The following is a 72089-nucleotide window of genomic DNA, read 5'->3' on the forward strand; positions in this document are numbered from 1 at the left end:
TATCCTTCTACCTTCTCTAAGAGAGTCTCTTATTTGATTGGCACTGTTTTTGGAGCATTGGGGTTCGATATAGACACACTATTGTGTCCAGATTTATATGAGCTCCGGGGATCTGAACTCAGGTCCTCACCCTTGTATGGCAAAGGAGCCATCTTCTTAGTCCACATACCCATGTTGATGTTTGTTTGTACATTTCAATGTTTAAGTGGACTTAGTAGAGAAAGACTGGAGAGAAAATTATGGATGAGAGCTATGGACAGAGTTGGGTTAACGTGCTTGCTGGTCTTGGCAGAACCCTTGCTTTGAACCCAAGCACTACAGAAAAATCAAAAGAAAAGATAACTATCATAAGGTAGTGACTCCCGAGCTGTAGACAAACCGATGCACTGCGACTTCCTGCTCAGTGTTGTTAAGTTGGTGACCCAGACACTCTTGGAAGTGCCTGATAACCTAGGACACAGCTCCCCACTGCCTGTGCAGAGAAGGCATGTGGGTATTTTGTCTCGTACTCTGGAACTGATCAGATAGGAACTTTATCAAATCTCGAGACTGCATCCTGCGAAACTAAAATGGCGTGTCATCGTTTAACAGCCTTTTACAGTTTACAAATGTAAAATCCCTGTGAAATTGCTGTAAGCATTATTGTTATGAGAGGTACCTGCAGGAGAGGAAAGGAATTTAGATTATCTGAAAAATAAAACTTAATTGTCAGAAGGTTTGAATGTAAAAACAGTTGATGACTGTTTTCCTAAATAAAAGGATCCATATAAAAGCCACCAAATGAAGATTTTTTTCTTCACAGACAGTTATACTCGACAAAATACTCAATGAGCTATGGAAGAGACATATCAGCTACAGAAAATCATAATTTAAATGTTAGGTTTGTTCATTTTCAGCTTCATGAATCAATAGAATAAATCCTTTACATTACTCTGTAAGTAAAATCCAGTCATGTTTAAAATCAGATTTGGAAGCTTCTCATCAGAAATATTTGTGTGTGTGTGGATCCATTAAATTAATTCTTATTTTATCTAATATCCAAAACCCCACAGAAATCATAAATGTGTTGAAAGAGGGCAATGGAGCATGTCCAGCACAGCCCTTACGCTACCCCTAAACACCTAACTACATCTGGAAGAAGCAGTTCAATGTGGACACAGGGATATGTGCCACAAATCCCAGCACTTAGAATTGTCAGACGGGAGTGTGAAGTCTAGGTTAGTCTGGGCAACTTAGACCCTGTCAGATGAATAAATGAATGAATAAAAAACAACTTTAAGAATTAATGTCATACGACACATGACGGAGAACTAATATTGCCTTCAAAATCACAAAGAATGCTTCTCTTGTAGTTGGAAGTCACATGCAATTGGACTACAGAAGACATGATTCTCAAAGCTATTGGTAGAATGATCTCCTGGACTATTTCCAAAAGAAGCAGCAGAAAGGACACCTCTGGGGGTGACACTTTGGAAACCGTTTGTGGAAGGTTCTATCAGTCAAGTCTTCCTTCCATGGCTCTCCTTCACTAAACATAATGGGCATACAATGATGCCAGCTTGGAATGGGTGTTCCCACACTCAAGAGATAAAACGGTGTTTTCCTATCAGCAGGTAATAAACATATTCTGCATGTTTCCACCCATCTCTGGGTGGGGAATCTTTATTTGTTTAATATTCAAAGCTCCATAGAAATGTTAAAAAATATATTGTGAATGGGTCTATGGTACACGGAAGCCCAGTTCTCACTCTCCTTGCCCACAAATACCTATCAGATGACGAATGTGGTGCACATAACCCAAAGCACACACAGGTGTTCAAAGACAAGAGTGATGTCTATCTGCCGAAAATTCATTCTGGAAACCAGAATTCATAGAGAATATAGACCAACATAAAAAAAATGAGCAAAGTTAAAACCCTAGGAAGGATCAAAGGAACCATGTAAAACCACTACAATGCAATTAACAGATTTGAAATAAACTTAAAAATTTGTTCATAAAACATTATTGATACTCCTGAGAAGAGATAATAATGCACTTTTTACTTCAATGGGAAAAAGCATAGTAAGCATAACTGCAGATCCATGACCTAAATTAAAGAACTAACATTTATGCCAGTGGCTGACTGGCATATTCAACAAGAAATATTCAACAAGTAATTAATCTTCTTTTGACTATTGCCAAATGATGACTTGAGAGCTGAGACATTACAGCATAGTGGTTGATGACACAGACTCGCCATCACTCTCCTGCTCTGGATGCCCAGGTTCTTGTCCCATATTAGCTACCAGGACAACAACATCTTCACGTTCTCAAATAAGGCCTTTTGCCAGTTGAGATTTGACAGCACACTCCCAGCTTTTGTAGAAGGATACTCAAAGAAATGTCCTCTGTCCCTCAGGTGAAGTTTTATACAGTCTTTTCACTGGAGATACTTAGCACCAGAAACATAAATAGCTTTTGCCCTTACAAAAATCCATCTATCCAGTTATATGAAATCAGAAGGGATGTTGTGTATTCTATACAGCCCAGTTTTTTAAAGCGTATGGGGACATAACAGTAAGTAAAATCATGAAAAAAGATTCAAGTCCTTTGGGAAATTTTATTTAGAAGAATGACTTCCCAGTAACATAGTTGGGGCTGTAAGCATGCTGTATTAAAATTTGCCTTATTGAAGACAGAACAATCATTCCGAAACTCCAGCTACCCTCAGTTCTAGTCTCAGTTGTTTTCACGCAGCCACATTTGGTGACCTTTCCCCCATCATCCATCTGCAATAAACAAACTTGTTTCTTAGCTTTAGTAGATGACTCCACACTCCCCTCAGCAGGAAAATCAGCCTAACCAGGAAAGGCCTTCTTTGCCCACTGTGACTGATGCGAATCTTTGAACATTCTCCATGTCGACCCACCCAAGAAGGCGAGTGAAAGGAAGAGGTTTTGGGGGAATGTAGAATTTGTGCTGTATGTCTAATTCTTTGTATTTTCCAATAGCTATCTATAAGGAGAAGTGAAATTGAAGAGTATTATATTTAATAGAGAAGCATAAACCATTCTACCAATGTGAACAAGATACATTAATTTTCAAGTGCACCTGGAACTGCTCCAATATAATTCATTTGTAAGAATTTAAGGGATGCAATAGATTTAACATAATCATAATACATATTAGTGATGAAGAAAAGTAGAAAATGCATAAATGTGGAATAAAAGGAAACAGGAAGATAAGGGAAGTGGGGTGTAAAGGGATTTTCTTGATTGGCCACAAGGAAACAGGGATGTTCATTGAAAGTTAGGTGTAGAAGTTTCCAACTATTAACTATAGAACCTCTTCTCCATCCAGTTTTTACAGCGCTTGCTTGTTGAACTGGGCCTTTGCTATTTGGGGAGTACATGTTGGTAATTGGTGTACCTTCATAATGACTTAATCCTCTTCTCAGTACGTAGTTTCTTTTACTTCTTAGCTTTTTTATTAAACTATATTCTTTCTGATAGCATTACCACATCAATTTCTTTTTGCTATAATTTTCAAGGACTAGCCATTTGTATTATTTCAGCGTCAACATTTCTTTAGGTTAAATTGCATCTTTTGTAGGCACTATGAAGTTAGGTTAGGTTTGTTTTATTTTGCTTCTTGGTTATTCTGAGCTCTGTTTTCCTTTTCATTGTAGAGTTTAATCTGTTTACATTGAAAGCAATTACTGTTAAGGGAAGATTAACTTGTGTTTCATTGTTACTGTTCCTTTGAATGTATGAGAATCTCCAACTTTCTCCATTTGTGTGTTTTTTTATCCTTTTTATACTGATGCATTTTGTCTTCTCATCTATTCTTGTATATAAATATTTTTATTCAAGATTATAGAGTATTTGGAAGAGATTCCTTTGAGTAGCAACGAGCTCTCTTGGTCTCTGCAGATTGATTCAGTTCTGGGACAATCAATATTTCTACTTCTAGTTTTTCCAAGATGAGAGGTCAGGCCAACTGAAGACTTAAATGCTTTTGTGGGGTTTTCCTAGCATGCACTCCACCTGGTCTCTTAGCCTTCTAAGTTTTCCTCCAACTACTGCATTTGCATGTCTTAACATTTCAATGATCTTTCAGGCTGTATTCATCTCTGGACCTTAGCTGGTATAACGTATTAAATCCTTTTGCCCAAGTGGTTGTTGCCTTCACAGGTAGATCCAGAGTTCTGAATTAGAAAAGCAGAGGTGGACATCCCTTATGAATATTTCAAGTATCTCTCAGACAAGTTACTATTGATATGCATTATATTGTTTTTGAAAGGTCTACTTTTCCCCCCTTGGATTCAAAGAAGGAAGAGGAAACCAGGCTACTTCTATTTCAACCGCACAGTCAATGACACTCCTGGGAGAGGCAAGAGTAACTGAGAGTAACATAAAATTTCTCTGTAACTCTATAAGTTGCTTTTTATTTTAAATTTAAAATTTACATTTTTTCATCTGGGGTGTGTGTGTGTGTGTGTGTGTGTGTGCGCGCGCGCGTGTGGTGCATACTTGACATGATATGTTTTTGGCAATCACAGGGCAACTTGTCGCAGTCAATTCTCTCCTTCTACCGTTTGGGCTTTGGGGGATTGAACTGAGGAGGTAAGGATTGGAGGCAATTGCCTTCCTGTGCTGAGCCATCTTACAAGATCCCAAAGGACTTTTTTTTTTTTTAGTTGCATATTCACTTGCTTGCTTTAAACCTTTGGACATTATCAGATCTCTGAAAAATTTAGTAGATGTAGATTTTTCTTTTTCCTTTTTTTTTTTGGTAATTTTGCGCATGTTTTGCAGTTTCTAATCCACCATTTTGTACTCTCTAAGCACTCGTAAGCTTCCTGGCTGCTAAAAGCCTTAGACAATTCAGTGGAAAAGCTGAAACATGATATTAATGAGAAAAAAATTACCACCACTTAAGAGAGTTATCAGACTAAAAAAAAAAAATGTTACGAAATCAAGGGATTTATCTCGTGCTCAAATGAAACACTAAGGACCCTGAGAGTCTTTCTTGTTGACATGTGTGGGCATTTTTCCCAAAACGAGCTGCATACAACTCCAATAAAAGCCATTAGGAATAAAAAGAGACCTAGACAACCCAGGTGAACCAAGCAGACAAGCAGACTCATTTGTGCTTTCAAACATGATTTCCGAGAGTGGCCACAGTTATCCTGCTTAGGGACGGCTTCCTGCTGAGGCTAGAGACAGATTTTTATAAAAACTGTCCCTTTCAAGAAATCAGACTTGTCTTTGGGAAAGGGAAGGAAGACTTCTTAAATAGTCGTTGGTTCAGCAAAATCCAAAGGTGATGCCGCTTTCTGTGTGCTGGTTAATGGCATGGCATGCCATCAGGGAAGCTGCCTAGTGCTCTAAGAACCACTACAAACAACTTTCAAAACCACTTGGCACATGCTCCCACCAGTCTATCAAGCACACAGTACATCATGGACCCTTCCCACGCAGCTGAGGATGGTGGGGAGACTTACGGGCCAAACTTGCTGGGATTAGTCGTCATACCTGGAGTACTTCTACCGCTGTGACTGGGGGCCAATACAATAGCCCAGTTATTATGGCCTCTCTGACTCAAATCCTTTCTGTCCCTTAAAGAAGAGCTTGAGCCTGGGCCTTTAAATCACTTCCTCCAGGTTCTGAAACTACTACGAACCTCATAGATGCTAAAGCCAGCCCACTTAGTTTTCAAGTCTGTACATATTGATGGAATATGTACAATATGTTCAATATGTCCTCCCTCCCTTTCATTCTCCTTCCTACCTGTCCCTCCATCTCTGTCTCTTGCCTCCTTTTCTTCTGTGACAGGTCACTTAATGTTTAATAAAAATGCCAATGCAGTTTCATTGCCTTATCTGCTGATCTTCACTAATATTCACGTGTGTGGGAGCTCTCATGAGCCTTCCCCTGGAAGCTTCTTAACTCCAGGCCAGATGACCCCTGGTTTCACCGCTCTCTTCCCTAAGTGAGTCTGCAGTGTCTACGATAGTCAATAGCAGAACAGAAAACCTCCTAGTGGCTGGCAGCAATGGGGTTATCCATCCCTGGTTCAAACCAAGCCTCAGCAATCGCTAACTGAAGGGTTATAAGAAGGGCATTTACCTCCCCATGCCTGAGGGTGAGCTACTTCCCGTGGCTGGCATGAGGCACAGGTGAAATGATTTGTACAAAGGCTTAGCACTGATCTGCTACACAGTTAGTGGGAGCAGCAGCTTCTGTAATGTCTTCTCTGTCTTTTTCTACAGATACTTGGTACCCAGAATTGCCCTACAAAAATCCTTCCAGGTATGTCTGATTAGGTGGGAATGCAGTGGGAACCATCCAGACAAATGTGTTATATGTTATGGAGCCATAAAAAAAAAAGTGCCCGTTTTTATAATCGCATCTCTTTAGTGACTTAAATTATGTTTTGTTTTAATTTAGGCCACTAGGCAGTTCTCTCTTTAGCTGTGTCTTTAGCAGACAGACTGATTGTCATCCCAACTGTTAAGCCACATTTTCCTCCACCTCCCTTTTTCAGAAGTTGGATGTCAGTGACTTAAATATAAAATCTTACCTTTTGGTAATTTCTCTTCATCAATTTAGTCCACTTGGGTGTCATATCTGGGGATCTGTCATTTTGTTGATACACCAGAAAACTGAGATAGTGTCTTCCTTATAGTCCTACAAATGACCAATGAAAGAGGCTGTTTCCTAAGAAGTATTCAATGCCCATCATTTTGGAATTCACCTTCAGAGGCAAGTCAACACGTGGAGGGAGGAGCGCTGTGGAGCGGAGCTGCTGAGAAAAAGCTGCATTTGAGGTATTGCATCACTACCCCCCTCCACACATGAACTCCACAAAGCAGCCCCCAGCCCCCAGGAATGAAGTGTGACCACCCCGCCCCCTTCACACAGGAGAAAGCCAAGTCACAGAGCTTCGCACCCTTCCCTGGGGCTCTTCAGGGAGCCCTGTCACCTCCAGTGTGGGTGGTGTGTTGTCCACAGTAAACGCCATATGGAAACAAAACCAAAGCAGGTGCAACTGGCAAAGAACAAGCTTCCTTTTCTTAGATTACAGACTTTGAGTCTCTCATATTTGGGAAATTATAAAATAAGAATAGACTAGTGACCTAAAACGGAAAGTAAGCAGAATGTGACCATCTATTTAGAACTGTCTTGATGTAGTCGGTATCCTAAGCATCTCTCAGAAGGCTGGTCCTCAGGAGGTGCTACTGAACGGTGGTGGAAGCTTTAAGGTAGTGCCTGGAAGGAGGTCATTGGGTCATTGTGAGCATGCTCCTGCAGGGAACAAGAGTATCCCATCCCCCCCTTTGCACTTATTTGCTTCCTGGCTATCAGGTAAGCGGTTTTGTTTATCAATGGTGGATTAAACTCTAAGGAGGCAAAGGAAAGCCTTGTTCTCTTGGGTATTTGTTATGGTGACAAAAACTGGCTCACATGTACCTGTTGCCATGGGGTTAATTTCTATTGCTCAGGTGAAGGAATTTTCTGTAGTTATATCATGTGTACTAGGGATCTTGAAAACCCTGGGAAGGCATAGAATCTCTTCTGTGATAGGTATATCGGGGCTTACAACATTCCATTGAATTAAAAGAAGATTCTGGAGATTATTTAATTCATAATAGTTTGAGCATAAAATGCATATTCATTCCCATATTGAACAGTTGGCCCTCAACTTGATGGCACTGGGGGGGGGGCGCAGTGGCAACTTTGAAAGGTGGGGTTTACCTGGAGGAAGAAGGTCACCAAGGACATAACTTTGAATGTTATACTTGCAACAAATCAGGTTCTCTCTCCCTCCCTCTCTCTCTCTCTCTCTCTCTCTCTCTCTCTCTCTCTCTCTCTTGTACTTTGTTCACCACTGAGCAAAAGTAAGAGAGTTGCACCATGAATCTTACTAACAGTATTTTAAAAATAATTCCAAATATCACACAAGAAAGCATGAGAAAGGAGAGATGATGTAGCTAATGTATTTCAACTAGTATCTTACTTCAGACATTGATTGTGCCTCTTAGGAGATGAGTTAGTTGTTGATCTACACCTGCTTTTCTTCTCTTTTCATTAATTTAATTTAATTCCATTTATATGTAACCCGAGAGTAGCATTCCCCTGCAGTATGCCCACTCCATTTGTAAACTGAATTGAAGTCATCATCCCGCTTTAATGGCTGTGAAGGACTGAGAAATTAATAGCTCTCTCTTGAATTAGTAAATTATATTTTTCCAAAGAGAGAAAAGTGCCTCATAAAAATAAGTGAGTAGAGTCACTTTTATTTTATAACAAGTCTTTTTAGGCTATAGCTTTAAGCCCCCCTTTTACAATAACATCGCACATTGATATGGCGCTTTATACTTTTCGAAGCACTCGCGTGCACATTAGGCTGTGTTATCGCCACAACAACCTTCACGTGAAAGTAGGTTAGGCGCAAGAGGAAGCCTGTGCTGCCGAGGGAAGAATCATGATGCAAGGCGACCGTGTAAGTGTGCTGTGCATCAGGCACAGCCTACTGTTTGCTGATCCCTGGATGTTTTACGATCTTCTTCTGTGCCAGGAATGGGAAGCTATAGGGAGCACTGAAGGAGACTTGTGTCTTCTTTATTTATTTTTTTTTCAGATAATTCATTCTTTGTACCTTCCGGAAGCATGACCCAGGAAAGCTCAAGTTCCCCCGTGTATATCAGTGTTCAGTCTACCTGGGAAACGCTTCTATTTTATTTTCTTTCTCCAAAACATAATATTTCATCATAACGTATAGTCGATGCTCTGAAGGGTCTCAGGAGCTTGCACACTGGTCCAGCATCCTGCATCCTGCATCCGCACTCCTCTTAATTCTTCAAGCCTGAGTCAGCCGCGTGTCTGCTCACCAAACTGAATAGCACCAAGTTCAAGCTAAGAAGACATCCAGGCAAAGACCTGAGATGTACTTACCTGCCACTGCCAAGGTGACAGTCTTAACAGGTGAGAGCAAGCAGCTGTTCTCCCTTCTATCAGATTAAAATTCAATTCCCCTTGAGTAGCATCTCCCATTAAAAAGAGTTTTCTATGAAGATGTGCATTTGGCCATTGAACAACATATTGCCAAATGCAGGCTATTCCTAATAATAAAATAACAAGTGAAATCAAATCCTCTACAGTTTACCTACTTGGCTTGAGGAAAATAATGTGTACTCCTCATTTTAAGATCCTGTATTGCATACATACATGAACACACAATACGTATACATACGCTTATGGTTTATAGCATTTGATTCCATGGCCTAGGCAGTCTGGAACTTGTTTACTTTCTGCACTCGTCTCATGCCTGTTGGGGTCACACTTATGTGCGACCACACCCAGATAAAACTCATATTTCTTAAGAGTTCAAGACTGAGTCCATCTTCACTTTGATTAAGTAAATCTATTTCAAAACTAATCTCTTAAGCTATACATTTTAAGTGACCTTGCAATTTTATGAGGAAAAAGGCAAATGGATCTACCTTGACCACTGAAAATGTTCAACAACCTGTATCCTTCCATTTTTGCTTCCTGATGCTCCTTTGTGTCCTCTATGGAATGCTATACTTTCATATTACTGTGCTTCTGGTGATGGGTCTTGCCCGCAGGCTCTTATATGCACACAAAACTTTGCACATGGTATGTACAACCTTCAGTCATGGAAACACATTGTAGGTTTTCAGAGAACCTGTTATGCCCCAGTGCTATGCAGCTACTTCTACTGTATTAAAACATTCACTCCCAGAGAAAAGAGGAATGCTTATATGACTTAGAAAATTAAAACTTTCAAGAAGCTTTAGAAGGTTAATAGATTTTCTCAAGTACCACCCCTGGGCTTATACAAGCTGTAAACCATCTCTGGGGAGAGGAGTCTTTTCAATGGGGCTGTTGGCAAGTTGGGCAATGAACTTCAGGGGCACAGCATTCCTGGATTATTTTTCATGCTAAAGTGGGCTTTTTGGCGATACAGCTTGCTTTTGGTCACGCATGTTCCTGTCAGTAACCCCTTACCCTTGCTCCTATAAAGAACACAAATAAACTTACTGGTTCACCAAGCTAACTAGGGTAGAAGACTGTTACGGCCATTGTTGGTGCCCTATCTGGGGTGCATAGACTTCAAAAGTTGTATACCACCTTCAGTTCAGAAGGTAACTTCTGAACTGGTTGGGTTAAAAAAATAAACATTCCACAGCCTGTTTACCCTCTGATCTCGGGAGATGGTTACTAAAGCACTTGATAATATGATAAAAAAAGAAAAAAAAATACGGTTTTATAGAGTTCAGGGTGGCTACAAACAAGAAAATGGTTATCTCTTCTTGAATTATTTGGGAGACACTACAGAGGAAAGAGTTTTTGTTGAGTTTTGAATTCAGTAGAACATCGACTAGGAGCTCTGGGTGCAGGCAGCATCATGAGACAAACTAGAGAGAAGGGAGTCAATTCAGAGAGTCTGGATCCAGGACAGAAAAGAGGGAGGAGGTTACACAGGGAAGAGGAAAGAGTAACTGCTCTGGAGATAACTTTCTGTGTATTCCAAAGGAGAGCCTAGGGGCTTACTTACTACACGCACTAAGAAGCCTCACATGCAGTAAATAAAAGAAACGCTAACGTTCAAGTGAAAACAGTGAGGCTTTATCAAGGTGATCAAACCTCTTACCAGCACAAGGATTAGAAAGTCAAACTCTCTTAAGTGTGATGGCACCCACGTGGAGAATCCTGTATGGTTCGCTTGGGGGAACATTCTGGATCTGCCCTCACCTCATCTTTCTTCCTCCTTCCCTCTCTCTCCTTTCTTTCTCCTTACCCATTTGCTCCCTGCTCTGCGCTCCTCTACAGAGGTTCCCAGGCAGCTGCCGCTGTTTCGAACCCCACATCCCCACTCTGTGCTTCTCCTCCCTCTGGGTTCTGTGCAGTTGACTGTTTGTGACGGCATATAAAATCTGGTCCAGGTGGAAAGAGCTGACTGCCATAGGTCTGGATGGGGGTCAGCGAGTAAGATGGCTTCTGACCCTCTACACTGTCACTGGAAGGTATGGTCAAGCTGCTGGGCTTCTTGAGGAAGAACACTTGTCGAATCTAAACTGTCTTTACCCAGATTCCCCTTTCAGCTGATTTACTCTGGTCTTGGACACCTACTTACCACCAGGTATCACAGAGCATATGGCCCCCATTTCATCGTCTTAATAACACCAAAGAAACAAAGAGATTGAATGACCAGCACCATGTGGGAGTATGTTGGGGTAGACATGGGCAGTCTAACTTGAGCACAGGTTTTTGTCCACTGAGATATTCTACTTATACTTTCTAATTTATATGAGCAAGACATTTGAAAATATTTTCTATAAAACACGCACTTCTACTCAGGGAAGGACATTTTCTCCCATTGAGACAGGCTTAATTGAAGGCAAAAGTGGCCTCAAACTCAAAATGTAACTGAGGATGACCTTGAATTTTTGATTCTCCTGACTACCTCTCCTGGGTGCTGAGATTACAGGCATGTACCAGCAAACTCACACTGTGCAGGGCTCTGCAAACCTGAGGCTTCATGCATGTGCAGCAAGCAGTCGAGCGACTAAGCCCAGAACAAGACTTCCTCATGATAAAACAATGGGACTGTTTGTGGAAAAGAAGGTACTTAGCGATTAATTACAGGACTTTCCCTTTGCATGTAAAGGACATGATACAGTTTTGCTGCATCTCTTCTTATTTACTTCAAGAGCTTTTTCTGACACATGGATCCACACTTCCAGATGAAACTTTCTGTGAAAAAAAAAAAATAGCCTTTAGTAGATTTCTGAAAACAACTTAGCAAATCCTCTTTCATTTATTTACCCTCTTTGTCTCCAGAAGACGGGCTCTCCGTCAGATTCTAGACTGTTCTGAAAATATCTAGGCAGGCTTAATAATATTATTTATCTTTATGGCTGGAAACCCAGCAGGTGAAGAAAAATGAAGACAATTGGGTGAATAATGGATGTGGAGATGACCTATTGTTTCCCTCAATAAGAAATAAGCATAGTTTATTATGTGACCTTTTTCCTCAAGTGCCTGTCAAGAACTCAGAGTAATAAACCCGCACTTTCAAACAGTGACTGATTATAAAAAGACATTAAAATGTTATATCTCTTTATCAAGAGCTAATATTCTATTTGTGTGGGAGAAGATAACAACTATGACCCCCTCCTACCCAAAACATTCCTGGCTCCCACCTTCATGGGGACCTAGGCTCACTTCTCTTTGCTGGTTGTATTTTGAGATAACTTTAGTTTAAATTCATTAGAACAAATGTATGGTTTTTCTTGTTATAAAAGGTCACCTTGGTTTTCAATCATATTTAATCTATGAGACCTGAAGAGAGAAAAATTCTTTTGATTTTTAAGGGTCTATGGTGTCTGACACTAGTCTCTTTATTTCCTATCTAATTCCTTTAGGTGAGGCCTTATCTTTTTTCATATCTATCCTAAACTTTCAGCGAATGAAAACCCATTTGTACTCCTTTCTTGTATATCTTACTTAAAATGCCCGTGGATGTCATACAATATCACTTCAATCCAGCCTCATACTTGGCCCCTTCTTGTCTTGACTATTTTAAGAGATCAGTTTTGTTTTAGAGGCATGCCATTCAACAGGATCCCTTTGTCAGGCTAAGGGTCATATAGGAACTTGAATGGAAGTCCTTCCTACACAGAAAATTAATATTCAAAAGTAGAAACACTTGGGTTTTGTCTCCAGGACCTACATCAATGGAAAGTGAGCATCAACTTCATTAACCACTATCAATTGCCCTCTGACTTCGACCTGCGTGCCACGGCACCCGTGTCCACCCATCTTCTAACACACACAAATGAATAAATATAATATTTTAAACAAGTGTCGCCTAGCAAATAAAACATACACACATACTGGATATATATTCAGTAAAATCTTTCCATTTCTAAAATCTGTCAGAAAAGAAGTTATTACCTACTTTTCAGACAATAGCACCAAAAACCTTGCCTTCTTCTGGTGAAACTCGTTGTATCCACAGAAGAAGACTGGACTCGTTTGATGAAATAGTCTTCACTCTCGTTGCAGTTCACTTCGACTTTCCAGTGGTAACACAGTCACTTGGCTTTCCTCTTTGCAAAATCTTCTTAGAAACTGCATTTATAAAGTCTCCACTCCATAGCTCTTCTTGTTGTAGTAAAAAAAAAAAAAATAACTAACCATGAAAAATTTCCCAACAATTAAATATTCCAGAAATAAACTACAAAACTTCAGTGTTCTATTTACATGTATGTTCCTTAGCCCTGTCCACATCTCTTTAAAATGAACGTGGTTTAGACCAAATTCAGTTAGGTTAATGACAACTGAATTCCTCTTCATTCACTCAGAGGAAAGCTTCTGTTTTATTTTCAAACTCAGTTGAAACATTGGAAATAAATAATTCTTCCAGGATATGCCAACAGCAATTAAAAACAAAAAACAAATTGTACATACTCATCGCCATTACCCAACTGATGAGCACTGCTTAGGTGTACTTTTAGAAGCAATAACCCCGATGAACCGAGTGTTTGTACGTCTTTGCAAGCATGATTCTCTGTATGTATGTGTGATACAGGCAGAAAGAAAGGGAGACAGATAGACAAGAATGAATGAATGAATGAACGAGAGGAAGACATGTCCATGTTCTCTTCTGTCAACATACTGACAACTTACTTGGCCTGACATGGTGAAAGAGTCATATCAAACACAACTAAAGAACAAAAGAGCTCAGGAAATCAGCAGAGAATGGGGCACACAAAAGTCTTCCCTCTTTACAGCATATTACCATGGAGTGGATGTTTTAGTGGTACATTTTAAGACTTAGTATTTAGAGTGGTGTTTTAGTTGTGGTCTTATTGCTGTGAAGAGACAGCATAACCATGGCAACTCTTATTTTTTTAAAAAAGAAAGCATTTTTTTCAAGCTGACTTAGAGTTCAGTTCAGAGGCTTAGCTCATTATCAACATGGCGGCAGACAGGCCTGGTGCTGGAGTAGGAGCTAGGGTTCTACATCCGGCTTGGCAGGCTACAGAATAAGAGGGACACTGGGCATGGCTTGAGTATATGAAACCTGAGAGCCCAACCCCAGTGACACACTTCCTCCAACAAGGCCACACCTATTCCAGGAAAGCCAGCCTCCTAATAGTGCCTCCCCCTATGAGCCTATAGGGGCCATTTTCATTCAAACCATTACAGAGGGTAAAGGTTCAAAGACTGAAAAGGAGTTGATGAGTTTGATTTTGAAGTTTACTGAAGCCTCCCAGACTGAGTACTTTGCACAGTAATAAGAGACTGAAAGAAAAATATGAATTAAAGGGGAAAATCTAACAATGCTTAGTGAGCTATACTATTTCTCTAATTTTTCTTCCTCAGTCTTTTATACAATATTTCCTAAAATACACAAGCACAAACATACCACACCACAAACCATCACTGGACACTCAAAGTTTTCTTGATCTTCCTTTAATTCATTCTTTAAAACCAAAATATTGAGGAAAAACCGACGTATCATTGTATGGGAATGACCATTCAGGGCATCCTAAGAACTATGTTTGAAATAGGGAAGTGAGAAGTAGAAGCACTGATTTGGTATCACAGCAAAAGCGGTGTCCTGTGCCTTTAATATGTAAATCTATTGAAATCCAACCCTTGGCATGCTGAGGGGTTCCCTGTTTATTACTTTATGACATTTCCACTCTGAAGGTGCAGGAGGGGCTCGCAGTAATTTGCTCGCTGTTTGACTAGAGAGGCTTCCCGTCACGATTTCAGCCCACTTTGGGCCCATTTCATTTTCAAGTTGTTGTCAGTCATTCGAGAGTGATGTGCCCCGCGCCTGGGAAGAATAAACACATCACATATTAGGTAAAGCTTTGATGGATGGGGGGTTGCCAAGCGCCAACACCTCTTTCGGAGACGAGCGGAAATCAGAATGTGAGAATGAGAGGACAGGGGAATGGGATGGAACGGAAGTGTCCAACTCAACTTTCCTGGTGGTCTCCAGCTCAGAGTCAACTGCGGGGTGGGTGGGTGTAGGGAGAGAGGACAGCGAAACTTGTATTTGTTTTAGTTTTGCTTTTGTGTGTTTTGTTTGTACTGGCTGTTCCAAAGAGGGAATGAGGCCGGAGCACGCATGATTTGTTTCTCTTCCCGTTATTAAACCCAGAAATCCAGTATCAAGGTTAAGAACCGATATCATGAGTTGGTCGTGAACCTTTTAATTCGACTATTTCAACCTCTGGTCAGAAAGTCAGCATTCACATTGACTATTTTGTATGTTTGTACTCTCAAGTGCTCCATATTACACGAGTTTGGATGTCGTCTTTAACAGTAAATCTGCATTCGATTTGGGGAACAGGGAAATAATGCTTTCCTTCGAGTCACACAAATTCTTTTCTCTCCCCACCCGCAGAGGCTGCAGAAGGAACTGGACACAGGCAACCAGACTCTCGAGGTGGGAAGTCGGTGCATCCAGCATTGCTTAGTGAAAGGTTTGAACCTTTCCAAGAACGGAGGAAGTTGCTGCCAGGGGAATGGGTTTTCCTTCCCCACGTGCTCCCCATCAGCTCGCTTCAACTTGTCTCTGCTGGATTGGGGAGGGCTTGTGTGAGCACGATTTGAACACAGGCCTTTCCACTCAGGGTACAGCTGGCTTTCAGGCCAGCTCCCATGATTCTTCTTGAGGACTAATTATTTCATACTGCTTGAAGATCCTCCTCCCAGTGACTCCCGATGGCTTTATATATGACCTCATAAGTTGGAATGACATGGCCGGATTCCCTATTTCGGGCTTTTGGGCACTCTCCTTTTATTGGAGATGGTTTCCTCTCCCATTCTGCCAGTTGTCTAAAGAAAGGCTTTGTCTGATTTTCTCTCTTGTGAGTGAGCTGAAGGATCTCCTTCAACTAAAAGGATGTGTCTGCTCAGAAAGCTACTCATTAAAATCCCATCATGTTCCTCTGTGTGAGGCCTTGCCTTGGAGGTTTGAGGTGGAGTTCGGCCTCTCTAGAAGAGAAGTCAAACCCTTCCCTGTGCTGTTTGCAGCAGTCCAACAACACACTTTGATTTGGTTAGAAATGAATAAATAAAAATAAGAAGAGAAAGTGTAAGCTGAGCGTAATGGTGTCAGTGATCTTCACTGTGTAAGAACTAGAGATGTGTATGTATGTTTCAAGCCTTGGATGTGGGTCTCCAGGCATTTAAATATCCTTAGCTTAACAGTGAAGCACCCTGATGAGAACAGCTTAACAGGTGCAGTAAAGAAAGAAAAAGGAACGTGTTTATAACCTAGAAGGGTGTGGGGGAATAAGACAGTAGAAACTCCATGTTTCCTTATGAAATCTTTATTCATTTTCATATCATTGCTCTAGAACTATCTACTAGAGGACCTTTACTTACCATACTGAATGATTAAATGGCCTTCTGCAATTCTTCTGTGTTTCCTTCCATTCGTAAAAGTAACACTGAGCAATCGCCTTAAAACACAGAATTGATGCGTAAGGGTTTGGAGGACTCGTGACGATGGTTTAGCATTCATTTACCTCTCAGATTCTGACAACCGCCTGGTAACGGCTTTCCCTGGACTTAATGGAGATGCACGCGTCATTACTAAATTACCAAATATTGCCTGTCAGGCCTTAAAACTTACATGTCATTACTTTTAGGGGTGTCCACTGAGTCATTGAGTTCTGGAAAGTTAGGAAAAAAGGAAGTAAAGAAAAATGAATATGCCCATGAATCGTTGTTCCTCATCCTGACACGTTCTTATCGACATTGCCAATAAGGCTTTATCAGCTGGGGGCGCGAGGCGAGTCTATCTTATTAGAGTAAGAACTAACGAAAGATCATCCTGACAATGGAAATTAATTGCGGTTGTTGACAAGGACTCAGGCCTGTGCACTCCCTTGCTGGTGCTCTTTCTTGGCCATTCAGCTCTCGCCTCTCAATTAGACATATGAAAAGTGAGGCCCTCCCCATGGAGAAAGAAGCTTTTAGATTAATCATATTATCTTAAGGTTCCAAATCTCTGCGCCTGCATGACCTTTCTTCCGTTAGAATCCATTATCTTAAACTATCACAATAATCCTGGCTTTAGGGAGGGAGGAAGGGAAGAGGAATCAAACCTAATAGATGGCAAATCAGATTAATCTATGATCTAAGTGCCGATTACACTTGGCCCTGCCCTTGAACACCCAGGTGTAACCTTGAAATTCACATCCACTAAGGCTTCGCAATTGGATTGAGTGTCCCTCAAGGCCGCCAGGGCAGCTGGCCAAACTTTACCCATTAGTCCCCAGTGCGATCCCAAGCCCGGCTTCAATGTCCAACTCTTTTATTTTCCCCCCCGCTTGTGGAACTTGGCAGCTGTGCCTTTTCATGTTTGTTTTGGGATAACTCGCATTTTTTAGATAAAATACTTATTTTGGGTTCTTGAGTTTTTTATTTTTTTGTTTGTCAGAAGCACCCAGCCGTGGAGGGATTGAACTTTTACCTGGACCTCACAAGAGGAAAACAAATGATCCAGCCCCTCAAAATCTGATAGCTGTACCCAAATAAATTCAAGTCTTCGCTTCTTTCAAAACACTGCCAGCCTGATCCCTAAAGTTACACATGTTTTAGAACAAGCAAGAGGAGGGGGAAAAGGCTCCTCGCAACTTTTGTCTTCTGAACTCCGAACTGCTTATTTTTCTTCCACATACTCTGGGGTCTTAGAAAGGACAGCCCCTGGGTAAAATGGAACAGGGCACTAAAAGGCTGGAGCTACTGGGGATGTGGACAGAAAATCAGTTGCGCTCAGAGCAGCCTTTCATCCCCAACAAACTAGCACCGTGAGAAACAGGACACCAAAGCTGTCTTGAAGACACAGTCCCAGTCAGCAGGTCTGAAATTGGGAATGCCTAGATGGTCGTTCATCAGAAAATCCGCACAAGACACCCTAAGCTTTGATACAAAGTAAGAGAGAGATGGGAAGTTAGTGCTACAGGAGGGGAAACCAGTGGGCTCTAAAAACACAAGGGATAAAATTTGCTTCTCAGAAGGCATGATGGTTTCTTCCAACAAAAAGTAAGTCAAAACCCCGGGGACACTGGCTAGGAAGCTGCATCTGCACTCTCAGCCTGTTCCGCTGGCCTCAGAAGTGCGTCCCGTGAATGCTGCAGCCATTTTAGAAGTAAAACAAAATTGGGACTGGAGTGTAACCCATCAGGAAAGGGCTGCTCCGGGTTCGTCTCCATCCCATTACCAAACAAAAAGTACAAAGAAAAATGGGGCAAGTTTAACAGCATTTATTTTTAATAGATTTTTTTTGTGTGGGGGGGTAAGGATGGCAGGTTTCTGGGGTTTGAACCCAGAACCTCATGCCTGCCATGAAAATACTTTACCAACATACAACTAGTAGGTTTTTCTTCCTGCTTTGTTTCTGCGGAGTCCTGGTTTGTTTCCAATTAGAGGCAATCCTCCTGCCTCAGCCACTCAAGTCCTGGGATCGCAGGCATTAGTCACCACAGGCATCTCCCTTGATGCTTCTTACTTCTGTCTTGGCAAAACCTATATTCATTCATGGCTCATGAGCCCTGAGTTCTCTGTAGAACATGGACTCCAGCCCATCCGTCACTTCTACAGAGTCCTCCCATGCCTCCAACTGTCTTGCTTTTCTCCATAAAATGTTTATCTTTATGTCTTTTAAGAGTACATTATGAACGTTGTCTTCCTCCTTAGTGGGTGGAAAAAGGTGGGGCTACAGAGAAACCTCCCCAGCGCATGCATTTTGAAAACTGAATTTTGAATTTTGGGTCCCTACAAGACAAGACTGGCCAGATATCCTGAATAGATGGTGGCTCTATGACCTTGAGACCGTGGCTTCACACCATGGACTTTCCATTTATCCAGATAAATAAAGGGAATGGAAAGACATTGGCCTGTACAAGACCAAGGGTCGCATAGCCACCCGCGTAAGTGTGTGATAGCCACTGGCTAACTGAGTTGAACCCGCTTCTGCAGTTCCCGATGTAATGTTGGGTGAAGTTCCTTAACCACCCACCTAAATGTCCTCATTTTCTCGTGGGAACAATTCGAGGACTCTGTAGAGCTTTGTGAAGTTTAAACGCATTAAATCTGATATTAATTAAAAGATATGAGAGCTTCATATAATGATTATCATTCCCTTTCAATTATTTACAGTTTTTAGTCACATGCGCAAACACACACACATACACAAGTGAGCACGCACACATATACACACACAAACACACTTCTTTCTCCTCTTCCTCCTCCTTCTCCCCACCCCCGCCTGCATTTACTGTGAACTTGAGCGCTCTGGAAAACAACACTAGAGTTTTGTTTTGTTTTGTTTTAGATTTTTTTTTTTTTTGCAAGGTTCACAGCTGAAAAAACATTAAGGAAATGAGGACCCTGTAAGTGCTGGCAAAATACAAAGGGTTCTTCCCTTTCCTTTGTTTTGTGTGGTAGGACTGTGGCCTTTTGACAGAATGTAGGCGCCCCCATCAGCTGTCCAAGGAGGGTTAGCTCTCACCTCAGCGGGAGTCTCATGCCATTAAGTCAGGGAGAGTAATGAAATTTCACTTAATTTGTCAGGAAGAAAGTGCTAATGTTAAAAGGCATTTAATAAAAAGGGAAGAGATTCTTTGAAAGGGAGCCCTTAAGTAATTGCTTCAAGTGTCTTAGGCCCGCTCACCAGAATATTTACATTACTGTCTTACAGCGCTAGGGTGTAATTAAATTAGTGCCACATTTACATCCCCTGTTTTTCTCTCTTTTACAGAAGTATGATTTTATTAATAACCCCCCTTTTTAAGAAGAAGGAGAAAATGACTTGATCTAATCAAATCAGATGTTAGCGTTTGTTTGAAACATTCTCGCTCAGTCGCTGAGTTAAAGCTGCATGTATAGATGTTCAGGTGTGTAGGTGTATGTATGCTTGTGTATTCGTGTGTGTGTTTGTGTAACTGTGTGTATGTGTGTGCGTGTTGGAAAAGAAGAGCTGGCTCCAGGACTGAGAAGCAAGGCAACTTCCTCATTTCTCCTTGGAAAAATGCCATTGTTTATCTGGTCCTATCTGTGATGGAGAGTTGGGTCTCTGATGGTCAGCAGTCAGCAGTTGACACCCCCACTCCACCCAGGTTCTCCTTTCCAAACATCTGACATGTATTCAGACATAGACGTGAGCAGGGGTTCCGTGGGAGGCAGGCTCATCACTCAGTCCCTTCAGTGCACGGGCCAGCTCAGTGTGTCACCAGCAATTGAAGGAAGAGATAACTGATGTACCCAAAGTAGGGAGCGAAGACGGGCCACGATAGGATGCTTTGAGCTTTGGCAAGCAGGTGACACGTTAGCGAAGGAGCCTGAAGTATTTCATTAGAAGTAACCGGCTGCTGCTTTCCACAGTGATAGATGTTAGTTTCTCGCGAGTGGATCTGAGCACTGATGTATGGATGGTCTGTTTTGATCTGACTCGTATTCCAAAGCGCAGAGCTGGGAGACAGGCCAGCAAACAGGTTGCTGAGTAGAAGGCAAAATGATGTTACCTAAGAAGGAATATAGGCCTGCCTGAATCGATCCTTCCCAGTGGTTGGCAGAAAAGTCTGGAAGCTGCCCGGTGCCCATGATTCTAGGTCCGACATTTTTATAGCTATAGTCGGGGGACACAGAAGTGGATTTTGTTAAAGAGAGTCTGATTACATCACCCTCTTCCTAGTCATCATCCCCGGGGTTCCCTGGCCCCAGTCAGAGCCTGAACTTTTCAGAAAGCTCCATGCTAATTTCTCATTCTGACCCATCATGCATCCACTCTACTCTTCAAAACATGAGGTCCTCAGTGGGTTAAAAGTTCATCTCTGCTGCTTTGAGCACATTATTCCCTCTGCTTAAAGCTGTGATGTCTAATATATTAGCCACTGGCCTGATATTGCTGTTAAAGGGACAAAGGAATTAATCTGATAGAATACTAAGCATGTATTAGTTTCATTTCTCAACATCTGTACTTGGTAAATGACCCATCTTTGGTAGCCCCAGGTTTGTTTTCTGGATGGGTCAGTATCATATTGTACCCACAGGCAGCCAACAATGTCAAACTCCTTTCTTGAGTGTTTAGAAAATACTTCAGACGTAGGCTCTCACTATTGTGGAGTAAGGACTTCCCATCTCAGTACAGCGATGGGTACTGAATGCTATCCCAATACAGCAAGTGAAAACCTGAAGAATCAAGAGATTAAACTATTTGCCAAGACCCTATGGCGAGTGATGACCAAGGAAAGTGTGCGGGGCCAGGCGGCCTAACACCAGCCCGTGTTCTTCTTCTCCCTGCCCTCGCTTTGCACACAGATTAGTCCAAAGAAAACAAGATTGCCTTTGAGCACGCTTTAAAGCAGACAGTGGTGACTCCTCCACAGTGCTGCTATATTTTAAAAGCACACTGATTTTTCCCAGTGGCCTGACTATGTAATGTATTGCTTTTCCTTTGATAAACACAATCTATTCTCGGCTTTTCAGCCCCCAGTTCCCCAGTGGGAATAGAGAAAGGGCACTATGCTCACTCTACAGTTAGAAACCATAGTGTTTGGGGAAGTACACACGGCAATACACCAACAAATGAACTTAAAGTAACGTATTACAGTTTTGCGTGTCTTCAGGAGACAAGAGACATGGAGGCTGTGAGATCCAAGTCATCAATTTTCCTTTCCTTTGACTCCACTGCCCAAGTTACGTTAATTATCACTATCATTTCATCCTCAAAAACTGTGTGTGTTACTAATATTTTTTAGAATAAAAGTTTAGAGTCTTTTCAACAAATCAGTTTGTCCACAAATAGATCTACCAATCAAGCAGTAAGCCTCATGGCTACCAAATCACCAAAATGATTAATAAATCAATAACACTGTGGTTATGCTTAGACACTGTTATTGTTATTGTTGTTGTTCCAAATGGAACATTAATCTTGGGAAGGAAAGAGTTTCTAAGCCAAATGTCTTCAATTCAAAATTTTGGTGGAGGGGAACGCTCAGGGCTGGAGCCTAAGCTTCTGGTTTTCCTCGTTAATACTGTGGTAAGTGTGAAATCAGAGGGATAATGGGCTCCTCTGTGGGATTACACACCGTTTTGTCAGACAACCACAGCATCACGTGGGGAACATTGTTCTCTCAAGGCTCACAGATCCCTCAAACTCCGAGGCCCTCATTCCAGGCAAGTGTTAGTCTGCATATTTGGGAGGAAAAGCATCAAATTAACTATTGCCCTCATCATGGAGGTGTGGGGGAGAATTGAGGCATAGGCCTTGAGGTAACTTTCTCAGTCATTTATTTTGTGAGTGACAGCTGAGATTTGAACAAGTGCCCTCCAATACCAGGGCATACTTGTTCAACTGCTGCACCATCTCCCTAGCAGCAGGGCCATGTATACTGTCTTACCTGAGCACATACAGAGTTCTCTGTTAAAGCACATGCAGATTCGTGAAGTTATTTTCATGTTTTAACTAAAGGATACCATCTAACTAGAAGACACACTTCAGGTTGTCAACAAACTTGAAAGATGAAAATAGGTACCGTGTTCAAAAAGGAAAATGCAAGAAATCATATCTGGTTAGGTGAGTCTTAAAATCTGACTAAATAATTTACCTAAGTAGATAAAGAGAAATATCAGGGAACAATTATTTAAGGATATATTTCACGCTGGTTTACAATAACATGTATTTTGTTCAATGGAGCTGGTAGAATCATTCAGTGTTTTAGATATTTTCTGTTTGCTGTCACTGGGAGCTTGGTACAGGATCATGTATGTTCTGGCTGCTATCTCATGTTGGTTCATATAAAACTAAACTCACCATTTCTTCTCATAAACACAAAGGAAAAAAGTTAGAGAAAAGTAGCTTCAAACACACACACACACACACACACACATACATCCACAATGTCCTATTAGCAAGAGCTTCAATCAAAATCCAGATGTAATTTTTCTCCCGATCATAATGTGTCGCTAATGGCATTTTACAAATAAATGCATTGTACTCTCTTTCTTGAGAGCTATTTATACAGCGTGTTCATTCTAGCAGATGTTCATGTCGGTTACTTAGCAGAATCGACCGGACCGGATCCAGTCCACTATGATCTGTTTTTTAGAGGAGAAGAAAACCAGAAGCTACCCAATAAGTGAATGAACAAGAGAAAAAAAAAAGGTGTCGCTGCTTTTAAAGACTCTGAAGTAGCTGGAAAAGACGGTGAGTGTTTTGATGCTGAAGTTCATTCTAAGGCTGGGGAAGAAAAGAAGACCAGAAGGTTTCTAAAGAATGCTCCTGGAACAACATTCAGCATGCCACAGAAGGGCGTGCAACAGCTATGGCTTTTACACACAATTAAAATAACCCCTCGCGTTATTTAGAGTCAAACCACCAACAAAAGAAAACACAAAATGACCCAAAATCATGTTTACAGAGTTTTTTTTAAAAAAAGAGAGATATTGAAATGGGGGAGGAAATGGATTGAGTAGAGATGATTCTTAAGGACGTGGTTAAAACTGTTTATACGCCGGGTTCTATTTGTTTTACAGCGAGAGGCGCAGGGACAGCACGGAAGGTTATCTTTGACAAGGTTTTAGCTATTATTTTCTCCCACCGAAATGGTATTTCTTGAGAAAAAAAGGTCTTTGGAACAAAATAACAATAAATCCTGATTTAGATACATAAACCTGCCATTGATATCACATAATATCAGTGTTCTTTCTCACTCGATACAGGCGTTTTAAAGATAAATGGTAAAACCGAACTGGAAATCCATCTGGCCGGCTGCCTGCTCTAATGAATAACCCCACTTTGGCTCCTGCAATGTAAGCAGAAAGTTCTCTCCCGGCCTCTTTCGTCTGTCATGAATCTACAAGACAGCCGACATAATATCTGGGCGACAACGGCGCGCTAACAGTGCGGTGACTTCCATTTTCTTTGCTTTCTATTGATTTTCACTTAATAACTGGCGAAATACTAAACGTCCGCCCTGAGTACCTAATAAATCCTGCCTGAGCTTTTTATTGAGGAGAATTTAATAAAAACAACCATTGCGGCTGAGGGATTTTTCTTCTGGACAGAGCACAGGGGTAAGGGACAGTGGGGTTGGGGCAAAAGGAAGCCGTTTAACTTTTTTTTTTTTTGTATAGAACTTCGCCGCTGTAGACAAGATGGCAGCGATGTCAAGGATGCACGTGCCTTTGAACCCGTTTCCGCATGCCCTGACCCCCACCCCCAGAGAAGCTGTAAGGTTTCCATCATGAACATCCCTGTGAGAAAAGGGTGCAGAAAGGCTGAAGGGGAAGGTTCAGCAAAGCCCAACCATTTGGTTTCTGGTACCCTATGGGTAACTGCAAGTTTTGTCAGGGATTTCTCTTCCTCGTAACATTGGTGGTCAAAACTCTCCAAGGGTTTACTTCCCTGGTAGTTCAGTTTGGTACGAGGAGAGTTAGAACAGCTTGGCTATCGCCTCTTGGTGTCCTCCAGCGACTGGCAGGTCTGTGATAATTGGGGGGACAATAATACTGCAATCCTTGAACTCCGACAGTGGAGGCAGGAGGATCAAGAGTTCAAGGTCACCCTCAAACTACACAGAAAAGTGGAAGGAAGCATAGTCTACTTAAGATCCTGTCTCAAAAATCAAACAAAAATAAAATCATAGAGATAAATAATAAACGTCTGTGAGGAGAGACAACTTACATACCATTGTTTTCAGTGTTACTTTGAGTCTTCGGATTTCAATTGGGGACCTCACACATTTCCATCAGCATAAATGTCTAGGTCTGTTGTGGGTGTTTCGGGGGAAAAACCTCCTGTTCCGCCCTGAGGGCTTTCAAAGCATTCCACAGCTGATGGCTCCCTCTACTAAGAATTTAATTGAGCCAGGGACTCCGTTTAAGTCAGCCGACTTAATGATAAGTGTTCCCGGTTCCTCTCTATGTGTGTATGCTCCACGCCACTCTTCATTAAACGTCTAGCGAAGAAGCCCCATCTTTTGAAATGAAAAGGAGAAGCAGGATGCATTTTTAAAGTCGTAGGAAGTACTTTCCCCAGGACTTTGGGATCCCCATCTCCCCGGCAAAGTTATGCAAGACTCAAATCTTCAACGCCAGGGCAGCTTTTCCTACAGCATGTAGGGTGGAGGCAGCGTTAACGTCAGAGACCTGTGCTGAAATTCAGATCTTAGCTTTATCTACTTAAAAGTTTGGCTGCTCGACCTATGAACACTAGACCTCATTGCCAAACTAGTGCGTTAGGTTCCCTCTTACTAAGAATCAGTAAATAAACTAATATGGTAGATGTCTCCTCATCAAATTCCAACAACTAGATTCACAGATGCCCAACAAAGGCTGCTGATTCCCTCACTGGGGCCTCTCAATATATGTGGTTTATAGGCAGACGCAGTGAGCAGGGAAATTGGCTAAGCCCAAGAAAGCGCCTCCTTCCCACCCCCCCCCCCCGCCCCCGTATATTCGTTAAGCATCTGACCTCTGGTCTTCTGTGCCTCAGTTTCCTAATCTTTAAAATGGAACAGTTATCTATGGTGTTGGAAGTGTAAAAGGGTTTATTATAGCAAGTGATTAAAAGATTCTTTGGTATGAAGTCTGGACTTTGGGTAATACCATTGTGTCCAGAAGAGACACACCATCATCCCCCACTCGGCTTGGAGAACCCAGACAGGGAGGAAGCCACGCGTGTGTCAGAACAGAAAGAAAGTGAGATGTGGCTGCCACTCAGTTCTGTCAAGAACAGAAAACTGATTTAGGAAATAACGTCTTCATTCTCCTAAGTGTCCGTGCATATAGAATCATGCAATACATGTTTGTTCTGATGATTTATAAATATTTATACAGAGAAACTGAAGTTGTATCCCAAAAAGAGTCTGATCTCCATTCTGTTGAAATGACACTCCCCCTCTCCCCGTGTGTGTGTGTGTGTGTGTGTGTGTGTGTGTGTGTGACTTTCCTTCTTTAGCTTTAGGTCAACCCTCCTTTTTTCTCTCCTGGGCACAAGTTTTTGTTCCGTGTTAACACTGGCAAACATACAGCCAGCCCCATCTCCCATCCCCAAGCTGAGAGCTGGATAAGGATGTGTCTGAGCTGACTCTCAGGTGTTGCCCAGATTCCGTCTGATCAGTTCACCTAAAGGTGTATTGCTATTCAGATAATGTCTTCTCTGCTCCACAGAAGGTTGTTGTACTGAGCTGTGATTGTGACAAATGATTTACTATTAGGGACATTCTGTAATTATTGTTCGGTGGGACCGCAGACCGATACATCATTAACATGATAGACGGGCTTTTATATCAGCAAAAATAACTAAATTAATAAAAATGGCTTCATTCCAGAGCCTGTCAGAAAGCCAATACTCAGAACAATCAAGTGGCAGTGGTACCTGAGGATACCATGCTTTATATCCCCAACTAATCATGTTTTATGCATAAGTAATAAAATATTTGTATTTATAATCTCTACAATATGGACTACGTAATATAGCAGATTTTTATAGAAATCAGCACTAAACAGAAAAGGTAGGGAAATTAAATATTTTGCTCCAACGAGAATTAGACTTAAAATTTATGCTGTTGTATATTTGCATCACAGTTTGGAAACACTGAAACTTGCCAGTGATGTTTTTCCCTCTCCAGATCTCTTGAGTGGTGAGAAACATTTTAACATAGGCTCGACAGACCAGTCCTTCCTTCCTTCCTTCCTTCCTTCCTTCCTTCCTTCCTTCCTTCCTTCCTTCTTTTCTTTCTCCCTCCCTCCTTCCCTCCCTCTTTCCCTTCCTTTCTTTCTTCTTTTCCTCCATCTACCCTCTTCATCAACAAACCCCTAATAATTAAATATTTAGCCTCACAATTTGTGCTTTTCTACCCAGAATAAAAGAAAAGAAAGATGTAATTTTTGATACATCTGTGGAGTAGGCTATAGAAACAAAATGTGAACCACAGGCACTTGTGTTAAAAAATCGTTAAAGCAGATATAAGTAGGAATCACAGTTATATTGCTAAATTCTCCCTCTTTATATTGACAATAAATTTCCATGAGAAGTGGCAGTTATAATAATAGAAAAGCAAGGTGACGATTAAAGAGATTATGAAAGGGATAAAACAGAGTGCAAGATGTTCCTCCTGCCCTTTTCTTCCTTCCTTATTTCCCATATTTCCATGCATTTGACATACATTCCCTTTCCAAGAGTCTCGAGGTGAGATCTTTGCCTTTCCAAATCCTTGATATTTTGGAGTCGATCTGAGTACATATCCATGTGCTAGCCCCTGTGCCCATCAATAGCGGGCTTAAAACAGAACTCTGTCCCCTGCCATTGACAACCTGTGAGCACAGCTGCAAAGAGAAAAACTGAAGAGACTTCACACATTGCACACCGGTCCCCATCCCATTTCGCTACCAGTGAGTTCAAGTTGGGTGGGACTGGTTTTCGGGTATCCCTAATCACAGCCTGTAGATTTGGAGAACAAGAATTTGCAGAATTGGGTGTAGTGAACTGTCTCAAATCAACTGCCAGAATCCAGTTAACTTCCAAACAGCCTCAGTTCATTTTGTGTGATCCTATTTGGGACTTTAAAAACATGCCCCTTTTCAGAGCATTTTTAGTTTTATGACACTGGTGAGAGGAAAGGACATTTCCACGCCCTACCTTTCCACAACGTGTGGTCCCATCATCAACAACTGGTACCCAAGGGGCACATTTATGACCTCCATTGACAGGCGGAGCCTGAACATAGTCCATAATTTATACACACGCTCCATACTGGTGCTGTATATTCTGCGACTATCCCATTCCTGTACACAGGACCCTATAAGCATCCTTGTCACACTTTAATGGCTTTTCTACATTCAGTTGCATCTTTAAGGATTAAAATTCACCCTTTAGTAGATGCTCAGTAAAATGCACCTTATTGGTTCAGCTGTTGCTACTGCAATACCATGGACCTTTAGGAGGTGTGTTTTTGCTATTTCTTTATACAGAAGCTTGAATGACCTAATGCTTCATCCTGGAATAAAGCCAGACACAGCTGAAAAGGATGGAGGTGGGTGGTCCTTGGACTTCTTACAGGGCAGGGAACCCTGATTGCTCTTCGGGCTGAGGAGGGAGGGGGACTTGATTGGGGAAGGGGGAGGGAAATGGGAGGCGGTGGCGGGGAGGAGGCAGAAATCTTAAATAAATAAATAAATAAATAAATAAATAGATAGATAGATAGATAGATAGATAGATAGATAGAAGGGTGTTAATGGCTTTGTGGAATCGGTATAAATGGAGTTCCTAATTTTCTACATGTTGGATGCTTTTATTTAGGGTACTGTTTTAAAAGCAAGTTCTTTTCCCTAAAATTATTTGCAGGCATGTTTCTGTAACTTTTGAGCCCCCCTGGTACTCCCTGCACATAGGGAATTAGTGTCTGGCACAGGTGGTGATGGGGAAATTACATAGAGTATAGTTCAAAGACACTAGGAGGATACAAAATATTTGCAAATTCTGAACCCGAGGGAAACCAGAATACCATCTTGCCAAGTATCTTGCATGGCAAGAGAAGCCGCGGAACTAGAAGCAACCTTCCTAGAGGAGAGAGTGACACCACACAATTGATTTTATGGCAAAAGCTTGATTGAGACCTATTTTAAACCTCATCTTCTCTGCTTTGGACTTCTCTTAAAGGAAGACAAATGCCCTTGAAAAGGAGTCTTAAAAGTATGATTCACAGACGCAGGGAGAATTACAGGATGCAGACAGCCTAGCAAAGTGCCTCCCCCCAAGGACTTCACATTTCCTTCCCCTTAATCTGAGGGAGCCATTAAAAAGTTAGCCTATTCCCTGGAGGCTCCTCCCCAATACTCTCCTCAGAGGAGATACTCAGGCTGGAAAGTAATTTACCTAGACAGATTTTAAGAAGCTAGGCTCCAGAGTTCAGAGACCGTCATTGCCTTCATGCAGACTGCGATCTCTTTTGCAGGCCTCTTCCTAAAGTTAAGTAACAAAGAAAGATGCAGGGTAAACAAGCCACAGGCACAAAACACACCACCCCTGCACCCTTTAATATCATGTGTAATTAACTCCCGAATGTGGTAGCTTCAGAGTTAGTATATCATCAAACCGTAAACATGCAATCCTACGGCCCCTGCAAACGGGCTCCTTTTATCCATATTTTGTATTCTGTTCGGAGAATGTTTTTAATTATTTGAGCTTCTGGTGGGAAAACTCTTTTCCAAGAGGTTGGGATGTGGGAGGGGAAGAAGATTCTTTGCTGCTGGGGACCTTTGGGAGTGTTGTGGTCATCGGGCTTCACAGGACTTCAGGAAAATGAACTGGAAGGCTGATTGCCTTTTATGGCAAAATAACTCACATGAATTTGCCTTTTGAAAGGCCACTGGAAACAAGGCGCGTGTTTACCGAATGCTGCAGCTGTATCTACAAAGCCAGCTTGGATTCCCATCTCCCTGAGTCCCTCCTCCCCACACCCCTACCTCCCATTGCTCTCCTCTTGTCCAGAGCAAAATGGCAGCAAAGGGAAACTCAAGTGAGGTCGCTAGACTATCTTGCCTCCCATCTGTAAACGAACTTCCCTTGTTCGGTGGGCAGACACATTGACGATCACCCAGCATTTATCGGGGCCTTTCACATCTTCGCCGTCCAGGCTCACAGTGAAATCCGAGGGGTGGTCATGAGAATGGTCCTAATTTTATTGCTCCAGTTGTGTGGGGACACACATTCAAGGGTGACATAACAAGTAGTTGTTGCAGACAGGGGTGGGGGATGGAGAAGAATATTAAATACAGAAAAATGTAGAGAAGCAAAATGTGATGCTAGAGACGACTTGAGATAAGGAAAGCCCAGCCTGTCAACACAGTCGAGGAGACGGAGCTGGACCAAGCGTGACGCGTTCATCTGCTCACATTTTCAGAAATCTGAAGGATTTGCTTCCTAAACACTGGCGGATTAAAGGATTCGAGCACACAACCATCTTCCTTCTTCAAAGAACTCAGTGTTTTATGGCTGCAGCCCTGGGTCCTGGCTCCATACCTTAACACAAGATAAAGTCAAGCCAGGAAGTTTTGCCGGTTCTCTCATTTATATACCTTTAATATACACCAACCCTCTTAGCATTTGAATAGAAGTCAAATAGTGAGAAGGGGCAGTTTTGATTACATCGAATTTAAATTATCTGATGACAGAGCAAACTTAGGAGAAAACGTCAAAAGCTCCCCTTTTGTCACTAACAGGCCACCATACGTAGTCAAGCTACTCAGATTTGATAAGGAATATCTCATTATTTCTTGTCCTGTGAAGCTGGAAAAACAGGGAAGAAAAATTCCCCTCCTTTCTTATTTGCTTTTTATAAAACTCCATCCCCGGGCTTGCACATTAGATTCACATTTTTCTTGTGTGCTTCCTTCTGTGTGTTTTGGCCACACGGGTGGAATTTTCTTTTGATAAGAGGACCACCAATCCAGTGAGCACTGCGTGGGGTTGGCCTAGTTGAGTGGGCCCCACGGGGCCCCCGGGGAACAGGGCCAGGAATTCACGGGGTTTGATTACTGCCAGGGTTATTTTTTTTTCTGTCCCTAAGCTATGCTCTTCCTGGCAAATCAAGACCTAGACTTGGGAGGCTTAGCATCCACCCTGAAGGAACCCAGTTAGGAAGGAGCAGTGGAAACCAGACTTTCTCTAGGCCCCTTTAGAGCGAGACTTGAGCAGGCCTGGGGGAAGGGTCAGCCTGTGTGTTCTTATTAAGGGCTTGCAAGGTTTTAAGCGGACTTCCATCGCAAAGTATGTGAGCAGGCATAGTGAAACTATTTTTGCTCATTAAAGTCAACACTTCCCGTTTAACTTTTCATTTTAGGTCAATAAACACACTTGCCCCCCCCCCCCCCCCCCGCCGGGGAATGTTGCCTTTAAAATGTACAGAAAACTAAAGCCAACTGTTTTTTTTCCCCCATTGTGACTTTTCTAAATTTGAAAATATACTTTTGTTTGTGTCTATATGGGGGGGGGAGCCAGGTGTGTGTCCAAGCACAGGTGTGGAGGTCAGAGGACAAGTTTGGAGAAGTCATTTTCTCTTCCCATTGCTATGTAGATCCAGGGGATCAAATCCAGGTCTCCAGAGTTGGGTGGTAAGTGCCTTTCTTTTCACTGGCCTTTAATCTAACTCAGAGTTTCGTGATAGTGAGACACAATTGCTCCTGGCAGCACCCATCTTTTCCCGAGAGAATGTTGAGCGCCAAAGACACTCCACCTGGAGCCTTTCTTTTTGGCTGAACTGGTCTTTGGGCAAAGAAATGCCCATACCACAACCACTGACAGAGATACAGAATATCCACGAATGGAAAAAACAGGACTGTCATATCCTGCCAAGACAGGGTAAGATAGTTTTGACAAGTTGCTTGCCTTTGAAAATGGTATGTCAGTTACCTTAGGCCTTAGCCAAAGTTGGTGCTTCAACGCTGCAAACGTGACCTTGGGTGATTGCCCGGTAGCTAGTTGTCTCTGTGATTTGTTGCATGTTTTGGAAGTTGGATGCAATCCATTTTTTTTAAGTATTTATTTGCAGACCATGTTTAAGTCATCAGCTTCTATGTTGGTAAAATGAAGGTGAAGAATATTAATGCTTTCTCTAACTGTTCTAATAGTTGGTAAAAAAAAATATATTTTTTTTATCTTCATGAGATTGCCAGCATTTTCTTCTTAGTAGGTTTGTCGACTATTGTGACCCATTTTCTGTGTGTATGTATATACGTATATGGTTGTGTGTGCGTGCATGTGTGTATGTTTATATGGTGCATATTCATGTGTGTACAACTGAGGATAGAAGCCAGAAGTCATGATCAGTTGTCTTTCTCCATCGCCCCCTATCTTATTTTTTCTCTTTTACTGAACCTGTTTCTCTAGACTGGGAGGGCAGACAGGCCCAGGGTGACCTCCTGCTGCTCCCTCTCCACTTCTGGTATTGCACAGATGATAAGCATCACCACATCAGCCTTCTCCACGGGTGCTGAGGTCTGAACTCAGGTCCCTATGCTTGTATGGCAAGCACTTTAGCAACAGAGCCAAGTCTCAGTCCCATATCACTGTAACCAACTTTTCACCTTCCCTGTATGTTTATTTGGAGAAGAGGGTTTTGTCATATGACTGAGGGACAAGAATATGTGAAGGAATCCTTTGCTCTAGGGTTTCCCCTATGACTTGCCATGGCCGATAAGAAATAGTGGGACTAGCATGACTTCAGAGGCTTTGTGTGGGCTGTGACTATAAAGGAAAAAAGAAACGAAAACAAAAACAAAAGCAAAAAAAGCTGGACAACATTTTTACTCCCAAATGAAAAGTAAAGAACACATATAGGTGAGTGTCCTCACCTGAGCCAGCTTAATCAGGCTTACCAATGGACCACTAAATCCCGTCTGATCTACAGAAACAGGGTTCTCTAAAACCAGGTCTAGAATGGTTGATTGTACAAAGGAAGATAAATGAGGCAATGATTTCATTCATTCAGTCAGTCAGTCACTGGTTCTCAAGCCTCAGAGGTTCATCCGATAAGCCCAACAACAAGGCTGAGGCCTAAGCTGCATAGTTCAGACTTGTGAAGGACAGAGGTCAATGCGGTAGTAAATACAATGGACATGCAAAAATGCTAAAATTGAAGGGTGGCTGGAGCCCAATGGTGAACCCTCAGCGGGGGCGTCACACATCTGGAAGGGAGTTCATGTTAAACCATGAACAGGGATTAGGACGGCAGTTCGAATCTCAAGCTCACGGGGAAAATCTGCGCAGCAGCGTTTCAGGAACAGGAAGTGCACAGCATTTGCAAACCCGGCCACCCAGAGAAAGAAACCTGGAGTGTGTGACTCGGAAGATGACGGACACAAGCTAAAACCATGCCTTGCACTTCCTTAAAAATCGCCATGGTACTTTCCATGGACAGCAAAGTCGAGCATAGCTAAAAAAACGTCTCAGCAAATTTTCTCAGCCCTTATTTAGAGTGAAAAGTAGATAGGGAGTTTGAGTAGAATCCCCTTTAAACTGCCCAGTTCCCCATCTGAACTCTGCCCTAACTGCTTGAGATAGTGAGAAGGAGGCAGGAAGCCTTTTGATTATTTGTGGTGTTTCCCTCTGTGTTTCCTGCTTTCGTCTTAAACACAGGGACCGAAATATTCTTAGAGAAGCTGCTTCCTACATATGTTTGGCGTTCCCTGCACCAGGAAGTTAGTGCAAGTGTCAGGGGTCCCCCTTTCCCAAGAGATTTTTGTGTCGACCATGGGTGGGGGTTGCAGACACTTCCCTAAGCACTCAAGGCTTTTGCTGTTTGTGCTACGTGTATTTTCACCACTATATACTAAGTCTTGTAAGAAAGAGGAAAAGTTCAAGAGGTCTTTAAAGGGCCCATAGCCATGTTCTGTTAACTGCCAGGGTTTAATAATGTCATTTATATAACACTATCATTAACCAGAGAGATCTGGGATGTTATGTGCCCCAATAAGAAGGCTGTTCTGAGGTAGTAACTGGCATGCTGTTTCCTCAACTACAAACCTGGAAGGACCTCTTCTGGGGACAAAGAAATGACTCCTAAAATGCCCTACTGCTTTGAGACAAAACTAGAATTAGGCTTCTGACCTCCAACTCAGGTGCCCAACACTGGGCTCCTCCAATTCTTGATTCTGTATGCTGCTCAAATATCTAGAATCCAACACACACAGTGGCCAAAACTGAAGAAGAGAAAGATGCAAGAGAGGCAAAATGATTCTGATGTTTAAAAATAACTACTAACAACTACAACAACTTGGCACATAAAAATGGCTCCCAGGTCATCGCTCACTTCCAGGGTATTGAGGTCTGGTTCTCAGTGGGAAAGGGAGTGGCCTTGGCATGTAGGTGGGTGGAGGAGCAAGAAAGGAAGCCGGAAGAAGACACTACATCTTTAAATTGAATTGAATGTTCTGTGACTTTAAATAAAAGCTCTTCTGTTGTTGGGCAAATAAATTTAAACCACTTAACATGGCAGAGAAGGTCAGGCAAGCTTATTATAGCGATCATAGCGCTACAGCTATTGCGATTGACCGCTGCTCTCAGGAATCACCAATAATCAGAGACCGCAAGCTGTGTTTGCTGAGAAAGGTCATCATTCATTTTTTTTTCAAAGCATTAATATCTTTTGTTTGTTTGGCTCAACATGAAACAGGAATCGATAGAGGTAATTCACAGAGCAATTAGCCCCTCATCTGTCAAACGGCATCTGGGTGTATTTAACAAAAAGACCTTTGGAAAGGTTTAAAAAGAAGGAAAGTGCCTGTATGATCAACAATTTATATTTTCTACATGACATGTTGTGTATGTATCTGTGGAAAAGGGGGGCGCGAGGAGTAAGAAAATATACATAAAGCTTGCTATAAATCTACACTTCAATGTTATGATGTGTCTGGGTAGGGATAGACCCACGCCAGCTCAGATTACATTTTTAAGCTGTTCCCATGAAGACAGAAAGGAGCAATACAGATCTCTGTATCCTGGACCAGCACAGCTCTGATACACAGATTTCTCAGGAAGGAAGCCCTCTAGAATAAACTTAAGGTGGACTGTGTAACAAATTGGACAAGGGTCAAGTCTCAAGTACAAAGGGTCTCCTTTGGTGGCACAGCCTATGATTTCTGTGCAGGGCTAGGGTTCCTCCAAGACGGCCAGCGCTTTGCATCCATCCCATCAGCCGGCCTAGGAAGATGTCCTGGTAGAAGGTGATGGTGGTTGTATGGACCACCATCTTTATAAAGAAAAGATGAAATATGAAATTGAACTGCAAGTCCTTTGTATTTTCAGAATGAGTCGGATCAGGAGCTATGGTTCTTTGTGAAGTTCCAAGTGTATGAGCCGCAGAATAAGGCAATGTATTTCAGACACGCGGACTTCTGAAAAATCTAAGCTTACAGGCTTGTCCACACAATCACATAAATGCTGTTACTCACAGCAGGACCAGATGTTCTTCTGGGAACGTGGTATTTCTTTTTCACTCCTAAGTTCTTCATTCTCTCTCTTTTTTCTTGTCTTTCTTTTTTCCATTTTACTACAACCTCTTTCCCTCTCTTTTCTACTTTGGTCTTCATCCAGACCAAAAGATTGTGGCCAAGAAAGAAATTAGAAGATTAAAAAGGGCAATAATAGAAGCTATACTTAGTTCATGACTTGAGAAAACACGCTTTGGGGCTTGAGTCTAGTTTTACTCTTATATCTAAACTCTATGACATTCCCAACTATCTTTTAGGCTCTGTCTGCATAATTAGAAAGATTTTAAGCAGAAGTCCTGGAATAAAGATAAGTAAAAAAAACAAGAGGGCTATGATAGACTTTAAAATAACCACGCTAGAGAAAAGAGATCATAGCGAAGTATAGGAACAGGGTTGACCACGGAGATGTGTGCCTATAACCCCAGCACTTGGGAAGTGAAGGGGCATGATGATCTTTTTGAGTTTGGGGCTAGTTTTCTCTATGTGGTGGGTTCTCCCAGTCAGTCACGGCTAGATCCCGAGACCCTGACTCTGAAATAGTAAATACACAAAAGAAATAAAAGACAAAGCTTTGACCAAACAGGTCTTCCACATAATAACCTCGAGTGGAAGGATTATGGGGGTGATTTTCACCTCATTCATTATCTCAATTTTCAACCTTTTTATTACAAACATGCAAATTTTAATTAGAAACCCCGCAGTGTTACTTATACCTAAGGCGGCCACACTGTGTTTTTATATAGATTCACAGACAATCAGATGTTGTATACGCTTTGTAAGAACTGCCAAATGATCTATATGTTTCCATAGAAATGTCACAGATTCTGGAGGCTCAGTACTAAAATCAGCTCTGGCAGGGTTTCTGGCTGTTAGGCAGGAAATAGAACATGGTGCAGCTAAGTTTCCAAAATACCGATAGCCTGCGATGTGATAATTTCATGTCAAATATGCGGGTCCATCTCGCACTTTTGAACGTCTCTTTTCATCCTGGGGGATTCGTCTTCCTCGCAAATTTCTTTTCTGTTTATGTCACGTGTGTTAGGTGTTTCCACTCATTGGAAACATAGCTTCCTTTAATTAGATAGGGTTTCTGTAACCCAGAGACACAGCTAATAATTTTTCTTCAGATTCCTGTCACTAAAGCAGTGTAGTGAGTTTGGGCTCCTGGCTTGCTTCCCTGAAAACAATGTACTTGGATAATGGGTAAAAATCCCCCACTTTCCACATGGTATCCATAAGCCGCCATCTTTATTTACTTGGTAGACTCTCTTAGGGATCGATCTGGCTTCTGTGGACTTTGAATGGTCTTCGGATTTGTAAATCAAACCTGAGTTAGAAGGATGGACTGCCACCTCTCCTGGGCTCTGCTTCGTGTTACAGGGTACAGTTCATCAGACAAACACCTCATAAGCTTCGGTTCTGGCAGGTTTCCAGGGAAAACCATGTCATGCCATTGAATAACACTCAGGACCCAATCTCTCCTCCTCCTCCTCCTCTATAACTAAATAAATTGGGGAAAGGTCTCGCCCTGTCTCAAGATAACAAGTAGTTTAAAGGACTTAGTAATGTTTCATGTTGCAGACGCAGCGCGTTAGGGGAGTGAACCAAAGCAAGATGGTGGCTTTCCTACATTTCAAAGGCAGCTCTGATAACAAATGGTTACTGACAATCTTTCTGTCCCCTGGTGTGTGCAAATCACCCTGCTAACGATCTGAGGGACACTGGGGCTGAGAGGTGAAAGGAAATGAATGCACATGTTCCTGATGCGGTTCTACATGGCTGTTCTGAGCCGCCTTCTACACAGCTCCTCATCGTCTACAGTGAAGAAGAGCAAAAAGCATTTCCTATGGATGCCCAGAGCCAGTTCCTGTGCATCTTCTGTATTCTGCCCTTGTAGCATGTGAGCCACTGCTGAGGGGCATGAGATAAGTAAGCATTGAGTGCTCACCTATAAAACTTTATTGAGAACACCACCATTTGAATTTTTATCACCTTTTCTATTTTACAAACATGTTGGGAGCAGTGAGACCCCAGATCCTGAATTTCTTGTAATCCCCTGATCTGAGTGCCTACAGCTGCTCTGAACACGAGACCTTCAGGAGTTCCTGATGGCAGGAGAGTGGTTTCTGGTGGGTTTGGCTAGGGTGTGGCTATCTCTATATAATCTGCCCCTGAACACCATAAAGGGGGCGTTCTTGGGGAATTCAAGGATGACCCATGTCGCTGTCTCTCTGTCTGTATGTGTCTGTGTATTTTAACCTCCAGCCCCCTTGCCCGAAGCTCACAAACTGGGTACCAGCGCAGAGTGGAGACACAGGAGCGCCGTGCGCAGCAATTGGAGGTCCCCACCGAGATATCGGCACAAACATGTCACAAAACATTCTTAATTCCCCCCCCCCCATTCTTTTACAATGTGAAATATGCTTTTAACTCGCCACTGAGAGGAGACCATCAGGGAAATGCAAGTTTTGGTTAAAGAATGATGTTTCCAACATGATGGGCTCCTCAGCTTGGGGCTAGGAGTGGGGGCATTTGCAGAACTTGTTTCTCGTTTCCTAGGCACAGACTATTCTTCACAACTTGCACCTTTCCATTTTCTCTTCCTTTTTTTCTGCTGGCGGAATGTTCCAGAAGGGCACATTGCACTTTGTAAACTCTTTGAATTGAAAGGAGAATCTTAATTGGGTGTGAGTCATACATTAGGGAGAGGGTTATACAGCCAGATCAAATTAAATTGTCAAATCACGTTTCAAAAAAGAAGCCTTCTCAGGTAAGACTCATGATAATTTAAAATGCTATTGAAATTTTTAATTAGATTATTATTTATTCAGGTAATGAGTGCAAATAATTTTAAAATCATTTTATGAACTATTTGGTAACAAAGGAAAATGTTCACTTCCTAGTGTAAGTTTAAATAGAGTTCAAGGCTCTGTATGTGTGTGTATGCTCTTATCTATCAGAAAGATGTAAATCAAAGTGCTAACCCCATTTACAGAAATGGTGGGAACCAGTTGTTATCCTTCCTAAGTCTTTCAAATATTTTCCTCTCTGTCCTTCTTTTAAAATGAGGAGAGACCAATGCATGTTTCAGGGGTAATCTTTGTTCCCAACTTTCGAAGTGTTCCTATGGAAAGACCTCAACTTCTCCAGTAAGCCTGAAAAGAGATCTTACTTAGAATTATCTGGATGATTCGTTGACTGTGAGAAGACTTGAGATAGCCTTGATGCTAACCTCTGGTGAGCCTAGAAAACTAATTACATGAAAGTTATACCAATTCAGAACTTTTGTGACATGCAAATAAAGAAAAGAAAGAAAAGGAACATGAGCGAACACAAGAAAGATCTCATAAAAGAGACGGCGGTGAATATATATAAAAAGAAATAATGGATGTTACTAAAGTCTCTAAAATTTTTGGCAGATCAATAGAACTGAGTAAGAAAGAACCAACAGACCTCCCTCCCCTGCTATTCAGACAAGAACAAAGAACGCATTATTCCCTGACATTCTAAATTCTTATTTGTATTTATGACCAAAGGTTTCTTAAATGCTGACCTTTCCCTTCATTTACCACAATGGTAATAATAATAATAATAATAATAATAATAATAATAATAATAATTGGCTCAAGCAAAACAATTAAACTTTCATTGATGGGGACACTGTGATCATAAAAGGATTTTCTGTGTTTTCTTTGTTGTTTTTAATTTCCACGTTTTTTTCAAATTTATTTATTCATTATGGATAAAGTGTTCTGCCTGCATATATGACTTTTTTTAACTGAAATCTCACCCCACAGACAAATGCACAATTACTACATGCATGTTTGTCCCCAAAAAACTTTGCACATCATGTGGGGAGATGAATATGAGAATTTATTTTTTCCTGGGCTAACAAGATCTTAGCAGGCACTCTGAGAAGAAAACGGTATTGGAGATATATTACTGCCCAGTATGGAAAAATAAAAAAAATCAAAACACACTTATTGATATGGGTCAATGCTTGGAAGCTGAGTGAGTGCAAGATCATAAAAAACTCGAGGCTTCTCAGAAGTAAATAAAAGTAGACCAGGCATTTGCTTTGTTGGCTTAAGAACACAGGATTTGATAGTAAACCTGACACACCAATAATTTCAATACCTACAGAAATATACCTGAGAGGGAAATCACTGAGAGTACCTTCCCCTTACTTCTATTTTTTTTTCTGCTTCTATCCCATGGAAACCTGGCTCCTGGGTAATCTTCTTGACTGATGGACCTGAAGGGAAAGGACGGTACAACATGGGACCATTGCTTTCACTTCTTCTTATCACGCGCACTCGCCAATTGATGTTCTTGGCGTCTTTCCACAGTCTCCCAAGAGTCAGGATTATTCCAGGGCTCTTTGAGTCCTCTTGTCTTTTGAGATGGTGACAGTCTATCTTGACAACTCAAATCAAGTCACTGGGTACCACCCACAGGCTACTGATACAGCCTTTCAGCAAGTTCTATGGGAACCAAGAAAGAATGAGATTGTAGGCTTCAGTTTTCATTCAACGCTGCCACTATTAAGTTTATTGCCGTATATAAAACCCATCTCTGAAAGATCCAGCTCTCCCTCAGCCAAGCTAAAAGTAAATGAGAGACATGGCAGATGCTAGAGGACAGTGACACATCTTGATGCACGTACTGGTGCTCTGAGCCACAGTGTTCGCTCCTGTGGCTTCAGTTATCCATAGCCAACTGCATTCTCAGGAGATTAAATGGAAAATTCCAAAGGAAGGGAGAAAGAACACATCAGTTATCATGTTGCATTTTTTATGGTGGCACTATTTTTAATGTCATTGTCATCAGTGTCTTATTGCATCGAATTAAAAGTGAGACCCTAGCACAGAAATGCATGAAACAGCGCACGTAGTGTTCCGTGGTATTCAAGTTTTCAGACATTCAGTTGTGGGGGAGTTTGGAGAATACGAGCTGCCAGTGAGGGAACCTATGTATTATGAAATTCATAGTATTACACATAAGCACTGAGCATTGGAGACAAAGTATTAGAAAAAGAAGGTAGCACAAAAGCCAGAGTGATTCATGGAAAACGATAACCGATGAACAGAAGGGAAGTTGGACTTAGAATGATCTGTGATGTTCGTGCTTAATACCACTGTATTAATAATAACACTGTATAGTTCAGGACCTGTGTTAGTTGTTCTTCACACGCATTCAGCTCTCATCAGATGAGGATGATAAAGAATAGATAATGCAGCTTCCAAAGATGACACGGCTTAACGTATGAAAAAACGAACCCAGCCTTGACCTGCCCCTTCCTGGAGCTTCTGTTCTTTTTAATAGCTACATGGAGGCTGCTTGTCTGGAGGCTCACCTACCGGGGCAAAGGGAGAAAGACACAAACTGCGTGACAAACCCCAGGAATTGGGAAGCAGCAGATAATGGAAATCAAAGGGAAATTTCCAGGGAAGAACGGCAAGAGCCCATTGGCATGGCAAGTATCTGCTAAAATCTGAATGGATTTCCTGATTAGCAGAGTAAAAAACTCACAAAGTTCAGACATCACCACCTAGTGCACATTGAAGGATGCTGAGGGTTGCCAGTGTTCTGCTATCCTGTCTTCCTGTGGTCTTATATTTGCTTTAAATATGCACCTACTTGTGGAGATGTAGTTTTGTGATGTTCAAATTTTGTCCTTTGTAACTTCTGTAACCCTAGTGTCTAAATGAGTAAAATATAATGGAACCCTCTTTTATTGCATACACACTTTCAGAGTGCTTTTTAATGAAAAAGACCACCATAGTTCTGCCATTGTTTATTAAGCTTTTAGCCTTGAACGTTAAAGTTATGTCTCCTTTTTCTAAATTGTGAAGCATGTCTGATTTTTGTTGAAATCATTTTATTCATTTATGACTTCTTTCAAAATTATGTATAAAAAGTCTAAGTTGTATTTATTATATATTAAGTATTTATATACTTAAACTTAAATATTTTATTTCAAAGTTCAGCTCGGTTTGTTGCTTTAATTATTTCATTTATTTTTTTTGGGATTATAAGCACATCATTTCCCCTTTTCCTCCCTCCTTCAAAACCCTACCCAAGCTCCCCCCTGCTCTCTTTCAAATTCAGGTCCTCCTCTGCTTCCAGTTAATTATTGTGGCATACATGCAAGTGTGTGCATGTGTGTGTGTGTGTGTGTGTGTGTGTGTGTGTATTCCTAAGCATAACCTTATAACCTTCTCGGTCTGTTTAATGTTAATTGCATGTATGTTTTCAGAGCTGACTATTTGGGATTGAATAACCAGTTGGTGTGCTCTTCCCGGTGAGTTCAAGGCATTGTCCTGGTCTCACGGTGTCTCCTGTCTAGTGGAAACTGGGTTAGCATGGCAATGAATTAATATGTCCAGGAATAAGTGTCGGTACATAGAAAATTAAAGAGCAAAACCTCTTTGAAGAAAGAGATGCGCAAGTGGCCTTGATGGGAGTCTTACCCGATGGGTGCAAGCTTGCCAGACAGGGAAAGGGAAGTATCTGTCATCAGTAAGGATAATTCTCGGTCTGTGGTAGTGAGGATATTGTTAGTGGTTGGTGTGAAAGTCCCGCACAGAAGACAGATGTTATTTTAAAATGCCACTTCCTCTGCAGAGCCCCTTCTGGGTCCTTTACACAGGAAACCCTTGCCGCCTTAGCACTGTGATTGCACCACATCTGTGGGTCTCTGTGACATTTACTACTTCCTGCTTTACATTAGCGATGCTATATTTGCGTGCATATTTTACTTTGATTACACTGCTGGCAGGATGATGGTCTATTGCAGTGGGGTATTCTTCACAGCTCCATCGATTTAAAAGTACATGCTTGTGCACATGTGTGTACATGCAGTTTATACTTATGCATTATTCAGGCATACAGGCATTTGGATAAAACCCAACAAATTTCACACTCATCGTCTTCATAACAGTGGCATGTTTGATCCTTTCGTTAGTGCATGTGATGCTGGAAAAAAGGGCATATCTTTCGGTTCAACAGGTCATCACACACTAAGCGTTAATAGGTGTGTGTCACCTCCCACTTTATCCATAAAATCACTGGAGCAGTTTTTGATATTGCTATAAAGAAATGAATTTCTCTAACACTATCGATTTTTCTAGGACAGAGAAATAGCCTATCTTGTCTAGAAAGTCCCTTCAACTAAGATTTCCTTGAGAAGCATCCAGGGCTAGGTAAGGAAGTAGAGAGCATTATGATTTAACGATAACCAGCCGCCGAAAGGAGTGTCCATGACCATGAATGGGCTGTTGGTCAATTCAAGATTGGGGACACTTAGAGTTCCTACAGTGAACAAATGGTTTCAAGCTTGGTTACCCGAGTCACATACCAGGATCTACTGTCAAAGCTTACTGTGGAGCTTACATCTGTAATCTCAGCACTCGCACAGGGAGACTGAGTGTAGACACAGAAGCTTGTGCACGCTCGCAAGCCAGCTCACCTAGCATCTTCAGCGTAGCAGAAACAAGAGAGACTCTGCCTGCACAAAGGGGAAGACAGAGTTGACTGCTGAAAGAGTAAACCGCTCCTCTCCTAAGTTGCTTCTCTAAGCACATAACATCTGACAGTTCTCAGGAAGGAGCAAAAGTGGCAAGGAACTCAGCCAAACAGTACTGTTTTATGGAATGGAGCAATATTCTTCCCATTCACGTCAGTAGCTGACAATGCAGTCACACTTTGTTTTGTAACTAGTAACTTGCAGTTATATGAAAAATGATCCCTAACAACCCAATTAAACCTTCTTAGTGCTCATAAGAAAGAAATGAACCTGGCATAAGGCCATTGCTTTGATCAGATTGGTGGGTAGGATGAATGCTTAGACGTGTAACTATGTGTCATGGCTAGCCTTCATTGTCAACTTGATGATGGGATCTAGAATCATTCTGGACATGGCTAACCTTGATTTTCAACTTGATAGAATCTAGAATCATTCTAGACACAACTAACCTTGATTGCTAACTTAAGATCTAGAATCATTCTGGAAAAAAAATCACTGGGCATGTCAATGAAGGATTATCTGGACTAGCTCATAAGGCTAGGTAGAGAGACTCATTCTGAATTTGATCATCACCATTCCACAGTCTAGGGTCTCAGAGTGGATTAAAAGGCGGAAAAGAGCTGGGAACCAGCATTTTCCCTCTCTGCTTCCTGACTATGCAGTGTGGCGAGCTGCCTCCCATCCCTGCCACCTTGATTCCATTATGAAGAAACAAACCCTTGAACTACTAGCACTTCCTTCCTTGAGTTGCTTTCCTATGGCTATAATCAAACACCATGACCAAAAGCAACTTAGAGAGGAAGAGGTTTACTTGGCTTCCACCATCCACCATGAAGAAAGTCAGAGCAGGAATTCAAGGTAGGAACCTGGATGCTGGAACGGAATCAGAGGCTTCTGCTTCCTGAGGATACTGCTTACTGGCTACTTCCTCATGGCTTGCTTAGGATATGGTCTTAGCAACCCACGGTCAGATGGAGTGGGTGATGGGTGCTGTTATTGTCCACCAAGGTCTGGGCCCTCTCACGTCAATCATTAATAAAGAAAATATACTCTGGAGACTGCTAAAGGCCAATTTGATGGAGGAAACTTTTCATTTGAGGTTCCTTCTTCCCAGATGTGTATGTTGGTGTCAAGTTGGCAAAACTTTAGCCCAGTTGCTTTCATCAAGTATTTTGTTACAGCCTTGCTACAAGGAGCTAGTACACTGGGAAGCTTAATTTGGGTATAATAGAAAGCACTTTTCTTTTGTTTGTGGTTTGCAATTCTATTAATCATTCCAAGCCTGTCAACTCCTGTGTTATGTCAACATTTATCTCTTCTATTCTTTAAAATTAACTTGACAGGGTCCCCTAGCTTTCCAGTCCTGAGATATGAAAACTTACTGCTTATGGTTTGAATGAGTCTGCCAAAATTCATGTGTTGTATGAAGAGTTGGGACTTCACTTAAGAATGTTCTGTTCTGAGAACATACTAGTGGTGCTATCACTCGAGTGGGTTGGTTATCACTGCCATGGGCTAGTTTCCAGAGGAGTGGGTTAATTAACCATAGGAGTGGGTTAGTTATCACAGGAGTAGGTTAGTTATTACTGGAGTGGGCTAGTTATCATAGGTGTGAGTTAATTATCTCAGAAGTGGGTTAGTTATCACAGGAGTGGGCTAGTTATCATAGGAGTGACTTAGTTATCACAGGAATGGGTTAGTTATCACAGGAGTTGGTTAGTTACCACATGAGTGGGTTAGTTATCACACAAGTGAACTAGTTATCACAGGAGTGGGTTAGTTATCACAGCAGTGGGTTAGTTATCACGGGAGTGGGCTAGTTATCACAAGGGTTGGCTAGTTATTACAGGAGTGGGTTAGTTAGCACAGGGGTGGGTTAGTTAACAGGAATGCATTAGTTACCACAGGAGTGCATTAGTTATCACTGGAGTGGGTTAGTTGTCACAAGAGTGGGTTAGCTATGACAGACATGGTTACTTATCACAGACATGAATTTGGGTGGATTTCTGATTTAAAAAAAAAGGAGTTTGTGTCTTTCTCTCTCACTCTCTGAGAGTGTTTCTTTCTTAAGAGCAAAGACTTTTGCTGGAGTCCTGAACTTCAGGCTTCTCAACACCTAAAATAGAATAAAAAAATCCATTTCTTTTATTTATAAATTGTTCAGTGTGTGGCATTTTCTAATAGCAAATCAAAACTGATGTTATATCAATTGATCCTATTTTTTTTAAAACCAGAGCTTCATGTTGATTTTGCATTTCCCTTCCTCTCTTCAACTGTCACAAGAGCAGACAAGATCCTGTGTGCTTTGGTTATAAAGAAAAGCAACATTGTGAGGAAGTTTGCTGTGCTTATCCTTCCTGATCACAGTCCATCGTGAAGGAAGTCGTGGCAAGAACTCAAGGCAAGAACCCAGAGGCAGGAACTAAAGGAGAGGCCACCGGCTTGCTACCCCTAGCTTGCTCAGTTTTTTGTCTTAAACAACTAAGAAAATACCTCATAGTCATGCCTGATGGAGTCAGTTCCTCCTGTGAGATTCCCTCTTCCCAGGTATGTCTAAGTTTGTGTCAAGTTGGTACAAATATAACTATGACATTGTTTGATTCTGGCCAGGAAGAATCGAAAGCCCCTTTCACTTCCCCATCTTTGATTGGCCTTCGAGTGTTGGGAGGAGGACAGGTAGGAAGACAAAAAGAAAAAAGGAAAGACTTACTTAGCTGAACTGCTATCACTCTTGTCTGGCATAGTCTTTAGCGTCATCAATTCTATTTGTACTGTATTTGATAGGGTGTCAGTTAATGGTGAGCCACTAGCCAACTAGTGTCTAGGTTCAGCATCCTGTACCAGCTCTCATTTTGTTTTTATTTTTCATAAGATGATATAGCTTATCCCAAAGCAGCATTTCAGAAGATCCCGCCCACTCCTTTAATGCCTCCATGCATTCTTTTTTCTGTCTGGATTGATCTAGCAGCCTCCTGACCTCTGTGTAGTTTCCACACATCCTGACATAAAGACTTAGGGCCTCTGTGTCTTTGCCCTCTCCGAGGGTCAGAGAGACTGTGTTGGGAGGCAATGATTACAGCTTCTTCCCAGAAACAGGATGTATCCCAGGCCAATCTCACATTCATGGGCTGCTGCATTCAGTGCCCACTCCCCATAGCAGGACGACTTTGGCGTAGTCCTTAGCAGAATTCAAATAGGCCCCCAAAATTCAAAGAAACAAGTGCCAAGGTCACTCAGAAATCTCTCTCTGTTCCTTTATCTGTCTTGATAGACTTCAAATATGCTGCATTTTCTCAGATCCAGTGAGCACTTAGCTGAAGAATTGAGTCATTTCCGCTTTCTTAGCATTGTCCCAGGATCTAAAATTTCTCCTTAAAAGTCCCTGTTCTGCCTAGGGACTCCAATTAACTTCAGTGGGGAAAGTGTTGGAGGAGGGGCCTCTTCTTCATTCCTGGCCGCCTGGCCAACTTAGCCTCAAAATAATTACACAGAAACTGTATTAATTAAATCATTGCTTGGCCCATTAGCTCTAACTTCTTATTGGCTAACTCTTACATCTTAGTTTGACCCATTTCTAGCAATCTGTGTACCGCCACGAGGCTGTGACTTACTGGCTAACGTTCCAACAGGTCTGACTGTGGCGTTGGCTCCATGATGGCTCTTTAACTCCGCCATCCTCTTCCCAAGCTATAGGCTTCAAAGCAGTTCTTTGCTAATTAACCAATAAAAGCAACCCATAGACAGAAAAACCCACACCAGGAAAGCTGCCTTCTCCCCTTGCATCTGCATTCCTCAGCTACAAGAGTTTGTATTCTGTATGTCCCTACTGTCGCTATAGAAGGAATGAGGACAGTGGTCACTGGAAGGAGGTTTCCATTTACATCACCTGAGGAATGAATATATCTGGTCCTACACTTGAGGTTCATTGGTGACTTGAGATTGTGGAGAGTCTATAATTTGTGTCTTCAAAAATAAGTCTTCCCTGTTTATTTAAGAGAAATAGAACTCATGCTGTACATACGTGAACTACCCAAGATGGGCTTGGTTTGTGAGAGCAAAATGAAACCTTGGGTCTCTTCTGTTCCTCCTTTATCCAACATGTCAGATATGGAGGGACAATGCATATAGAATCTTCCAGATCAAAATGCCCAGTTAGCAGAGGCTTTGCAATGCTTTCCCTCCCTATTTGCCCTGAGATTTTTCCAGATGTAGTCATGTTTTTTTTACCACAGCATCCACTTGTGACCTTTAGCTTGTCCTTGCTTCTTGTTTTTGGGTTTATCAGGGCAAGAATAGGAGCTGTGATTCTGCAGAATCGGGTCCATTTACAAGGGTCTATGGGGGCATGCCACTGCCCTAGCTCCTGTCAACTGCCTCTTCTCCATTAGGAGCCAATGCCTTTCTTCCTTCTTTCTCTCGAGTGTCCTTTGGGACTGTCCACAATATGTCTTAGGCAGCACAACTCTGTTTTTTTGTGCTTTACTGGAAATAGGCTCAGTGCTGACGGGATCTGACCTATTGGTGGGTGGAGGGGAATGACGGGTCAACACTGCCTTTGACCCTTTGTTCTGCAGACTTACTTCATAGCTGAGCAGTCAAATTTTGATTTAAACTTCCTTTTTTCTAGGCCTTAGATCTGTTCCTTACCTTGGAGCATGTCCCCTTCTCTGATCTCATACATTTTTATTTTATTTGATACTCGATGTTATGCTTGGATTATAGGGTTTCCATTCGGTAAAGGTTCTGTAACAAATTGTTCTTTTGTACAATTGCCAAATAACTCAGACTAAAAACATATTGGGGAGGAAAAGTCTAGATAAAAAATGAAATTAAGGCAAAATTAGGGGCCTGCTAATAAAATCAAAAATTTCTTGACACTTTTAGTCAATGCAAAAATAATTGTGGGAATATAAAAGGATTTTTATGGTCAATTATTCTTGTCTATAATCATAACCCCCCTCAGAATAGGCAGTAATCTTTACAGAGAGAAGTGGGACTTCCCACAGAACCATAAAGAAAGTGAAATGTTATCACATGCATGCATAAAATATATTAATATTGAAATGTGCTGGCTATAAGGTTGTGGGTGGGTAGACACCTCCTTTTTTTTCTACTTGAAAAAAAAATTCTCCGAGCTGACTTTACTGGTCTGCTGACATCCAATTGATCTACATTATTCTTAACTGGCTAGAGACTATGTATCTAAATGCTTCAGATAATAGGCATTACAGTATTAGGTAAAAGCCTCCATGCCGTCTCCAGTAATATCAAAAGGGTAGAATGTGTAGAGTAAAAGGGATTAAGATGACACCAGAGAGCTTTGAATGAGGTGTCATTTTGCATTTAGAGAGACAACGAGGAAAGTTAAGACAGAAGGAAAAATGCCCCTTTCACACCAGCTGCCCTTAAAGGTTTACAAATGATCTGTTAACAGAAATGAGTTTCTCTGGGGCTTCAGACACCATTTATTACGCCGGGAGAGAGACAAAAGGGAGAATGGGAGAAATGGCAAATTATGCTTATTTGAAGGCAAACTGCTTCCCATCAGCAGCAGGATGAAAATATACCCAAGGTGTCAGCCAGATGTTGACATGTTAATATTTTTCATGAGGTCTTTCGTGGGGTGGGGAATGAGTACCAAGAACTTTTTGGGTGTTCTTTTGAATACAGATGGAAATGCATTGTTAGGCGCCATGCCTAGCCTGGGAAATCACCAATCCAAGCTGATGATGGAGAGGAAGAGGAAGCATGCCCTAAATAGGGGGCTTGAACCTCGATTCCCTGGCTGCCTCCCAGACGTCTTCGGCTACGAATGGGCTCATCTGATCTCTCCCAGTCAATTTCATCCTGGAAAGTAGCCAGTGGGCCTGGTTCACGACCCAGTGATGTCATTATAATTCATTCTCCCTCACCACAAAGACTTCGGAACTTTCCAATTTACAATGGGCCTTTTTAATAAAGAAGGGTGTCATGTACAGAATTTTAAAGGGTTTCTAATGATTTATCTTTTCTCTTTTTTTCTATTACAGCCTCAGAAAGGCTTATCTTATTCGTAAGAAGACTGGGCTATCAAAACCATTTAAGGAATTTATCTCTTTGTTAGAGAGTATGGTATATTGTATAGGTCAAAAGAGGGTAGCTACAGGCTAAGAGAACACTGTGTCCAAAGAGAAAATCATATTTAGAAACAAGGGAAGGGAATCTGAAGTGTAACAGGACTTGTTCCATGCGTCATCCTGAACACGTACATAGGAGTTCTGAGTAGAAAAATGACGTTCTTAGCAATGCCTTCTGCATTTTGAATCTGGTAATTTACTACATGAAGGAGGAGCTGGAGACTGATAGAGACATATATGAGTCCTTTCAAAGCTCTGTCATCTGTGTGTTTGGTCCTTTCAATACCTTTCACGGACTGAAAGGAAATCTCACTGATGAAGTTCGTGCATCATTCGAGTTCAACACTGGGCAGTAAGGGCCAGGCCCTGACCTCACCTCCCTGAATTGGGTTAGCCCTCCTTGCTCAAATGAACTTAACTGAGATGTTTTTGCTGATCCTAAGCATAGATCTTGGAGGCCCAGGGTGGTACAAGCTGAGTGGATGATCAATGCGCTTGTGGCCAGCCCTGTAATTTAACTCACTCTGTCTGACAGGGGATGTGGAATAGCTAAGGAGAGGCTTTGCTTGTAATCTTCTTATCACCTTGTCCTGGAGTGTCTGTGAAGAGTGGGGCCTTCCTACATGCATTCCCAGTTGATGGGTAAGGCTAAGAGAGAGAAATTGCCCTTTTGTGTGTCTGGTTGTGTGACCTGATAAAGCTTTTCTCAGGACACCGTGCAAGCTCTGGCCTAGCACAGCCAGAGTTTAGCTTTCCTGCACTTCAGCCAGATGTCTTTCTCATAAAAGCTCATTAACAAAGGTAGCTTGTTGTAATTATAAAAAAATGCCTATTCTCTTATACCCCAGTTTTAGTCTAAAGTGTGGACAACTATTAGGAAGATGCCACTAGGAAGAAGCAGTGGGTATCATACTGTCACTGTAGAGGGCAGCTGGGAAGCTGACAGGAAGAACAGCATAGAAAGTGACCCACATGGGAGCACCGGACAGAAATCTCAAGGTCCAAATCGGGAGCAGAAGGAGACGGAGCACGAGCAAGGAACTCAGGACCGCGAGGGGTGCACCCACACACTGAGACAATGGGGATGTTCTATCAGGAACTCACCAAGGCCAGCTGGCCTGGGTCTGAAAAAGCATGGGATAAATCTGGACTAGCTGAACATAGCGGACAATGAGGACTACTGAGAACTCAAGAACAATGGCAATGGGTTTTTGATCCTACTGCACTTACTGCCTTTGGGGGAGCCTAGGCAGTTTGGATGCTCACCTTAGGAGACCTGGATAGAGGTGGGCGGTCCTTGGGCTTCCCACAGGTCAGGGAACCCTGATTGCTCTTTGAGCAGATGAGGGACGGGGACTTGATCGGGGGAGGGGGAGGGAAATGGGAGGCGGTTGCAGGGAGGAGGCAGAAATCCTTAATAAATAAATAAATTAAAAAAAGAAAAAAACTAAAAAAAAAAGAAAGTGTGGTTGAAAGAGAATTGGGGGGAGGAGAGCAGAAGAGAGGGTGGGCAAGAAAACAAGTTGTAGCAAGGAGCAAAGAAGGTGGTTTGATGAGAAATGAAGACATTGAAAACCCCCGGGGTGGGGGTGGGGGACACACAAATGAGTTCTAGGGAAATTTAGGTTTGTTGAAAGGGCCCCCCCCCAGATTCTGATGTAGGCAGTCCCCTGTTTTCTCAGACATCTGTGGAATAACAGACAAAATGTTCAATCAGGCTGTCACAGTTTAGCAGGACAACAGTGACAATCGGGGGCAAAACACTGTCATAGCTGCTGCTGAAGAGTTAGAGAGAGCCGGATAGCATCACAGATGAAAAAGAGATAATGATGGTTGCAGCAGTGATCATGGAAGCAACCACTTCCACAGTTAAATTTATAGCAGTTGCTGCTCTTTTGATGAACTCTAATCATAGGTATGTGCCTTCTGCAGATGTTTGTAGATATGTATGTGAGTAGGCAAGTAGGTCTATACCGACAGAGCATCCCATAATACCCTGAACACACTTGGCCTCATCCAAGCACGAGTAGAACCGTAGTTGTCTATTGTTCATGAGTTCCTCACAGAAATACTAGCACTATTTCATTTACACAGCTGAGGGTATTTCTCAAGGTCAGACGGCTTACAAAACTTATCCATAGACATGCTTGCACATACATGTATGCCAATATCTATTGGGGAACTGGTTTCAAGACTTGTCACAGATGAGAAAATATATATTTTCACATAGAACCTATATTCATATTCTCTCTCCCACTTTAAGTCATCTCTATTTTTAATACTTAATTCAATGTAAACCCAGTATTGCTTAGGGAGCAGAAAGGGCAGAAGACTTTCTATGTTGCATATTGGTTCATTTTTTCCCAAATGTTTTTCTTTCAGGCTTGGATTAACTCACAGATATTGAAACCATGTACAGGGAAGACTGGCTGTGTTAGTAAACATTGATCATGATGCACTGAGTTAAAAACATACAGCTCTCCATAGAGTCTATCACACACATAAGCAGAATGAAAATAATGAGGAAAGAAAATGTATTCAGAGAAGGAAGACATAACTGTTGAAATTTGTTAGAAACAAGCCCTGCAATGCTTCATATACAGCTTACAAGAGAGGTTCTTCTGATGTCTAGGCAATGGGAGGGCAATTGCAAGGCAATAAAATTGGATCTATGTTGTAAATGGAGGGTAGTCTACCAGTGGAGGATGAGATTTAGATTAGGGTCTCATGAGATAAGATGAAGTATTCCAAATTAACCAAAGGATAAACAAAACTATCGGCCCTTTCCTGAAGCCTGGCAGAGTATGGATTTGATCCCAATGGATATGATCAAAAGATGTCATGGCTTCACATGTAATAGGCTAACAGTTAATCAACCTAAAAAGATAGATGAAAATAGTTAAAGTCCTTTTGTAAAGAAGTTGTTGAGGAATTGTTCCATTGTTTTCAATATTAAATTCTGATTCACATATTTGCCTTTATTACATTTGAGAAACTAATTAACTTCAAATAATAAGGATATTATAATGCCCAAGTATATGTGAATAAAGCCAAATATAAATGACACATTTAGGTCTAGGGTCTCAGTTGTGCAAAGCCAGCACGATCTGAATATATGGAGTTTGTGTGCTTCATCGAACTATGTAAATGAAAACATAAAGTTGAACTTAGCTACAAGATACAATAATTATCTACTAATTGTCACTTGTTTACTCTATGCCACACTGGACAACATTACTAGGGACAGTTGTGACAACTTTCAGCTGACTATTAAGAAAAGCATTCTAAAGACTGGAAGATTCCAAAGACAAAATGATTCTCTCTAGGAGGAGTTGAGTTCCCTGCACTAGGAGTCGCTAATCTCAGCTCTAGGTAAATGCAATTATACATTACATCCACAGAGTAGGATCTGAATATCTGGTTGGCAAAAAAAAAAAATGACAATAGCAAAGAGCTATTGAGAAGCTACTAGAAGCCAGGCACTGCTTCATGTATCTGATGTGCTGTCTCAAAGAGCCTAATCTCTGCCCCGTAAGGTTACAGAGTTCTTCCTTTATCACAGATAACACAAAGCTGAAAAAACTGCAGGCAAATGCCATGACCAGGATTCATTTAGTCCCATACTTTTAATGGCTCCTCTCTATGGCATCTACGTTAGCCACAGTAAGAGACCTCTGAGGTCAGTACAAATTCTAATGAGCATTGATCCCGGACATTACACTTCACAGGGTTAGACTAGTTGTTTGAAATCTGACCAGGGTTCACATCTGTATTCTTTCCTAGTTCCTAATGCAGACCCTTAGGTGATATATTTATTCTCTCTGAAGTTCATTTTCTTCATTTGTAAAATTGGGGTCATAGTGTTTAATTTATGGCATTTTGAGGATTAAATAAGATAATGTATGCAGTGTCTAAGCAAGACACCTAGCACTGCTTATGTCGTTAACAGGGGGTAGCTACTACTTTAATGTCTTGAGTCATAAAATATTATTAGAGTAGCATCCTGAAGTCAATGCCACACTCCTCTGCATTTTCATCAGAAGAGTTTTGAAGGATTATTGATCTGAGACCAGTGTTGAATCCTCTGTGGGAATAGCCATTTGATTCTGTGCATCAACCTCTTATGAGGTAAGCAACAAATTTAAAAGCTAAGGCCAATCTGGAAAACTACTTGAAATATACATGATCAGGGGAAGAAAAAGCATTTAGAGTCAAGAATGAATGGAGGCAAACAAAAGAATGAATTGGCCAAAACTAGGTGGCTCAAGGTGAGATATAAATGGTGAATAAATAGCAAACTTGTTCAAGAAGTTGTCTGTGTCCCAATCCACTGGAATTGCCATCATCATTATCATTGTCATCATCATTACCATCATCATTATCATCATCAAAATCACCATCATCACCATCATTATTATCATCACCATCACCATCATCATCATCATTATCATCACCATCATCATCATCACCATTATCATCACCACCATCATCATCATCATTATCACTATCATCATCATCAGTCTTTTATGACCCATGGTCATAATTTACTGCTCCCTTCAAAAGAACTTTTGAAAATATTTTCTCATAATTGCTGTCTGCACTTATCTAGCCATTGAAAATTCTTCTCTCTCTCTCTCTCTCTCTCTCTCTCTCTCTCTCTCTCTCTCTCACTGTATGTAGGTGGGTATGTGGGTGTGTCTCACATAGTTGTTGATTAGATTTTGAAGTCTTGCATGATCCTATGTAAGTCAGATCACAAAATTTATAAGCAACCATGTCTTTAGCTAATAATTCAATATAATTTTGAAACCTTTCTGCCTCTATATCTTTCTGTGGACATTTAATCATTTGAATTGGATTTTCTGTTTCCTAGAGTGGGTGACTAGGCTAATTGCTATGACAGAGTCTATGGATGATTCCCTAGGGAGGGAATATATGGTGTGATAAATAACTGGCAATCTTCAAGAAGAAAATTTCCAGAGACAACAACACACAAAATACCAATATAGGCTTGCCATGCAACCCACATAATTCCTAAAGGTAAGTGGCAACCAATCACAAAATAGTCAAGCGATGAATTAAGCCATATCAGTGAGAGATCTACCAAGATCCAAAATGAGGTGTAGAAATTGACTCATATGCTGTTAGAGACATTAAGAAATGGTTTGAAATAAAATGTGGTTTCTTTGGTGCACACCTTTAATCCTAGAACTTTGGAGGCAGAGGCAGGCAGATCTCTGTAATTTTGAAGCCAGCATGGTATAGTTATCATAACCCATATTTACTTATGGTTTTCATGAGGTGCTAGTGACACAGGGCAAAAATACACCCCTAGGGTACCACATCAATGCTGTGCAATACAACGAGGAAACAAACATGAATCACACATGAAAACCATGGCAGCTCATCTCTTAGGTTCCGTGTTTAAAACTTAGGTTAAAAGACAGTAACCTTCAGGAGTGAAGGCCTTCATACCAGGATTCACCATGACTTATTCTTTAGGATACATATCATCCATTCTTTCCCACGTCTATTCTGACCTGGTGAACTGAAGGGAGGATAGTGGGGATAGAATGATGACATTATGGAGTCTTTCATGGGAACCGAAAGGACCCTGGGCAAGGGCTGAACAGCAGATCCCAGCAGTGTGAGAATCAACGTGAATCACTGAGCTACAACATAACTGGCGATGGGGACAGTTGTCAGAAATGTGGGTTTAACTCTGTCTTAGACACGGTCAGGTGGCAATGCTCAACTCTAGCTTTGTCCCTGTCTCTGCTTTCTACCCTCTCTGTTCCGATAAATACATATATAACAGATATATGTTTTACCACTCTGAAGGTATACAGTGCTGTTTCACAGACATGACATTCCTATCTAAATTATGCTTTACACTTGTTAGATAATTCTCGGCCACGCACATAATTTAAAATGATATGTTTTGTCGGACATTTTGATGGTCAGTCATCAGTCGCTGGTCCCTGGAAATGTATTTTCCCAGCACTGAACTATGAGAAGAGTATGGTAGCTACTAAAGGGGCAATGGCAGAGAAGTTGACTTTTAGAAAAACACAGAGAGAATTGTTTACAATACTTTCTAAAAAGTTTCCCCCCACTGAAAATTCCGTGAGTGTGTTTTAGAATGACAGCGAAGTTTCCTGAATTGAATTCAGCTCTTTCACCATAATGTGATGCTTTTGTTTATTATAGCCTATAAATTCTTAAAGCCTACATTAAACACTTGTACCCAACACGGAATAAGACAAATGGTCCCCGCACATGGGGTTATCAATACAGTTGAGTATATTTATGTTTGGCAGAGTCAGACATCCTGACTGCATGTTTATAGATACTCATGTTTATGTTAAAATAATGTATACACAGTAAGTGTATGTGTATATGAAGAGTGCTTCATTACGTCTTTTATTGTACATGGGAAGATTTATTATGTGAGAAAGACAACTTCCTATCACTTATTTTCTACCATTTCAGACAAGAAAATTGTCAGCATTATATTCACTAGGATCTTCAAACACATTCATTTAAGAGGACTCTACAAGCTATGGATCCAAGAAGAACTTCTTAAAGTACAACAATTAAAAATTCATTTCTATACCCAAGAAAGCACATTTCTCGAAGAAGCGCTCTTAATGTGCTTATAGTCTCTGTCTGTGTGTGCATGTGTATTTATGTGAAAAAAATCATCATAATAGAGTATGTGAACTGCAAAAGGTTGTTAGTGCAGGTGAGGAGGAAACAGTAAAAGCAGGAGAAGCCTTCTGGTTTTCTGTGCCTTTGTGTGTTTGAGGAGTTCTGTTGAGAATACAACATTGAACTTGACCTTAGGGAATGGTAGACCTCTGATGGTGGAGTGAGAAAGAAATCTTTAGAGAGAAATAAGAGAAATAAGATGCCTTGCAAGCATGAGGACCTGGGTTCAAGACCAGAACTCCGGTTTAAAACAATAAAATTAAATACAGTAGCATAGACTTGCAATCTGAAATGCCAGAGGACCTACACACACACACACACACACACACACACACACACACACACACACACACAAATATAGATGCACACAGAGAAAAAGAGAGAGGCTAAAATATGGATGTTTCTACTTCTTAGGCTGCAGAAATATGGAAGAATGCTGTGCTGGCTAGGCTTAAGTGTCAAGGGGACACAACTTCAAGTGGCCCTAGATCAAAGTCTTGACTTAGAGATTATGACTGATCTGTGGGCCTGTCTGTGGGGGATGGTCTTGATTGTTAATTGGCATAGTTTACTGCAGACAGCATCATTTCCTAGAAAGGGTCCCCTCAGCTATCTAAGACCAGAGAAAGCCAGGTGAATATGGAAGAGCAGGCAAGCAGGCAACATGGGCGTTTTCCATTTCTTTCCTCGTGTTTGTGGTGGGTTATGAGGTCCTTCCTAATGTCCCCAGTGAGAGACTGAAACCTGGAAGTGTGAGCCAAATAAGGGCCATTCTCCTTTAAGTCACTTGGTCAGGGTATTTAGCATAGCAAGTGGAATGCAGCTAAAATAGCTACCTTCAAAGAAAAGCTGGGAAACATCCACAAAATCGTATTTTCATACTTTCCTTTGTATAACAACGATGAGATACAGCCACGAAGAAACAAGCAGAACTAAAGCTCTACCAGGACATATTTTCTAAGAACAATGAATAGAATATGTTCTACTGGAGTTATTTAATGAAGACTTGGGCAAGTCATCTGATGGGCAACGCTTTCCCAAAAAGATCGTGTTTTCTTGAACTGGAAAAAATAGCTAGGCATTTGGTGATTGTTAGACGCTGCACAACACAGCAGATTGAGAGGCATTATAAAGGTGCAGAAGGCCTCTCAGGCCGGCTGCTTACTGGGACTTCAGAGACCAAGCAGGTAGAAGTGGAGTAGGAGGTTTTTCACCTCACTTCTTGAACAGCTGCCAGTACATCAGAGTCTCGGTGCCTACCCGATGCCACCATCATAGAACATCATGGTCCCTGGTCTCACAGCCCTCTAGACATCAGAGAACTGATAAATAGTGCTGATCCTGTGTAGCCATGGAGAATTTTATCCAAGATCCCTTCAGATGTTCAAAATTTGTGAATGCTGAAATCCCCAGTATAAAAAGGCCCCCTTTTCACACCGTGTACACACTTCAGTCTCTACACTGATACCCAGCTCTAGGTGGCTCCTCAACTCTACTACGATGTAAATGTCACTTGAACAACGATGTGGCATACTTGAGGGACTACTAACAACAAAAATATTTTCTGTCCATCATCAATTTCGATGCAATTTAATCAGAGATGTAATTACTGATGGATAGATGAGTCTGTATATGTGTCAGTGACTTTGGAGGGACGAGTACATAGCCTGTATTTCTTCTGAAATTCCTTAGAGCTAAAACTTATTCAGGAGGCAAAAACAAAACAACAACAACAAAAACACACAACCAAAAACCAATAACAAAAAAAATAAAAACCCAGGAATCTGCCAGACCTCCTGGTGGTGGAGGATCTATAATTTCATTTACTTTGGAAATTAAGGCAGGAGAATCACAAATTCAAATTTCAAAGCCTGCCTGAACTAGAATAAGTTCAAGGTCAACCTGGGCAGCTTAGGGAAACTCTGTTGCTAGGTACATAGGGTAAGCTTGACCTGGAGCTCAGAGGCATAGCATCAGTCCAGCCTGTGCAGGTCCTGGCTCAATCCTCAGCACTGAAGACAAAACCAAAAACAAAGCACCAATACATAAGTGGTTTATAACATGCAAAACGAAGTATACAGTAATGCTAGTACAGAGGTGAGAATGCAAATGACGTCTGCGGTGTGAAGTTTGTGACATGGTCCAGCAGAGTGTGAGACCAAGGCAAGGAGGACTGCGCTAAACGAGCAGCCAATGCTGCGTCTACAACAACAACACCGAGATGACTAACTCGTAAAGAACAGAAAAATGGGTGCAAAAGTTGGGGAACAAATGGCAAGCCAATGGCAAAATAGTAGAAAAGTAAATCGTATATGTGCGTAAAATATATCCCATGTAAAAAAAAAATAAGGATAAATTTTGAGAAGACCCAAGGATCTGCTCATTATAAAAGATATGCTTTAAATATGGATTGGAAGTAAAAGCTGCTCTTCCCCCTGAATTGCTGACAATACGTTATTCATAAAACTCATAGGAAGCCATGCAAATTTGTTCCCATTACGGCTGAGTGAATAAGTGGACTCATCGGATATGTCCTCACGACGATGGAGATCCGCCAGTGTGCTACCTGACATAAGGGAAAATTCACACGACTCAGAGGAAAGAGATGGAGGTTGGAGCCCATTACAGTTCACACACACAGACAGCCGTGGGAATGCTGAGCTGTGCCCTCTGCAATGCTTACCAATGAGAGGTGCCGAGGCTTAAGACTGTGAACAGCTCCGCCTCCAATCAGCCTCTGATTTTGCCTGTTATCTATTTTCTTCGACATTTTTATCCCGGCACATCTAAATATGCACCTAGATTTCCATCCATATTTATGTTCCATCAATCCTTTCATAACCAGCACAGTCTCTTACACCCAAAATAGTTTCTAACTTACCAAGTTACTAGCTTTGCGAGCTTGTCGGGTTGGACTGAATTTAACCAGCAGAGTGTAAAAAATTTAATTGGGTTGGTTCCTCTATGTTTTATTCCTTATGGCAAAACAAAAAGAATGCCTCAGACTTCAGAATTGCCTGTTAGTTTTTGTTTTCTTAATCTAGAGAAAGTTAATATCCTGACATTGTATTCTAACCTACAAAAGCAAACCAACGACGATGTTAGAGATTTCTGACTGAATATTAGAGAATGTTAGTTAATTCTTGCCATGTATTTTTGCTGAGATTTTATTTTTGCTTTTTGGCTATATATATATATATATATATATATATATATATATATATATATGGCTATTAATATATATATTTAATATATATTTATTTATTTGTCTTTGTTAGTAAGGATATGCACATGAGTACAAGTGCCCGTGAAGGCCAAATGCAGCAGACGCCCCTGGAGCTGGAGTTACAGGCTGTTTGGGGCAAGCAGCCTGGCTTACATGCTGGCAACTGAACCCAATTCTTTTGGAAGAGCCATGCTCATTCTTTAAGGATGAGGCATCCCTGTAACTCTTGCTTTCTTCTAGTTAAAACAAAAATGCCTCTGACTGTAGCTGTGTACATGGCTACCCAGAATGAATACTTCAAGCTCCAGCTTCTCTTGTAGATAAATAAGGTGACTGAGTGGGGAAAATGCACACAGCTAATTCCCACACACTGTGTCTTGCCTTTCTCTCTTGCAAGACCTAGGATCCACATGAGATGCTGGGGCTTGGCTTGTCATCTACAACCCTACAGTGTGTAAAGTGAGCCAGAGGCTCCTAATTGGGTGAGACTTTAAAGAGTAAAAACATAGTGTGGGCCCTGGGGTGTAACTCTGAGCACAACTATTTATACGTCTATTCTTTTAAACTTCTCCTATTGTCCTATATCTGCTAGTCTTATTGAGAACCCGATAAATTTTCTAATAATTAGATATGATAGTTGCTTAGTACAGTATCTGGTGCAGTATCCCTCCCAAAAGCCAGTAACAGTTCAGTGGTTTTTTTTTCTCAAATTTTGACTTAGCCAATAAATCTCCTTCAGCAATATTATCATATTCCCAGTGCTAGTTAGAAAGTATCTTCATTTCATATTTTTAAAGGATGCTTATTTATGACATTTATGCATTAAATTCTCTAGACTACCGTCTCTCCAAACCCTTGTAATGGCTGGGGTTAGCTTCCTTCTAGAGACTCGCCTGAATGTACTTGACGGTTTCCCCCAGAGCGCTCTTTTCATTTTGTTTGCTATTTTCGTTGTAAATTAGAAAATATATTTCACTAGCTACTCAGAGAAAGAAAAGGCCATGTCCTTAAAAATAATGGCATAGCATCTCTATAATGCAGTTTATGAAAGGACCAAATTTTATTCTTTGTAATCAAAGTGGACAAAATTAGAGTCTAGATGGCCTACACCTGAATATATATGAGCCAGTAGGGAAAATGCTATTTTGGTCTTTTAAAGGTTATTTATTACTATTATTATTAGTGACTATATGTAGTTTTATTTATTTATTTAATCAGCCATTCACTCATTTGAGACAGAGTTTCACATAGCCCAGGCTTGCCTTGAGCTTACCCTGTAGAAAGGGTGACCTTGAACTTCAGCACTTCCCGCCTCTACCTCTTGAGTACCAGCATCACAGATAAGCAACATCACATGCATTTTATACAGAACTGGAGATTAAATCCTGGGCATTGTCTGAGCTGCCACCACCACCCTACCCATTTTTATTTCAACTTCTCCTTACCTTATTTTTGATGAAAGTTTTCTTTAGTCTCTACATTTCACATTTTCTTACTTTTGAACAGCCCCTCCTTTTGTTCCCTTCATTATCTTGCCATGTCCTTTAGATCTTGACTTATGGCTCTTCCCCACAGATGATGCAAAATGCAAATAAAGTCTAAAAGAACAGAGTGATTGCAGGAGCCAAGGAATTGGCCACAACAGCGATCCCTGCCTCGGGGACTTCATCTCCAGCCCCTCCTCTGCCCTCCTAGGGGCCTGCGTGGTGAACTTGTTAAGGCACACACAGCATAGAAGAGCCCTGAAATTAATCTCCCCCAGTACATTAGGGAACACTTCGCTGACACGTACTGTCCCTGTCAGCCCTAATAAAGAGATTTTTACCTGTATTTGCCTATTCAACACTTCAGCCCCTTAGCCAATTTTGGAAATTATTTCTGATTTATGGCTCTCTCTCAAGTTGGTGTCACCTTGCCTGTCAATTATGCCTCAAAGCAAATGCTAAGTGAATGTTGCCTGGTGAAATTAATAAGGGAAACCTTTACTCAAAAACCTAGAAAGACGCTTGGATAGGAGATCACTCAACCAGGCTGTGAAGCAGAGGCCGCCTGTGGTACTCGTAAGTGGGACAGAGGAATGTGGGTAGCTCGGTGCTACACAGAGCTCTAAGAATTGCTGCCCCTTCAGTGTTCAGACCTCAGGCACTTCGGTACCCAAGAACATCATCAGCAAAGGTCATTTGCCCCAGGACACTGAGGTGGGACTTGTAACCATGCTTTCCTTTGCTGATAAATACAAGCGGTTCAGTTTCAGCATCCACCCAAGAAATGGAAAGTGGGTGGATGCATTTCTCCTTAGAGGTCACTGTCATTTGGCCTTCCTTTGGAAGAGCTGCAATCATGTGGTCCATACGAGATGACAGAAACTTCCAGAAAGGATTTACAAGTTAGCCTCAATAGTGCTGGCCTCTGCTACTTCTGCCATTGTATGTTCTGATGTGCACACGTGTGTGTGTGTACGTATGCACGCGCACATGCATGTATGTGTAGGATCATGTGCATGTACACACAAATGCATATGAGGTACAAAGCAAGTATCAAGTTCTTCCTCTGTCACGATCCCCCTTATGTTCTGAGGCAGGGTTTTCACGGAGCCTGTGGAGTACAGATTTGCAAGCCAGCAAAACTAGGGATCTTCTTGTTCCCTTCACCCCAGTGCTGGGAGTATAAGCGTGCACCACAGCACCCAGTGGATGCTGGGAATCAAACTTGGATACTCATGCTGGCAGAGCAGGTACTCTCTGACTGGGCCCTCTCCTTAGACTTCTAATCTTTCACTTTAAAAACTGCGACAAAGAGGGATAATGTCAATGTCAGTGAGCAGGTGGCAGAGTAGGTTACTGATGGCTCGGGTAAAGAACTAAAATCTGTAATACTTGGGGTTTTTTTTGTTACCCCTCAATATGTGGCCTAGGCCTTTTATTTCATCCTCTGTCATCATGTCTACCAAGGAACTAAATATACCATCTCTGTAGGAGGAAATTAAACAGAAACCTGCAAGGCTTCCTGTTTGGAACCATGCCCTACTTCACACTCATCTGGATTTGGAGAGCTTTGCTAATAGTAGATGCATCTTTGAAGGGAAATCAATTTGCAGACAGATGTATAGAAAGCAAAGTAATGTTATACAGACAGCATTCAAGTTATATAGCTCATAAAAGGAAGTTGACATGATCAAGAAGTGCAATGATAGCCTTAAACCAACAAGGTCCTGCTTCTATCCATAGTCCCCTTAGGAAAATGTTTCCTAGTCTTTGAAGCAGAACCTTCTCAGGCTGAGGATAGAGTTTGGATCTGAGCATAATTCTTTGCCTGAATAAAAATGTCAGTCCCTACTACCCTTTGGAGAAAGGAAAGTTTGTGTAGTTTATCTGTGGGTTCACCAGTGTCCACCGAAGTGCATCTCCGACATAGTTTTATCTTGGTGTTCTAGAAGCCCTGGGAAGTGGTGTGAAAACTGAACAGCTAAGAAGCAAAGGTCTGCTCATGTCACAGAATGTTCTATTTCTGTACATTCCTGGAACCACAGCTTTTGTTTTCCTTAGAGAAGACTCATTTGACTACAAATAGAATGTTCTAGGGACACTTCCAGGACAACTTCCAGTTTCCATGCATTGTGAAGCTAAAATACCTTCACTTCAGTGTGGACACTGGACTTGTGGCAAAAGAGAGTGATAAGGAATCCAAACCTAAAAAATTTTCACAGGCTCTTAAATCAAGATTCTCTTATAATCCTCAGATAGTTTAGTCAACGCCCCAATTTAGTTTAATTTAGTTTAGTTTTTGGCCAATGTTCATGCCTTTGCCTAGATATTTTCTCAGTACTCTAAAATTGCTTTGGGAAGAGTTTACTTTTCATCTCTGGAGAGATAATTGGGAATCAGAAAGGTTCAGCCATAACAAGGATTCCCACACTTACCCGGCTGAGTCTAGACCTAAAAAGCCATCTTTCAGATTCCAATTCCTGTGTGATGCTTGCTGTTAACTGTCAACAGGGCAAGCCTTAGAATCACCTGGATGTAGGGGATTACCTAGATTACATCCCTTGATGTAGGAAGACTGATCTTAATTGCCAATGGGACCATTCCCGAGTGCAAAGGATGCTGGACTAGCCAACATTCAGAAAGTGATCTGAACACGAGCTTCCCTTCACCTCTTTCTGTTTCCTGCTTGTGAATAGAATGTGACCAGCTTTCTGAACCTGCTGCTTCCTTGACTTCCACAACACAATGGCCTGCATATTGAACGGTGGGCTAAATTCAACCCTCTCTCCCTGGAGTTGCTTATTTCGGGGTATTTTATCACAGCAGTGGGAAGAAGGACACACAGCATGCCAAGAATTTGTGAATGAGATATGTATAGATGTGTAGAGTTTAGGGATGATGATCCCACAGTCCTTTTAACCATTTTCTCCATGCCCCATGCTTCTTGACAATGGAGATATGATGGAGACAAAGATACCCTTTGAGCTTTCACAGCTTTCCGCTTTAAGAGACCAGCAACCTTTCTCCAATGACCAAAACTCAGCATTTGTTGAGTGATGGATACAACCCTGGAAAGACTACAATGAAGATGAAAAAGACTGGTACCACTTGGGCTTTTGAGAATCAAGAGGTTGTTTCTCACATGCTTCCAAAGCTTTGAATGCGCATGTCTGACAGTTTTCCCTTTTCTAGCAGGTTCCTTCATGAGCTTGTTTACTGCCACCCACTTCACCATTCTTCCCCGAGACTGACAGTATGCTCGGTTGGGTGTCTATCTGTAGAAACAGTGAGCTTCTGAACCGTGCCTTTGTAACTTCCACCCGTTCATACCAGAAACAATGTCTAAGCTCGAGGAAAAGTCTCTGGGGATGGCTCTTTCCACCACTCTGGCAGCTTCTGTCTGGGACGGTGGTGGGTTCTCTGTCTTTCCAATGCTTGTAACAAGCCAATCATCTCTTTACAAGTTTAGTTTGAGTTACAGATCAGCCTTATCCTGGTTGCTAAGAACTCAGAGAGCCACAGGCACTGGCTGCACGCTGTCAACTCACAGACCTTTGCCTCCTGTCCAAATGTAGAAAAGAAAAGGGGTGGATAATAAGAGAAAAAAAAGTGAAGCAAAGACAGGTAGAGATCAGCTCAGTTCCTCTTCTTCAAGCCATGATTGCTCCTGCCTTAGGGATCTTGTAGCCACTCATTCCTGCTCTACTCAGAACCAATTACCTCTCCCCTCTGGGTCTCGGGTCAAGTGTGACTTCTGATGAGAAGTCTGACCTGACCACCTAATCTAATGCAGCCCCAGGTCTCCAGGTCTGTACATCCACACATTGTGCCTTATGTTATTCTGGGATTCCATAACACTTAGAATCCCATTTCTCTTGTGCCTCTTTCCTCCATTTCTCTTCAAGGTAGACTCCCAGAGAGAAGAGGCATACCTCATTCTTCAATATGAAAACAGCTCTCAGCTTGTGGGCTCAGTTAGGATAAAAACTCCACCAGTCACTAAAAATGGTTCTTGTGCCCTTTCTTGTTCTTATGTCTATTTTTACACGGACCGAATAAACATGATTATTACATAATCACAGAGGACATGGGGTCACGACTCGGGGTCACAAGTTTATACAGTGCAGCTGTTGTCATGCCATTTTGCAAATTCCATGACCTTAAAATGACAGTGTTAGGGGGCATCTCGGCATCCAGCACAAAGCTAGGAGCCTGTTTCCTCCAGCAAGTATTCGTAAACAACTGGGTCACTTTGTTCTCGGTTTAGCGCACTGTGGCCTGATGGACTCCAGACCTCCCTCGAAGAAGCAAAGTCTGAGGTGGAAGGGATATGTATTTGTAAATGCTCTCCTGCATCCCTGGCTACTTCGGTGCTTGCCCTATCCAAGGTATTCCCGTAGAAGAAAGGTAGAGGTGAGAATCAGCACTGTGCCAGGGTCCAACCTCCATCTGGCTTTCTATTTTGAGCCTCAGCCTCTGCTTCCATAGTCCAGCTCATTCGTAGTTATAAGACCTGCATTAACATCTTCCTGACACGTCGGGAAGTACTGCCCGCAAGGCAGAATCCAAGTTTGTAAACCAGCTTCCTTGGACCACTATGTGCTGGCTGGCTGTCTTTATGCAGTCATGGGGACTATCTACCTTCTGCCCTCCAGAACGGTGAAGACAAGTCTCGCTAGAAATAATTCCATTGCAGATGAAAAAAAAAAGTGCAATTTCTTGATATTAAGTAAAAGAACTACTAGTGGAGATTTGAAAATAAAAATGTAAAAGAAAACCTCAGTATCAAGATTCTCTAAGCAAGTCTTACATAGGCATTCCTACAAGTGTTTAAAACAGTATAATGAGCTGAGATTATTTGTTCCTTGTAGGTATGCTCATTGTAAAACAGTCAAATACATGTGGGTATGTGTATAAAGAGTGCGAAAACAGTGTATAGGAAAAGGAATTGTACACAGCAGCCCATCATTTCACAGTCTCGTGTGCACCCTCAGAATTGAGCCCACCGTCCTCCATGGTTTCAAGGTCAGAGGCATGATCGCACATCAGAGTTCAAGGCACCTTTATGCTGTTGCTTCTTGGAGCCACAATGGCCATCACATTGCAGCCCCTGATCTGCCAGCCAAGGGGTGACCCCAACAAACCTGTCTGTGAGATTACAGAGGGATTTACAGATGCTGACAGCTCTGTAGATAAATATTTTTCACAGGACGCAAATGAAGGAAGCTCTGACATTGTTCCTATTGGGTTCAGAGAGATACCCAGGCAAAGTGTTACCTGAAGAATGAAGAGTCTCTGCGCAAAGCCTAGAAGTCACAGGAGGAACCGAATGTGCTCCCTTCTGCATAAACCCGCATGCAGGCAGACATAACGGTGTATATGCACAGGGGACACGGCTGGCTTGTCATGAGTAAGCAAAGCTCATTTCACTGGCAGCAAGTGTTCAATAAAACCTTTGTATATCCTCCAAATTTCAACCTGCCAGTGATTTTCATGGGCCGTGTCAGCCAAACGTTATTAGGAAATTGTGTAGTTAACCTCATGTGAAAATTTTATTGCGACAGTATTATTCGCTGCTTATATATCAGAAAGCTTGTGGTGCTCCAAACCTGGCTTCTGCTAGGCTTCTGACACTGGGGTTTTCGAGCATCTTTCCAGTTAACTGGAATTATCGCCCATCAGTTTCCTTTTATTTAGCTGTGGAAGCGAACTGGTATTTCTTTATTTTCCCTCCCCAGAGGGAACCAGGAACAAAGATCGGATCCGTCATACCAGTTCAGAAACATGTCATTTTTCTCCTTGAGCAAAAATGGCTCCCAGCTGCCCCAAACAAATCTCAAATAGTTATAAGCAGCGATAGGAAGCCGTTCCTAGCCGACGTACTGGTACTCGCGTTAGCCCAAGTGCTCAGGATGGCATGAAATAGCCAGTGAGAAATGGAAATGCCACCTTGACAACACAAGGACAGAGTCTCCTCCCAGAGGCAGTGACTGCAGAAGAAGAAAACCCTAGCTCCACAGGGTGAGCTTCATTGGGCCGCATGCCCTGCGGTCGCTCTTCAGCCTGCCATCAAGGAAGGAAGAGTTCATTTCCTGCTACTAGCCATGTAGCTAGTAACAGCTTTCGGGATCTCACAGCGTGAGTCTGGGATACGCCAAGGTAACTTAGTTATTGTAGGGCAATCAAGAGGCCTGGAGTTTAGCGAGAGAAATGTCCAACACTTTCGTGTTTGAGCATGTGTCCGTGAAGGCCCCAAGTTCAAGTGGGTCATCTTCTATCTAGCGTGTCATAGTCATCACACATGATTTCAGATGTCTTAGAGATTATTTTAAAACATTATTGATAGACGTGTCTGCCCACGCTACAGCATACACGTGGGTTCAGGGAACAACTTTCTAGAGTCAGAACATGAGTTTCTGGTATCAAACTGCAGTCATCAAATTTGGTAGCAAACACTTTTACCCACTAAGCCATCTCATGGGCCCAAGAGAAATCATTTGTCTGTGTGTATGTCTGTGTAGCACAAGCATGCAGTGCCCACAGAGGCCAGAAGAAGGCATTAGATCCCCTGGGCCTGGAGTCAATGTGTTTATTAGCTGCTATTTGGGTGCTAGGAATTGGACCTAGTTCCTCTGGAAAAGCAGTCAGTGCTCTGACTGATCTATCTCCCTAGGGAAACACATACACACACACACACACACACACACACACACACACACACACACACACACACACACACTCATACACACAAAGAATTTTTAAAGAATGTTTTCTAAACATGACTTATAGCACATGATGCTTGTTTGTGTTCTATGAGCCACCATACAGTTCGTGAACCGGGCAAGGGGCTGGAGATGGAAACACACAAAGACTCACAGACAGAGAGAGACATGGGTCATCCTTGATACAGGAATGCTCCAAGAATGCCCCCTTTATTGTGTTCAGGGGCAGCTTATTAGGGATAGCCACGCCCCAGCCAAACGCACCAGAAACCATTCCCCTGCCATCAGGAACGCCTGAGGGTCTCGTGCTCAGATCAGGGAAAACAAGTTGATTACAAGAAATTCAGGATCTGGGGGCTCACTGCTCCCAACAACAACTGGAGAAAAAAAATCAATGAAATAATTCTTAACAATATTCTGCTATACACATAGATTTGTGCCTAGGCCAATCATCATCAGAGAGACTTCATCCAGCAGCTGATAAGAGCAGATGCAGAGACCCACAGCCAAACATTAGGCAGATCTTGAGGAATCTTGCAGAAGATGGGGAGGAAGGATTGCAGGAGCCAGAGGCGTCAAGGACATCACAAGATAACCCACAAAAATCAACTAGCCTAGGCTCATAGAGATTCACAGAGACTGAACTGTCCATGAGGGAGCCTGCATGTCATAGACCTAGTCCCTCTGCTTACATGTCACCGTTGTGTAACTTGGTCTTCTTGTGGGACTCCTAACAATAGGTACAGAAGATGTCTCTCGCTCTTCTGCCGACTTTTAGAAACCTTATCCTCATACTAGATTGCCTCAGCCTTGAAACTGATATGCCACATTCGGTTGACATTCACGGGAGAGACCTGTCTAAATAGAAATAGAGGAGGAGTAGGTGGTGAGTGTGGGGGAAGAAGAAGTGAAGAGGGACTAGGAAGAGAGGAGGGAGGGGTAACAGGGGTCAAGTTATAAAATAAATAAGCAACCAAACAAACATTTTTAAAATAAGACATTTTCTATTCAGTCTAGACGATAGTTCTGAAGCAGAATATAGCCGTAGACGTTGGGAAAGCATAGCCTGAATTGGTCTTCCTGCCATCACAGGGAAGGCTAAGTAGATGCATCTGTACGCTCCCAAGATGTGCATTTTTAAAGGGCATTGAATAGTTTGACTATTTATTTTGTCAAAAAAGTAGAAAGGAAAAATAATGTCTCCAAATAAGCTCTGAACTTAGAGTGGGACCACCAGCTACAAACGTGCTGAAAGTGTCACAGTGATGGGTCAGTGGTCAGTGTGCCTGACACACACACACACACACACACACACACACACACACCTTAAAAATAAAAGAGAGTCCGAAAGTCTTTGACTTGCTCGAGTTTTCATGCTATGAACTCACATTTCACCGAATTCCTGTTCAAGGCCCGACATAGTTTTGGGCCAGTTAAAATACTCAGTTGAGGAGCAATATCAAAGTGACTCGGTAATGTTACCTTGTATTCTAATCAGCTTTACCTGTCAACTCAACACACCCTTAGAGTCACCTGAGGAGGTCTCAGGTGCAGGACAAGAGATTGTGCTGTGACAGTGGGTATCAGGGGTTGCCAGGATTGTCAGTTGATGGAGAAGGGCCCTGAGCACTGTGGGAGGCCCCAGTGGTGGAGAAGAGATTGTTTCAGTTTACAATTCCAGGTTACAGCCTATCACATAAGGAAATCAAGGCAAGAATTGGAAGCAGGAACCAGAAGACAGGCCTACTTGCTTCTCCACGCAACACTAGCTGCAACCACGGAGCTTGGGGGTGAGGGGTACACATGGTGCTGGCCTTTATTGAAGAAAGCTGGGTAAGCACAATCACTGTGTGTGAGGCATCAAGCTGTGTGTGAGCCATTATTCCTGCCACACTTCTTTGGCTGTAAATGAGCTCCTTTTTTCCCCCCACTTTTTCAGTTAAGAATCGCTAAAATATGATTAACTCATCTTCAAAATGTTTTCAGAAGGAAACAAATGCCAGGAACATTTAGAATTGTATTTGAAGGTATTCTTACTAAACATTCAGAGTCATCAACTCTACCACTGGGGAAAATTGTAGAAAAAATGAATCTAAAAAGCCTGCGTATTCTCCATGGCCATAGATCCCTCCATGAACTTGAAAAAACGGGCAACCTTTCTCTACAGAAGAAAATGATTCAGAAGCACTTAGATACAATAAAGTACAGGATGCCTCGGTAAGATGGAGAGATTCATGGGCCCTCTGAATCCTTTGTTTAGGATACAAACAAAACATTTCAGTAAAGAGTCAGAATTTCAGCCCCATCGGCACCTGAATTCCTATCTGGAGCTAAAGCACACTACCGTCAAATGATGTCTCTACTCACCAGTGTGGTTAGCCATGCTGGCTTGATAATTATAGTTTTGATCTCCCATTTGCTACTTATTATTTTAGACCAATCAAAGAGAGGGAAACCCCCATGAGAGAAGGAGACAAGACACTGGTATGTTAGACAATAAGCAGAAAACAGAGAGGAGAGAGAGCTGTTGGGCTGCTAGACTCTTAAGCAGCTACTTCCTTTCCCTTCTCCCTGAAACCATTAACATACATTTTAAATGTGTTTTTTAATGTTTGGAATAGTCCAGCTAAGGGGTCAAGTTACTTAATGTTCTTTCTGGAGACTGGTGATTTACTAGAGAATATCCACCTTTAAGATCTAAGCAGTGGTACTTGCAGAGACAGGTAATATCAGGGTGTGAATGTTAGTGCTGGCATGCTTATCTAATTAGCCCTGGAAAACGTGGACCACACTCTCGTGGAGAGCTTTCCTGCTGCCCCGTAAATTTTGACCCTCCCATTCTGAGACTGACAGTAATCATCTGGTTTAATTTTAGAGTGTGTGATGTCTACAATCAGCTCGGTTCTTTAAGTAAATTGAATACTGTCTTTGTAATCCCCCCAGGCCCACTCATTTGAAAAGCGCATGAAAGAGAGATGTAGCTGTGCCCCAGTTTTGATGAGGTCATTTGCATATCCTCGCTCCCAATTTGGTGACACAGTGGCACGATATCACACACTGTCAGAAGTTCATCCGCCTGAAGCCAGTGTCTCTGTGCATATGGAGACGATCAACGGGGACGTATGGCATCGCAGGCCGTCACCTGCTAGTCATCCGATCACGTGGTTGTTGTCCCAGCCTTCCGTGATCTCAGTGGAGTCAAAGGTGAGCCTGACATCAAGTTACTGCTCCTAGATATACTAGAAAACTAAAGGTTGACGTATATGGAGGGGATATCTCTACGCATGACGATGGTTCTGCAAATTTCCTGTTTCTAGAGAAGACTGCACTGGGGGGGGGCAGGAAATCAGGTTGCAGAGACCTATATTGAAATTCAGAACTAAGTTGGCAAAATTGAAGGGTTGGAAGTCAGGATATGACGCTGAAGCAACCATCGGAAGCTGAGCCAAGTTCCTTTTTCTTTGCATCTTCTAATTGTCTGTCAAGTGTGCAAGAGAATCATCTTTCCTTGCTGGACCAATGTTTCTCATCTGTGCTGCAGCAGTCTGAGAGTCCCGGTGTTGGAGTCACAGAGGTCCTCGTACTCACAAGGAAACTCTCAGAGACCTAGGAATGTTAATCACACAGCCGTGTCCCTTCAATGGGGGAATACAAACCAAACACCTGGCATTTCCTCCAGAAAAAGCTGAGAGTGGAGGTTGTTAATGACCTGGTGGCCTCTTTTCTATTTGTGGAGGAGGGCATCACCCAAATTACCCAGAATGATTAGCTCAAACTCTTCCCTCTTAGATTATACCCATCCTTCGGGTAGATGTCACAAGTACTTTATGGCCTGCTGACCTCTGTGCAATCGGTCAGCGACCACACTAGATTCTAAGCCTCTTAGCCGAAGAAGCCACCCTTGTGGTCACAGCTCTTTATCGCAGAAGTGTTTCTATGTAGTCATACTTTAAGGTTTATTGGGTACCTGGAATTGGACTGATTGTTGCCTGGAAACCTTTTTCCAAATTGTGCTGTGTTTTAAGTATGCTGACAGTGAACCGCCTAGTATTAGACTCCCCAAAGTTTGATTCAGGTTGACGAAGTCAATCTGTATCAGGTTTCAATTCTTATCTCTTAGACACTTTGCTTCCTTGTATGACACCTGCAGGGATACCTCCTCATCTTGGTACCAAAGGTAATCTTCAAGTCTATTTCTGAGCCAGCCAGAAGTAGAATGCAAGGGTGTTTTGGGGGCCACATCAAAAGCCAGCTCCACCAGAATGAAAGAATGACTGTTGAGCATGGGGTCTTCAGTTCAGTTCAGATGCCCATCTCACCACGAGTTAACTAAACTGGATGCTTGTTATTCTAATGAACATATTCTTTCTGGAAGAATTACCGACACCCTTCTTTCACTCCCACCCAGAACCGATCCTGATGTTTGGGCAGACGTCACAAAATGTTGGTTTGATGCTGTGCCTAAGCAGATTGTGTGGTATTTGAGGCCTTGAAAGGGAAGCAAGGGGGTCATTATTTCCCTGCGTGAATGCGCTTCCTGTTCTCCAGTTATCTCAGTTACATGGGGAGTAATGGTGTAAGTGGTTGGCTCCTCCAAGGTTTGAATTCCGGCTAAGTGATACTCATGGGTGAATTGCTTATGCTCACTGATACTATACTGAATGACTGCAAAATGGGAACAATAAGATGCCTGTCATGAATTTTTATAAATATTCAGTGAAAAAAATACATAGGATAACATATATGTTAACTGAGTAAATAATAATGATTCTGCCTAATAATGTGAATAAGATGATAATTTTTTCTTATTTTCATACACACCTATGATACATTACTGTCTGAAGTACATCAGCACTGACAGAATGACCCCAAGTAAAGGAACACAGTTTAGTTTCCCAAAGACCTTAGTTATCCACCAGATTCACCTTTTTATTGTTTGATTTTGTTTTCAAATGGATGCATGAAAACATAAACTCATATCTAATATTGGGGTACTGAGTCATATTTCCCATGTTGCATATACTACCTAATGGTTAAACATACCTATCTCCGCAAATGCTTGTCATTATTTCTTCCCGAGGGAAACATCTAAAATACTTTCTTCTGATCTTTGGACAGCATAGCGTGTGCATGACTGATATCTGCGCAACAGCACACAAATCTTATCATTCTTGTCTAATTCTAACTTTGCCGCCATTGGTCATCCTTTCTGCAGGCACCCTCCCCAGCCTTCCCGGTCTTTGGTCATCACCTTTAAACTAT

Source organism: Microtus pennsylvanicus, chromosome 18 (assembly GCF_037038515.1).
Source record: "Microtus pennsylvanicus isolate mMicPen1 chromosome 18, mMicPen1.hap1, whole genome shotgun sequence".
Lineage (NCBI taxonomy): Eukaryota > Metazoa > Chordata > Mammalia > Rodentia > Cricetidae > Microtus > Microtus pennsylvanicus.